Source organism: Balaenoptera acutorostrata, chromosome 1 (genome assembly GCF_949987535.1).
Source record: "Balaenoptera acutorostrata chromosome 1, mBalAcu1.1, whole genome shotgun sequence".
Lineage (NCBI taxonomy): Eukaryota > Metazoa > Chordata > Mammalia > Artiodactyla > Balaenopteridae > Balaenoptera > Balaenoptera acutorostrata.
In genome coordinates this window covers 160,108,880-160,178,823 of record NC_080064.1, presented here as the reverse complement: position 1 = coordinate 160,178,823, position 69,944 = coordinate 160,108,880, and the positions used below count along the sequence as shown (strand labels likewise).

At 43.1% G+C, this 69,944-nt stretch overlaps 4 protein-coding genes across 9 annotated transcripts in view; all 4 read left to right on the top strand.

The window, feature by feature from the left end:
- Positions 1-64, top strand: part of RAB29 (RAB29, member RAS oncogene family) — a 6,033-nt gene extending 5,969 nt beyond the window's left edge. For all 4 annotated transcript variants that reach the window (XM_007182808.3, XM_007182810.3, XM_007182809.3 and 1 more), the window contains exon 6: positions 1-64. This exon is cut by the window's left edge and continues 1,753 nt beyond it. The gene's annotated coding sequence lies outside the window, so the exon portion shown is untranslated.
- A 10,268-nt stretch (positions 65-10,332) lies between these two features.
- Positions 10,333-40,575, top strand: NUCKS1 (nuclear casein kinase and cyclin dependent kinase substrate 1). Of its 2 annotated transcripts, none has more exons than XM_057546317.1 (7): positions 10,333-10,445; positions 25,281-25,330; positions 27,518-27,623; positions 30,339-30,394; positions 32,808-32,960; positions 33,733-33,879; positions 35,101-40,575. In XM_057546317.1, the coding sequence occupies exons 1-7, from the start codon at positions 10,429-10,431 to the stop codon at positions 35,298-35,300; spliced, it is 729 nt and encodes a 242-aa protein (XP_057402300.1). In that variant the 5' UTR covers positions 10,333-10,428; the 3' UTR covers positions 35,301-40,575. The 2 variants fall into 2 exon arrangements, with proteins under 2 accessions (XP_057402300.1, XP_057402297.1); XM_057546314.1 differs by having other exon boundaries at positions 10,334-10,445; positions 33,730-33,879.
- A 3,178-nt stretch (positions 40,576-43,753) lies between these two features.
- Positions 43,754-44,089, top strand: LOC114238017 (cytochrome c oxidase subunit 7C, mitochondrial-like). Its single transcript, XM_057526352.1, has one exon. It carries the CDS (start codon positions 43,783-43,785, stop codon positions 43,972-43,974), a length of 192 nt encoding a protein of 63 aa, XP_057382335.1. The 5' UTR covers positions 43,754-43,782; the 3' UTR covers positions 43,975-44,089.
- Positions 44,090-65,249: 21,160 nt separating this feature from the next.
- Positions 65,250-69,944, top strand: part of SLC45A3 (solute carrier family 45 member 3) — a 19,449-nt gene continuing 14,754 nt past the window's right edge. Inside the window, exon 1 of one of the 2 annotated variants that reach the window (XM_007182807.2) lies at positions 65,250-65,328. The gene's annotated coding sequence lies outside the window, so the exon portion shown is untranslated. Of the gene's footprint in view, positions 65,329-65,627; positions 65,739-69,944 lie in introns of those variants that run through there. The other variant, XM_057535170.1, reaches the window with a different exon arrangement.

The window sequence follows — 69,944 nt, the reverse complement described above, 5'->3', positions numbered from 1 at the left end:
TTGATTTTTATTCACTTGTTTGAACCCCTGAAAAATCACAAATAAATGGGAAATAAGTATTGTATTGATGGTAGTTATTGGCCTTCATTGTGACTTTGTTATTTTATACTGATAGAGTATTGTGGAAATGGAGACTTTATTTTTTAAATACCTTCTTAAAAATGAAGGTAAATGTTATTCTGTTTATCTGTTAATTTACCAGGACTGATTGCCTCATTCCAATTCAGTACTTGATGTAACTTCTCAAATACTGCAATGGTGACCATTTAAAAAACTTGAATATGCTTTCTTTTCCCACTTGCTGACTCAGGATATTCCTGTCTTTTCAAGCATTGCTAGAGGCTGGCCTGCCAGCCCTTCTGGATTTTCTCTCCCAGTTGGTCAACGTTATGGCCCTGAAACTAATTAAAGAAGAAAGTGAAATATTTCTCTTTATGTCCCTATCTATAAAGAAAAGGGAAAGCAATTAAGATAAGGAAGAAGAAAATATTTACATGGTTAGAAATGTGATTATACTAAAAATAATTAGATCCTATCATTTGGATGCTACCTCTTGGGTAAAACTTGTTTGGAACATGGATATCATTGTAGCTCTTCCCTAGAGAAATTTCCATATTTGAGACAAGATGCCCCTTCAACCATCCAGCTGGTCTGTGGCCAAAGAGAAAACATAAGCATTCCCTGCAGACTGTTCTAAGAGACCCAAGGAAGGGCTGAGAACAGAGCTGTGGGATTGTGACTGCCCTGGCTTTCAACTTTGAACAGAATAGCTGAGTGATCAAACAAGCCAGGAAAGGAACCATAAGTCAAGGAAGGCCCCTCAGCATAAGTGATGGTTTGCTGTTTTGTACTGCTGATGAGCCGGAATTGTTCCAAGATGCTGTTACTCACTTTCCTTTCCTATTGCTAGGGAATATTTGGGTCCTTTATTTTTCTCTCATCTCCAGATTTAACTGTTTTCTTTAGGTGGTCTGTCTTCTGTCCTTAGGACACTGTCCCATCTAACAGGAGGCTCTTCCTGCCTGTCCGTTTGTAGGCAGCGGCCTGCTTTTGACATGATCTAAGGCCATGGTTAGAAGATGTAAAAATCTCCATGGTAGGTATTCTGTAAAATCTAGTGACTAGATTGCTCAGGGAAATAAACCTCAGTGCCCTTTTCTCCTTCACCCCGCTTGGTTCACTATGTATAGGAAGAGGCCTCAGCTGTGTACGTGACTCATTTATTAAAACCAAATAACCCCCAAACCTGCAAGTTGGAATGGATAGGAGGCCACTAGAAAATGTGCATTGGGGACTTCCCTGGTGGTGCAGTGGTTAAGAATCCGCCTGCCAGTGCAGGGGACACGGGTTCGAGCCCTGGTCTGGGAAGATCCCACATGCCGCGGAGCAACTAAGCCCATGCGCCACAACTACTGAGCCTGCGCTCTAGAGCCCACAAGCCACAACTACTGAAGCCCGCGCGCCCTAGGGCCTGTGTGCCACAACTATTGAGCCTGTGTGCTGCAACTACTGAAGCTCGCGTGCCTAGAGCCTGTGCTCTGCAACAAGAGAAGCCACCACCATGAGAATTCCGTGCACCACAACGAAGAGTAGTCCCCACTCGCCACAACTAGAGAAAGCCCGCGCACAGCAATGAAGACCCAATGCAGCCAAAAACGATTAAAAAAAAAAAAGTGCATTGGAAAGAACTCTACATGTATTTTTGATTCAGCCATAAATACCAGAGACTTGAGAATATATCTACATATGACCTTTGTTGTTGTTAGAAAACCCTGCCTTCTTTTTGGCTTTCAAGCGTAATCTGAATTCTGTTCAGTTTTATCTGCAGAGTTTCAGTATAATACTGGTATTGCTCTGTTTAGGGTTCTCCAGGGAAACAGAACTAATAAGATATATGTATATATGTGTGTGTGTGTGTGTGTGTGTGTATATATATATATATATGTAAAGGGATTTATTACAAGAATTTGGCTCATGTGATTATGGAGGCTGGCAAATCTAAAACTTATGGAGCTGATGTCCCAGTTAAAGTCCCAAGGCCGGCAGACTGGAAGAGCTGATATTCCAGTTCAAAGGCCACCAGGCAGGAGAATTCTCTCTTACTCAGGACAGGGTCAACCTTTTGTTCTGTTTGGGCCTTCAACTGATTGGATGAGGCCCACCCACGTTAGGGAGAGGAAACTACTTTACTACATCTACCAATTTAAGAGTTAATCTCGGGCTTCCCTGGTGGCGCAGTGGTTGAGAATCTGCCTGCCAATGCAGGGGACACGGGTTCGAGCCCTGGTCTGGGAGGATCCCACATGCCACGGAGCGGCTGGGCCCGTGAGCCACAATTACTGAGCCTGCGCATCTGGAGCCTGTGTTCTGCAACAAGAGAGGCCGCGACAGTGAGAGGCCCGCGCACCGCGATGAAGAGTGGCCCCCGCTTGCCACAACTAGAGAAAGCCCTCGCACAGAAACGAAGACCCAACACAGCAAAAATAAATAAATAAATAATTTTAAAAAAACAAATACTTTAAAAAAAAAAAAAAGAGTTAATCTCATGCAAAAACACCCTCACAGAAACACCCAGAATAATGTTTGACCAAGTATCTGGGCACCCTATGGCCCAGTCCAATTGACACACAAAATTAACCACTACTTGCACTTAACAGTACTTTACTATGTGATGGTGCTGTTTTGATAACTTTTCTTCACACCCAACTTTAATTTGATTCACACTCATCTGATTAGGAACTAACTACATATTAATGGGAGTAAAGAAGAAAAAGCAGATAGGAAAGGAAGACGATAAGATAGACATTTTATGATTTATCATGATATGAGAAGGGCAGCCCAGTAGCACTGGATACCAATATCTGACTTGGTATAAACTCTTCCCTCAGCTCTGTGAGTTGTGTATGCTTCTTACACTATCTTGGAAATTAGAAAGCAGATAGTTCTCATTTTATGTTTGAGGGAACAAATATCTCAAAATTTGACTAACTGAAAGGCAGCCGGTTGAATTCGTAATAAAGCCAAGACATAACTGCAAATCTTCAAATTTCCCATCTCCATTCTGTCATTTAGGTTTCTGTGAAGCATTTGACCTGAAAAACCTATTTTAGAAAATAAGCCCAGACATTTAGAGAAACCGAACTGGCCCCTTTTGGGTTTGAAACTCTTAGTTTGTGTTATATAGACTTTGAGACCATGTTCATGTGTGGAATAGAGACGTGTGTAATTAAATTTGGAGCCAAATTAAGTGCAGGTTGAATAGCATGCAGCACAGATATGTCCTGAGATGTTTGACAAGTTCCACTTACTAAGATATGTCACCCAAGTGCAGTGACTGTCATTTAATTTTGAACATCAGCTTTCTTGTTTGCAAATACAGGGATTAAAATTTTTTTATTCTTTTCCATTGTAGTTTATTACAAGATATTGAGTATAGTTCCCTGTGCTACACAGTAGAACCTTGTTTTTTATTTTATATATACAAGTACAGGGATTTTAACAGCCATTCCATTTTTGACTGTTGTTGCCAGTAGTTGACATCTGAGTGTTTCTATAAGCCAAATACATATTCTTCTAAGCACTTCACATGGATTATTTTTATTTTCACAATGACCCTATGATTCTACATATATAGACATTTAAGGCACAAAAATTAAAACTGCTCAAGGTTAGACAGCTAGGGAGTGGCAAACTGATTTTTTTAAATATTGCTTCTGTTCTTTTTTTTTAATATAAATGTGTTTATTTTTGGCTGCGTTGGGTCTTCGTTGCTGCGTGTGGGCTTTCTCTAGTTGCGGCGAGCAGGGGCTACTGTTCGTTGTGGTGCGCAGGCTTCTCAATGCAGTGGCTTCTCGTTGCAGAGCACGGGCTCTAGGCACGCGGGATTCAGTAGTTACAGCACACAGGCTCAGTAGTTGCGGCACACAGGCCCTAGGGTGCGCGGGCTTCAGTAGTTGTGGCTCGCGGGCCCTAGAGCGCAGGTTCAGTAGTTGTGGCGCACGGGCTTAGTTGCTCCGCGGCATGTGGGATCTTCCAGGACCAGGGCACGAACCCGTGTCCCCTGCATTGGCAGGCGGATTCTTTTTTTTTTTAATAAATTTATTTATTTATTTATTTTTGCTGTGTTGGGTCTTCGTTTCTGTGCGAGGGCTTTCTCTAGTTGCGGCGAGCGGGGGCCACTCTTCATCGCGGTGCGCGGGCCTCTCACTAACACGGCCTCTCTTGTTGCGGAGCACAGGCCCCAGACGCGCAGGCTCAGTAGTTGTGGCTCACGGGCCTAGTTGCTCCGCGGCCTGTGGGATCTTCCCAGACCAGGGCTCGAACCCGTGTCCCCTGCACTGGCAGGCGGATTCTTAACCGCTGTGCCACCAGGGAAGTCCCTAGCAAACTGATTTTTAACCTTAAGCAGTGTGACTCCAGAAACTCCCTTTACTATAATACACTTCCTCCCATTTTGCATGTGTATGTTTTGATGGTGGCATCCTTGAAGTTTTCCCACATAAATATTCAGTAAGGTGGGAACAAAGAGTGATTTATTAAATGGATATACAGGTTTTCAAATACTTTTATGATGAAAAATTTAAATCTACTCATTAAGGAAAATGGAGAAAAGAAGGAAAATCCAAACCACTATAGACCCACAACCCAAACAAAATCTCTGTTTACATTTTGATAAATTTGTGTTCAGTCCATTGTTTTTAATGCAAATATTTTTTTTGTCATATATTTGTATTTACACTTAAATCATTTCTGATTACATACCTTTTATGTATCCAGTATTGCAGTAGGAGTTGTGGGGGATATAGAGATCTATGCCATAGAACTTCAAAGAAGGAGGGCAAGAAAGGTTTCTTAAAGGGAAGTAGGACAGGAGATGGACACCAATCGAGAAAGAGGTGGGATAGGATTTCAGGTTGGGAAGAAAGGGGGTTTCGAATTTTTACACAGGTTTGAGAAGTAGCCAGTAGACCAAAGGGCTCATGTTGTAGAGCAGTGGGAAATAAGGTTAGAAAGACTGTGGACAGATTATATAGGTCATTAATTAATTTAAGCAATAGTGGCACACCTACCATGTGCCAGGTACTTTATTAGAAGCACGGGATGAGGTCTGGGGAAGAGCGTTCAGACTTTATCATGGGAGCTGTAAGGACGTATTGAAAATTTGAGTATAGGAATGCCATGAGTGCTGTGCTTTAGGAAGGTAGCATTGTCTGTTGTATCTACCACAGATTCCAAAAAGAGAAGAGACGCTGTCGCAGTAGTTTAAGCACGAACTGGTGACAAGGGACATGGCGAGTGAAAAGTGAATTTGAGAAATGCAATGAAGAAAGAATCAAGAGGTCTCTACACTGAAGACAGTGAGGGCTTGGGGTGGCGTCAGTGGCACCAAGGGGTTGAGCTCAGGTGATTAAGAAGAAGGTGCTGCTGGCAGAGGTGCAAGAGTCAGGAAAAGAATGTGGGTAGGGGAGATAATTTGTTTGGCATAAACAAATTGAGCTTGTGGGTATTCAAGTGGAAATATCTGTTAGGCAGTCAGGATACTCGCTGGAACTCAGAAGCAGAGGGGCTGGCAGTAGTTGGTAGAATGATGCCCATACTGGGCATGGTCGGAATACATCAGTTCTCCTAGGAATGGTTAGGAGATAGTGGAGAAAGAGCGACAACGCCTTGGACATTCACCGTGGACAAAGATGACTGTCATCACTTCTCACTGTCACCTTTTCTCCATCTGTATGCTGTGGGCAGTGTTTGTTAACTCTGTTCCTAGGGCTCAGGGATTGTTATGTTCTAGTGGAGGAGCAAACCAGCTGTTGGATTTGGGGTTTTTCCTTCAGTGAAGACAGTGTGATCCATGCTACCTCCCAGAGTGCTTCACAGGGTCCAAACTATTATACCTTCACAAGGGAGCCCTTTTTGTTGTTATTGTTATGCCAATCTTGTGAAGGCTGTAAGGACCAATATAATTATCCCCATTTTACAGGTGAAGGAGCAGAGGCACAGGAGTTTAAAATTTGCTGAAGGTCACCTAGGTAGTAAATCACAGTGCTCAGGGCCAGTATTTTTTATTACAAGTTCAGGGTTCTTTTTTGTTATACCTTGGGGTCTCCCCTTTCAGCACGGTTCACTTAAAAGTATTTGTTGGTGGTTTAGATGGATAAGGCTCTGTCTTCTTCAGTGTTACAAGGGCAAGTTTTCTATGGATTTTATTGGTGTTGAGCAAAGCAACAAGTGTTGTTAGTCTTCTGGGGTTTCTTCTTCAATTTAAACCGGATGTCAAGTTGTACATCCTTTTTATTTCAGTGGTAGAAACCCATCTAAACTTAGCTCTTAACATTCTAAAAGTAGAGAGGAAGATGGAAGTCTGGAGCAGAAAAAATATACATTTGAGAAAATGAATGTAAAAGTTAAAACTGGGGACTTCCCTGGTGGCGCAGTGGTTAAGACTCCGCGCTCCCAACTCGGGGCCCGGGTTTGATCCCTGTTCAGGGAACTAGATCCCACATGCATGCCGCAACTAAGAGTTTGCATGCCACAACTAAGGAGCCCATGTGCCGCAACTGAGGAGCCCGCCTGCTACAACTAACAAGCCCGCCTGCCACAACTAAGACCCAGCACAACCAAGTAAATAAATAAATTTTTTTTTAAATAAAATGAAAATAAATAAATAAAAGTTAAAATTGACTTTGGGCCGGTTTTTTTCTGGCTGTGACCCGAGGCAAGGGAGCATCCTCTTTAACCATGCACCTATCTCCAAGCAGGTTTTTGGCCTCTGGGGTTACAGAAAGACTAACCAGACACACAGCTCTTCTATCCCACCCTTTCTTGTGAGTGTTGTGATGAGGCAGAGAGTCAGCAGGTTGGAGGTAGAGGAGTAAAAAAGAAAAAAAGCCTGGAGAATCTTTCTTTAACTTCCCGGCAGGGTCTTCAAAGACAGGTCCCTTTCTGAGCTCCTGTGGTCAGTAGAAGCAGTGTCAATCGTTAGACCTGGTTGGCTGTTTTTCATGAAGCCACAGAACTGGAAGTGCCCAGCACAGAGTAAGTGCTTGAAAATTTTTACAAAGCTCCCGGCAACTATAGCATAGCCTTGAAGGAAGTGGGTCTTTGATAGGGATAGGGAAGAGCCATCAGGCCCACCACCCACACGCTGCCAGGTTTTATTTGTTTTTTTTTTTAACTTATTTATTTGGTTGTGCCAGGTCTTATTTGCAGCAGGCGGGCTCCTTAGTTGCGGCATGCATGTGGGATCTAGTGCCCTGACCAGGGATTGAACCCGGCTCCCTGCACTGGGAGCTCAGAGTCTTAACCACTGAGCCACAAGGGAAGTCCCTGCCACTTCTTACTGTCTTTAACATATGCAGGGGAGAAGGAAAAGGCTACTTCTCAAAATATAACTAAAATCATAGGAGAAATTAAGCATTGGGTTTCAAAGCCCATTAAATCTCATTTCCAGGGAGAAAGAATAACTGTCGTTTCTGTCTCCTGAGCCTGTTTCGTTTTCACGGTTTCTCATAGTTTTATTACATGTATTGTCTCTTCAAGGTTAACCAACATGCATCTAAGATCTAACCTGTCATCTGATCAGTGTCTTTCTTCCTACACACTGGCTGTGCTTGAGACGTGTCCAGGGAAGATTCTCTGGGGATGCACCGGAGGGATCTGACCTTGGAGGTTGCACTCCAGGTTCTCCTGACAGGCAGGGAAACAGTGCCAGGGCTCTTGTAGGCATAACTCTGTACTTGCCCACTAAAAAGTAAACTAGAAGTTCAAGTCTTACGTTACTTCCTTCCTAAGAGACAGTGTTTGTTGAAATACTGAGCGAATAAACAAGCAAATAGAGGGAAGACGTTAGCCAAAGCTGAGATGAGGAGAGAGATAGGATATGACCCTCACCTTGGAAGAGGAAGAGCCTTCATTCAGTGGCCATCTATATATAGACCTTGAAGTAAACTACAATGCCAAGGCCTGGAAGACCTGTTCTGAACTTTCCACCTGCCTGGACGTGTAGACTATTGCCAGTTCCTTTCATTACCTAATAAGTAAGTAACAAGAATTCCTCTGCCTCATCTCACGATAACAAATATTGGTATTTGCTAAATAATGGCAATCTGACCTAATAAAAGAGCCTCCAACAAAGTCACTCGTGATCACTGCACCACTCCAGCCTCTGCACTGGCATTTTGACAATAATATGGATAACAATACACTTAGTCAAAACAGATTCCAGCACCCATTATGCCCCATCAAAAAAAGCAAAATAAATGTTGACAAGATATGGAGAAACTGGAACCCTTGTGCACTGCTGGTGGGAATGTTAAATGGTGCACCCGCTATGGAAAATAGTATGGAGATTCCTCAAAAAATTAAAAATACAATTACTATATGATCTAGCAAATCCACTTCTGGGTATATGCTCCAAAGAATTGAAATCAGGGGCTGGAAGAGAGATTTATACACCACATTCATAGCAGAAATTATTCACAATAGCCAAAATCTGGAAATGACCCAAGTATCCACTGACAGTTGAATGGATAAACCAAATGTGGTATATACATACAATGATATATTATTCAGCCTTTAAAAGGTAGAAAATTTTGATACATACTACAACATGAATGAACCTGGAGGACATTATGCTGAGTGAAATAAGCCAATCACAAAAGGACAAATACTGTATGATTCCACTTATATGTGGTTCCTTGAGTAGTCAAATTCATGTAGACAGGAAGTAGAATGGTGGGTACCAGGGGCTGGGGAGAGAGGGAATGGGGAATTAGTGTTTAATGAGTATAGAGTTCAGCTGGGGAAGACGAAAAAGTTCTGGAGATGTGAATGTACTTAATGCCACTGAACTACACATGTAAAAATGGTGAATTCTATGTTATGCATTTCTTTTTTGCTATCAACCGTAGAATTCAGGGGCGAAAGGGTGGAGTGACATGGAAGAGGAGATATATATATAACTTGTTTAATGCTTTACTGGTGGACTGTGCTATTCTCTTCCCTTAGGGAAGCCAGATTTTACAAGGGGAGACTTTCAGGAGGCAATAGTGATGGGTTGGTTTGTTTGTTTATGGAGTGTAGCTTCAGTTGGTTATTAACAGGCTGTTTGTGATAGGGATTGAAGTCTATTTTACAATGGTCAGGTAAACCTTGGCCGTTCCCATAGGGATCCTGAGCTCTGCCTCTGAGAGTTTTATGCATCCAACAAATGTTCATGGATTTAAATGGAATGATCTGAGTTACCCTCAGTTATTTGACTTGAGTCTTGAGGCAGCCCCTCCCCCATCCCCACCCAGGGATAAGGGATTGAATTTAACAAATACTTACATTGCACTTACTGTTTGCCAGAGACTGTCCAAAAGCCTTTTCATATAGCAACTCATTTAATCCTAATAATCCTATGAATTAAGCACTATTGTTCCCCATTTTACACATGAGAAAACTGAGGCAGGCACAGAGAGGTAAAGCTATACAACTGTTAAAGTGGTGGACCTAAGGTTCAAAGTGAAAAACCTTCTGGCCCAGCGCTCATGCTCCTAATCATTAGGCCCTGAAGGTCCATGTCTGGGACTTTAATGACCCTGAAGTGATCTCAAGGTCCAGAATGGAGAATGGAAATTGGTGGTTAAGTTATTCCTTGACTGTGATCCTGCCTCCCTGCTCCAGCAGCGGTTGGGCTCCTGAGGTCTAATGCTTAAGCAAGGAGAAGGAGCTTGTGGGTTTAAGGTCAAAATTTTTGAATCTATGGAATTTCCCTCCAATTCAGAGGCAGCCCCTTGCTGACGAATCAGCTGCCTATCCCACGAGTTTTGCTATCAGTGGAGTTTCTAGATGATCAAGGCAGGCGAAGTGATACATCATTAAGCTAACATTAAATGACATTAAACTCTTAATAAATCTTTTTTCCTAGTCATCCTAAGACGCAACCCAAGACGAATCTGCAACTCTGGAGTGGAAACCAGGGGGCGGGCCGAGCAGCGACCATTTTTGTTTTGCGGCCGTGCGCTCTCAGAGCACCTTGACTAACAGGACCTCACGGAGGAGGCGGAGCCTATCAGTGAATGGGGCGGAACCTGGGAGACGTGATGATTCAAACGGACGAATGAGCTCTGCGCATCTGGCAGAAGCCGCCAATGACCGGCCGTGTTGGGGCGGAGCCCACAGGCCCTAGTGGCTTTGGTTGTACGGCGGCTTTGGCGCATTTTCGGCTGGTTTGATTCATCCATTTTGAAGAGACGGGGGAGCGGGGGGCTCGTCTGATTAAGGGGCCCTGAACCAAGGAGCGGCGGAGTTTGAGAAGCCAGCAGCTCGGGGTTCGGCGGCAGCGGCCCCATCGGCCGAAGTTGGGGGGGGTGGGGCGCCGAGCGCGCGGGGTGGGGGGGGTCCTGGTCTTTGGCTTCTCGACTCGGTCCTGTTTCGACAGCGAACATGTCTCGGCCTGTCAGGTCAGTGCGGAGTCCGAGGCCTGGAACGGGTTGGAGGGGGTTGGGGTGAGTGGTGAAGGAGTGGGGGACAGAAGCCTAGAGTCGGCCTTCTCTCGTGCCACGCGCGGCCTCCTCCCTTTCGGGGCCCGCGCGCGCCCTTGAGCGTGGGGGGCCTTGCTGGCCCGCGGGGCTGCGCGGGGGTAGCGGCCGCGCGCCCATGCGCGCGCTCCTCCCCGCCCCGCGCCGTTGCAGGGCTCTGGGCTGCTTTGCTGCCTCCCCCACTCGCCGCACTGGAGCGGGCGGGGTGTTCCCTGAACCGCCAGCGGTCGGAGGGGGAGGGGTGTGAAGTCAGCGCCCCCACCCAGGCCCCACCTCCTCCGGCCCGGCCCCTTGGAGCCGGCCGCGGGGACCAGCAGACTCGGTTTCGGACCCCACCTTAATTGGGGGGGGGGGGAAGGGCGGAGACGCCGTTTTGCCCCTTCCCCCCTCGGCTTGCGTGGGGGTGGGGGTGGGGGACTCAGCCCTTTTTCTCTAGCGGACGGGGGTGTTCCATGCAAAGCAGGAGGGGCAGCTCTGCCGCCGGGCCCCGCCTCCGTTCTCCGGGGTCGCTGCAGAGCCCCGCCTCTCGGATCGGGCCGGGCGTGGGTGGGACGCGTTCTTTTTTCCTCCGCAGCAGAGAGTTCGGGACTAGGCCCTGGAAAATGCTGTGTCTCACCCAACTCGTAGTTTTGAGCTGGTTAACCCCCGCTCCCCCCGCCTCGAGTTCGCTCTTTGCCTCCGACTAGAAATGTCCTTCCTCGGAAATGTCCCTACTGAGGGAGGTGTGGGTTAACTGCACGACCCAAATCCCGTGTGGTTCTCGTTCCCGCTACCTCTCTCTCTCCTCTTCCTCGGCGTACACGTCTCGGATGTTTTTGTAATCTTATTTTTACCTCGAATAACTTTAATAATAAACGGGCTAGATTCGGTTAGTCGTTAGACTTTATTCTGAGAATTTCAACAAGTTTGCTGTTCCCCAGCGGACGGTGGAATCGCCCTTGGCCGTCCTCCCGGCTATCGTATGGAATGTGCCATTTATGGAGGGGTGTGGCTTAATCCAGTCTGTTGAGGCCTTACGAAGGAGAGCTGTTGGAAATAAATATTACTTTTAATATAATGTCGTTGGCGCTTTCAATGTAAGGAATTGGCTACTTTGCATAGTGCTTTATGGATAAATAGGTTTAGTTTCTAAATGTTTTAATAGTTGTTGCTTCCCCTTCTTCATTCCAAGTTTTGTGAGGAACGGAAGTATTTTGAGCTAGAGCTCTAAAGGGAGGTTTGGAACCCCGGAAAGGGTTTTGTGCTGCACCGTTCTGTCTGCAGACTAGAACAGCAGCCTCCAGCTGGTGGGGGTATGGGGCTGCAGGCTCCTATGCTCGGGGTGGGCGTGAGGAGAGTACTAACTACCTGACAGCTTTTCTGCCTAATTTTAACCCGCATCTCCGATAACTCACCATCGCCACCGGGAAGAGTTTTGCCTACTTTTTGGCACGGAGTCTGAATAGATATTTCAAATTATAGTTTGCATACTTTTTTTGGCATAATAAATGACCAGTGTATCCCATCAGTTTATGTAGAGTATTTTCTTTAGGATCAGGACAAATAGACAATATCATAATAAAGATTTGTTTCATCTGGATTGGATCTTCTGTCTTCTGGGAGTAAATTACTGTGTGGTGAAATTGGACTATTACTTTTATTTACCTTATAACCGCAGTTCACTAGGTTTTGATGACTTTTAATTTTATTGTTGTAATTTTACTCATTTGCCTGAGTTTGTGCTCCCAAATTTAGACGCTGGAACACGAACAGAACTTTTTTTTTCTTGAAAACTTGGATTTTTAATGTCACCGGGTAGGGGTAAATATATTAAGCACGTTCTAATCAGTTTTTTGAAGGCATTGGGATTTGTGCACAACTTTTTTCTTGCTCAGTCTGTTAAAAGTAATTTTAACTGTACATTTGCCCCTAATTGAAGAATGAAGTTAATATATTGTGGGCTTTTTTGGGGTCACTTTCACGTTATTAATTTTAAAGCAACTTGGTTTTTGATTATATATTTTAGTGATGAAGTCTCTTTGTAACTTTTTTGAAAGCCTTTAACGTACTCTTGACCAATAATAAAGCAGAAATAATTAAACTTGACTTTGGTGGTTTGTTAAATTTTGCAATAAAAAAAGTTCTGTCTTAGGGAAGTGCTTTTGTAATTGAAGAGTCTATGTACTTGAGGGAATGTAACAACAAAAAAAAATAGATGTTGACCTAATATCAGAATGATCAACCTTGTTTAAAAACAAACCCAAAACAAAAAAAGCATGTGTTGGAAAATGTGTCCCTGCAGCTTCTTTTGGGATATGTTTCTGCCCTTAGGCCTGTATATAATTTTGAGGATTTTCTGCTTTTCATTTTTTACTGTGACTATTATTTTCATTTTAATATTAACCTAAACATTTAAGGAAGATTTAGAAATGTACTAATGGCTGCTTGACACCAGTTTCCAAATGAACGGAATGATGAACTGACCGACGCTACAGCACGGTTTTCCATAGACATGTGTGCAACACATATCTAAGTAGTTCTGTTCACACTGTATTGCTGTCACCTTTTACAGTATCTGACTCATATATAAATGAGAGCTGAAATATTTTAGGCCTTGGATTCAAATTTATAGCGTAAAATTGCAGTCTTAGAGCCAGAAAGAAATTTAGGCAAATTCATTTTACGAGTGACTTAATGTGGGGACCTGGACAAGTGAAGTGCCTTGCATCACACACTAGTAGATGCCAAGATTGGGTCTAGAACCTAGATTCTTAATTTACAGCCCTGCTTATCCTCATCCTCCTCCCTTTCCACATAATCGCTTGTCTCTTCTACCAGATAAGTGTTGATGTTATTTTAGTGTATGGCACTTTTAACTTTTCAAAATGCTTTTATGAGGTAGGGAAGAAAAAGCTGTTACTTTTGAAAGAAAGCTCAGAGATTTACTAACTTGCCCAGCCTAGAAACCAGGGTTTTTGAAATTTACCTTTGTATATTCTCCAGAGATCTTCCTCCTTTATTGAAAATGGTCCAAGTCACTCAGATCAATCTGTTTGCTCCTTTCTTTATAATGTAAGTGTACCTGATGTCTTGTCTTCTTTTGTTTAGTACTTGAGACTGCAAGGAACCTTTAACATTGAAAGTTTAGATGTGAAAGCATAGGCTCTTTTACAGATTGATATAAAATTTTTTTGGTCATTTTTTATTTATGTTGAGAATCAGCTTCCCCAAGGTTCCAGATTGCTTTCTTTTCAAAGAGAATTCGGTTGGAATGTGTCTGGATTTCTAAAAAAAAAAAATGATATTCTCTCTTACCAGAAAATTAGTTTCAAAAAGCCCTCGGTTAAAGGGAAAAACTTGGAAACCTGAAAATTCAAGGCAGCTTGGAATTTATGATACCAAGGATACACAGGAAGACACAAGAGTTTAGTATACTAGTAAATGTGGTTTTAGATGAGCCTGGTTCCTTGTATCTGATCTTATTCTCTATGTCCAGGTCGTGTGTGTGTGTGTGTGTGTGTGTGTGTGTGTGAAAGTGTGATTTTATTAACCTTTGATCTATACATTTATTATTACTTACATGTCACTTTCTTCTAAAAAGACATAAACTCTTCTGTAGACTTCACCTTCAAGGATATCTCACATAATAACTTGGAAAGCCTGAATAATGGGGGAGTTAATTTTACAACAACACTTAAGTATTCAACATTTCCTAACATATATGTATTTAATCTGAAAATTATAAGAAGACAATGTTGGGAATTCCCTGGCGGGCCAGTGGTTAGGACTCAGCATTTTCACTGCCGGGGCCCAGGGTTCAATCCCTGGTTGGGAAACTAAGATCCAGTGTGCGGCGAGGCCAAAAAATAAATAAAATGCAAAAAAAAAAAAGTCTTTAAAGTTTGATTTTTTTTTTTTTTTTTGGAGTGATTACCAAATAAACATTTACTAAGAGTAAGTGCAGAGTCAGGTACTGAGGATTTCACTTTATCTTGTTTTATCCTTATTACAACCCTGTAATAGAGGATTTTTTTTAAATTCCCATATAGTAGATGATGAAATAAGCTTAAATACTGTTACTCAAGGTCACAGAACTGTGAAACAGCCAAGATTTGAACCTAGATTTTCTGAATACAATGCTGGCATTCTTTCTGTGGTGCCACTCTTCCCTTCCTAGTGTTTGGCATGAAGATGGTCAAATGCTATTTTATTTTGTAATCTCTAAATAATGGTGAGTGCATTCTGTATGCACTGGTTTTTAAGCTCTATATAGAAAATATTTGAGGGGAAATACATGGCCAAAATATTTTAAATAGCAGTTTTTTCAACTTACTCTTCAAAACAATTCTCAGAATAAGTTTGAATTAAAAGCATTTTTTTTTTTTAACTAGAAAGAACTTCAGAGATTAAGTCCAGTTCCTTCAATTTACTAGTGATGACTTTTAAGTCTAGGAGCTAAGGCGTAGAAATAATAGTAAAGCTGGATTTAGACTGCATGAGTCTTACCTATTTAACTCTATTAGATTTACATTTATTGTATACATTTGATTCCACATAGAATGTTTTACAGGTACACAATCCTTAGTTTGAAACCATTGGGGAGTATATGTGTTCAGAAGTTCAAATTTTTTAAAAAATTTAAAAAAGGTAACAGGGTGCCTATACTGTATATATAATGTACCATCACCAGTCTGGGGTAGTGCTCCTGTAATCAAACACATTAATCTCTATGGTAAAACCTAGGAATTTTCACACTAAAAGAAAATTCTAAAAAGCCCCTCTTGTTTGCCCTGCATATGTTTACCACCATATAAATTACGAAAAGACTTGGTTGTCAGAACTTTCTGAATTTCTAAATTGTAGATAAGAAGACTAGACCTTTAACAGCACAGTTCCTTTCGCCATCTTCAATTTTAGAAAAAATAAAATCACTCGAAACTCAATAGAGCCATCACTTAATGAGCAACACTTTTTGTGCCAATTCTGCCGGGTACTTCTCATGTTTTTCAAAATCTTGAACAACTCTGAGCAAGGTATATATTATCCCTTATTTCATATGTGAGAGGGCTGAGGCTTAAATTAAGTAACTGATCCAGTTCACCTAACCATTAAAAAGGAAGGAGGAATTCAAATAGAAGTTGTGGCCAGTGTGATCTTTCCAGTCAGACACTGCCACGAGGTGTTACTCTATCTCGTGGTAGTAGCACATTTGGGGGTTATGGTTCATAGCAGGACTTTGGTGGGGAAGACCAACTTTAAAGTGAGCTGGGGGGGCGGGGTGGGTGGAGGAAAGGAAAATTTCGAAGGAATAAGAGAATATGTGAAGGGGTTAATTAAAGGAAAAGACACCTGAATGTAGAGGAAAAAGCACTGAAGTAGTGTGAGGCTTTTGTGGGAGGAAACATGAATGTTAGATAAGTGTATACATAATTCAGGGACATTTCCCCCTGACCAAAATAAGTGAATAGATTCCAAAGCCACCTAAAGGACACCACAGAAAATTAATGGGCTCATTTTATGTATATGTATAGATGCAAGAATGCCAAACAGTATTAGCTAACTGAATCCAGTATGTATTAAAAATACATATGATCAAGTAGCATTTGTGCCGGGAATAAAACTTAAAATCTGTCACTGATTCATATTAAAAGACCAAAGGAGAAAAACCATAGCATTTGAAAAGGTTCAGCACCTATTATAAAACTCGTCAGTATATTACAATTAGAAGGAAATTAAGATTAATAAATTGGGGTTGATTTAACTTGACAAAAGTTAAAAACCAAGATAAGTGGTTGAGTTTTAGTGTTTGAAATCATTGCAATACAACTAGTTAGTTAATAAGGAGAAAGTAGTTTTGAATAAAGAAAGGGAGATTGATTTTATTTATGTTTTTGGTCTGTTTTCCCCAGAAATATAAAAACAAGGCCACCATTCTGTGTAACTCTGGGGCACCATCTATGTTACATCCACATTACAGTCCATGGGAGTAGTGCCCCTCTGGCACTTAGAGACTGCAGTGTTGTGGACGATAAGAGAAAACATTTGATTTAGTATATGACCACTTTGGTCAAAATGGGGCATCCCTTTGTTTTGTTTCAAAAAATATTACTATCTAGGTTCTAGGAAGTGGAACTGATTGTTACAGAATTGCATTGCCATATTTTAAAATAGTATCTAAATAGCCATAATTATAGGTCTTTGAGATATTTTTGGTGAAGAGACCACAGGTTGCCAAAGAGTGGTTCAGCTGGCTATAGCATATTTTCAGGTGCTTCTTAGTGCCTATCTACTTATTGAACTGTGCACCTGTTCAGTTACCTGAAAAACAAGGTGATCTTCAGGGAGATTTCATGTGTCAAGATAAAATGGCCCAGAAGATGAATTACTTGAGAAACTAAAACTTAGCTCCACTGAGAAGTAAAAATCCAGCTGGCTATTCATTGGGCTGGGATAACAGACTATCTTCCACAGATACTCTACAACTGGAAAGATTTATAACAATCCTTCTTTGACTACTGCTTTCCTGCTAAGAAAAGATTCTCTAAAATCAGGCTGTCAGAAACTTTGCTATTTGAAATTATATCAATAAGAGTGAAACATCACACTTTTGTCAGGAAAAGCTATCTCCTTTTGACACGGAGAGCTATCCTCGATTTACATTTTTAGAGCTTCAAATGAGGGGTTGCTGGACACAAAATTCACATCTACCTTAACTTCTTTGCCAAGAAATAAGACCCAAGGTCCACTTCACTGTCTAGACCTGATGTAGACCCCTTTTCACAGTCTGCTGTGCTTTGAGCCTATCAAGACACTGCTTCATTTAAATTTCACCTAAATTGTACCCTTCCCCAAATCCTTTTTTTTTTTTTTTTTTTAATAGCTACTTTATTTATTTATTTATGGCTGTGTTGGGTCTTCGGTTCGTGCGAGGGCTTTCTCTAGTTGCGGCAAGTGGGGGCCACTCTTCATCGCGGTGCGGGGACCGCTCTTCATCGCGGTGCGCGGGCCTTTCACTATCGCGGCCCCTCCCGTTGCGGGGCACAGGCTCCAGACGCGCAGGCTCAGTAGTTGTGGCTCACGGGCCCAGCTGCTCCGTGGCATGTGGGATCTTCCCAGACCAGGGCTCGAACCCGTGTCCCCTGCATTAGCAGGCAGATTCTCAACCACTGCGCCACCAGGGAAGCCCCCCAAATCCTTTTTAAGTTTTCCTCTGTTTGGTGAGATGCTCCACACTTCTGATGTTCCATCACCATTATTGTAATGAGTCAGTAAATCTTTGTCAGGCTACAGACTTGTCCCTGGTAGTTGGGTTAAGACAATTGGAAGAGCACTGAGGGTTCCAAGACTTTTGCTGCAGACAGGACTCTACTTGGTAATGTGCTCATCTGAGACCCCTTTAATCTCACCTGCTTGAGGTTTACTCTGTTCCTAATTGCATAGATTTTGCACTAAACTTCTGTTGGGAAAAATCTAGCCCATTTTATTTACCCAATACTTTGTTATACTCATTGAAATTTGTGTGTGACTTTTAAATAAAATAGTATACTATATGGAGAGAATATGGTGGGACTGAACGTATTTTGGGAATAAGGAGTGCCATATAAGAGTTCATATTTATTCATCTGGACTGAAATATTAGCAAGTTGATAAAAAAATTTAGGAGGGCATTGTGACAACTATCTCAAACATATACCTGGCTCATCATTCAGAACTCCTTTATTCCCCTTTTGTGCAGAAATTAGAAATTTACTTTTTCCATTTGAAAAACTTTAAAGAGCTATTTCCTGTAATGTTCTTGATTTTAAATATTTACTTAAAAATTTTTGCTTTCTTGTATCTTGTGACTGTTTTTGAATTCTGTTTAATTGTAAAAAGCAGAATGATATAAGATACAGTCAAAGCAATATATCTTAGCCAAAAGGAACATGAAGCTCAAAATAAGCAACTGTGAGAAATTACCCTGAATTGAGTTTAGGTATCCTGACTTCTATGAACTAGTTTTCTTACATCCTGAGAAAACTTGGCGTATGAAGAATCTTGAGGGATAGAAGAATGGAGAGAGGTAAATGTCCTAAGTTTTAAGGACATTTGATATGCAGAAACTTTAGTATTTAGCCTTGAAGAAAAAAGTGGAAACTGTCGCACAGATTTTAAGGGCTGCTCTATGGAAGAGGGTTTTGATTTAGACCATGGTGATCCCAGGAGCTAGGCAAGACAGAATTGGTCAGTGGACTTTAGAGGCAGATTTCACCTCGCTGAGAAGAACTGTTTCATTATCTGGTTTTCTTGGAATTAGTTGCCTTGGGAGATCATGAAAGGTTCTCAGTCATGCCCTTCCAGGGACATTTGTTGATAGGATAACACGTTTGGGGTAAGATTGGATTAAATTGTCTAAGGTCCAGTAGCTGTAATACACCTGGTGGTGTATCACCCTTCCCTCTGTCCCCCACGGGCCACCAAACTTTGAAAGGTGTTATGAGTGCTTAAGTTTAAAAAAAAGTGGTTTTCTTAAAACTGAATTAAAATAGGAAGAGATGTTATACTTTTGTGGCCATGGATTAATAACAAATCATTTTTTGTAAAGGTGAAACTAAAAACTACTTTGGAAATCATTTTATTCTATAGCAGTGGCTCAGACTTTTTTGCTGAAGTTCCTATAAGAAATACATTTTACGTTACAATTTGCTACACACAAGAATACAAATACCTGAAGCAAGTTTCAGGAACTTGCCAGTTATTTAGGTGTAATTTTCTCTGATATTTTCTATTTGCTTCTTTTTCTTTTAAAATGCTGGTTATAGGGAATTCCCTGGCAGTCCGGTGGTTAGGGTTCAGTGCCCTCATTGCCAGGGGCCTGGGTTCGATCCCTGGTCAGGGAAGTAAGATCCCACGCGAGCTGCAGCCAAAAAAATAAAGTGCTGGTTATACGTCAGTAAATTGATTTCAGGACCCAATAGTGGGTTGTGACCAATAGATTGAAAAACATTGTTCTAGATGTTTATCACTTAGGTGATTAGTGAAAAGAGCTGTTTGCTATTTTGGGTTTCTCAAAACTCAGATTTCAAGTGCACTTTAAGTGCCTAATGAGAAAATTGCTGAATTCTAGAAAATTAGCTAGGTGTTTCTTCTCCTTCCCTGCATTGGTCAGACAATAGGACTTCTTCAGGGTAAAAATGGAAGATAGCTTTATTTAGCTAAATAATGTAGTAAATTGTCTAAAAGTCTCTCTGATTTGCCTTGAGAAAATGATTTTGTGTTCTTTAAGTAATACAAAGCTTAGGGTGTCAATAATTAAATGTGGGTTTCTATTTTAAAGTTCTGCTTCCTCACCTGGAACTTAATTGTTTCTGCATATTTTGATGTGCAGGTTTGTTAAAGAGTAGCACTGAATTTTGTGGTTTTAAGTTGTTTTCTCATCTTTAAGGTTCAAAGGGTTAGATGAGATCATCTCAAAAGATGTGGTAGTTTCCATCTCTGAAATACTGTTGATCCTTGATTCTTTAGAATGTTAGTTTTACATACCTCACATTTCAGGAATATTATTGATTTGGTCTTGGATGGTTGCTGCTATAAGAAAGAAAAGGCATTTGGGGGGTAGACTTACCAGTATTCAGTAGAAAGAAGTTGATGATTAAGAGAGTGGAAGAAAAAAAAAATCCTATTGCTTGAGTTATCCACATTTGGTGCCAAAAATGGATCTTTTAGTGTTCTTTGTCTAGCTTCCAACTTTACCTTTCATTTTTGCACTTTGATGCAAAAGTAAGGGCTTATCTCAAAGCCCTCTGGTGATCATCCAGGAATTGGTTCATTTGTGACCAAGGTACCTTTAGAATCTAAATATAGCGGTTATATCAGCTTTTAAAGTAAGAGCAGGCATATAATTGAAGTTTTTTGGGTTTTTTAAACTTATTTATTTATTTTTGGCTGCGTTGGGTCTTCGTTGCTGCGCGTGGGCTTTCTGTGAGTGGGGGCTACTCTTCGTTGTGGTGCGTGTGTGGGCTTCTCATTGCGGTGGCTTCTCTTGCTGCAGAGCACGGGCTCTAGGTGCACGGGCTTAGTTGCTCCGCGGCATGTGGGATCTTCCCGGACCAGGGATCGAACCTGTGTCCCCTGCATAGGCAGGCCGATTCTTATCCACTGTGCCACCAGGGAAGCCCCTTAATTGAAGTTTTTGTGTTCCTATAGTTTCTATTTTAAACATTTGTTTTCCTTACTGGGTTACAGTTCTCTTTTCTAGTGCAAACTTTTAGACTTACTTAGATGGAACTCCAGTTGATCTGAGTGATAGAAATCGATCTAACTTAAATGGTGGACTTAAAATAGCTACTGTTGCTACTTTCTCTGGCCTAAATGGCAACTGAAAACTTTATCATATAGTTGGAAATAATATAAAAATAGGGGGGTATTTTGATATTGCATTTTAATGAAATGAGCAACAAACTCTTAAAGACAATCTTTCTAAATAGCACTAGAACCAATACTCTAAGACATAACGTTTTTATTTTATTTTATTTATTTATTTTTTAAGACAATGGTTTTAAAAGGAGCGGCTTAATCGTGCTGTTCTAAGAAATAAGAGTGTTACTTGTGTATTCACGTGATTCAAGATTGCAGTAGTATTCTGGGTGGAACAAGTTAGTGCTTACAAGAAATAATGGCTATTTATTGGATAATTGTGTACCTGGCCCTCGAAACAATCTCGAGAGATAGGTATTGTTTTTCGTATTTTACAGGTGAGGAAACTGAAGTTCAGTGAGGGCAAGTAACTGGCAGAGCCAGGATTTCAACCCAATTTTTAAAATCTGTGTTTTTAACTTTTATGCTATATTGAAATTTTGTGTTGTCCTCCCAGTTCCAGTTTTTGATGCTCATTTTACACTGAAGAGTTGGTTTAGCTTTGGCATTTAATTTAAGTAATAAAAATGAGAATGTTTCTTTGTTTTCAGCTAGAGGTAGGACTTCCTATTCCTTTAGACTTAAATATTGCCTTCTTAATTTCAACTTTGCATAGGAATAAGTTCATCAAAAATATATATCAACCCTGAATAAGGTGAATCTCTAAGTAGTGGAAAACAGTATGTTTTGAATAAGCATCTTTAGAAAGCAGAAAATGAACCAAACTATTATTATAAATCATTATAATGAGTTTTTGTGAATGACCCTTGTTATCGTAGATCTTTTATTGAAATTATTTTTTCTTTTCCCCTCTTTAGCATTTATAGATGGATTTTTTTTGACTAGTTACCCTTAAGACAAGAGTGCTTCTATATTCATATTTTGCTTTACTGAGGTTTTACAGTTTTTGTGATAAATAACATTTATTATGTAAGATAATTCTGGCCATTTTCACATAATTGAAAGTTAAAATATTTTGTGTTTCAAGGGAAGCAGTAGTGTTTCAATTTAGTTTTGAAATTTTTTAATTTAATTGCTTATATAATGTCAGTGTAGTCTATGTGACATTTTTGTAGTTTTCCTGTGTTGAAAACTAGGATAGAAAAAAACGTACTAAATAATTGCCTTTTAAATCTTTTTTTTCGTTTGTTTTTTGGTCGCACCATGCAGCTTGCAGGATCTTAGTTCCCTAACCAGGGATTGAACCAGGCCACTGCAGTGGAAGCACCGAGTCCTAACAACTGGACCACCAGGGAATTCCCCTTTTAAATCTCTTAGATTTTAAATAACAAGTTTTTCAGTTTGGAGAAAACTAAATTTTCTTTTGTCGTTGGCAGTGGGATTAAATGTCTGATAAGTTGAAGACTCCAGTGGTACATGCATCCTCTCTACTGATTCCCTTTCCCACACTAATCCTTTACAGATGCCAAGTCCAAGTCCATTCACTCATCAAGCCTTCCTTGAATTTGGTGTTCGAAATGAAGGAGAGACAACCCCTGTCCTCAAGATGTTCATGTTTAATAGGGAAGACAGACATTTAGTAGTTTATGTACTATCAATAAGGGATTAAAGTTGTTGAGAGGTGAGGTTATATCTGATATGAGTGAGAGTGATATGAATAGCATTCTAAGCAAGGGAGCTGCATGAGCAAGTGGTAAAAAAACAACCTGATTGGTGGAATTAAGCCTCCTGGGGTTGCTTGCTTGTTAAGTGGCAAGAGATGAGATCTTAAAAGTCTTTAAGGAGATTGGATATTATCCTCTAGAGTATTTTCTAAAATTAGGTTTCTAACAGAGCTCTTAAAATTTGGTCCTAAGAGCAAAAAGTTCAGAAAACATTTGAGTGCCTACTTTTTACCTTGTTCTGTACCAGAAATGTGGATATAAGACATGATTGTTACTTTCAAGAAGCTTAGATTAGTGAAGAAAACAAATGGTACAGTGGTACATGTTAAGATGTATGGTGTGCAAAAGGATAGTTGACCATTTACAATTGAAAAAGTCGTCTTTTTCATTAAACTTTGATAATTTTATTTAATTTTATAGAGCAGCTTTTTAGATGTCAAGCAACTTAGGTCGTCAGTTCCCACAGATGAGGAACTGAGGCCCAGAGAAGTAAGTGATTTGTTTGAAGTTCTAGAACCCAGGATTCCTACTAACAGATTCTGTATTTTGTACTATATAATTCCTTTTTGGAGTGTTTCTAGTGATAGACTAAGGAAATAACTATCATTAGTAAACTGTTAAGAAGTCCTTTATCTTGAACCCACACTTAATCTGATCACCAAAGCTAACATGTTTTCCCTTTTGCAGGTTAAAAATCCCAGTTTATTCAATAGTTCTTCATATGATCCTTTGCCATATGGTTACCCTCCTTTATATAGTCTCATAGGATGTATCTATTGATACCAGAAATTGATACCGGAAATTGTACCAGTATTTTAGCTGCAATTCCACAAGCTAACCTAAAATTATTATGCCCGCGATTTCAGAACCTGTACATAATTGTTAGAGATAAAGATTTAAAACTCCCTTTTCCGGATCCTTTCTCCCTAGTTCCATGTCACATTTTCCTTGATCCTAAGTGATGCAGAAAATGGTCATCTTTGCACTGTGTTCATAATACTGTTTTTCATGGCATCTGTCATTAAAAATCACTATTTCCTGGAACATGATAAGCATTTGATTACTAGCGCCCCCCAAATAGGGTTTTTTTTAAGAAAAAATATTTTTGTTTTATTCTTTTTTTAAAATTGTGGTAAATAAAATATTTACCATTTTAACCATTTTTAAATGTACAGTTCAGTAGCGTTGAATATATTCACATTCTTGGGCACTCAATTTCCAGAACTCTTCCTCTTGCAAAACTGAAACTGTACATACCATTGACTCCCCATCCTCCACTACCCCACCCCTGACAACCACCATTTTACTTTCTATCTTTATGAATTTGATTAGGTAACTCATGTAAGTGGAACTAATAGCAATATTTTTGAAATTAACTTTACTAATAGAAGGGTATCTTTAATATATAAACTCAGTTTCTTATAACAAGATATAGTTACAACATATTTTATAGTTTTGCATCTTGACTCATTGAGGCAGTAAAGTCAGAAGATATAATTCATTGTTGGTAGACTAAAGAAAAACAGAATACAAGATTCCTTAAGAGCCTTTCTTTTTTTTTTCCTCTCTCTCTCTTAAATCAAGGATGTGGCTGTACCTTCCTCCACATCTAAGCCCCAAAGATGTGTTCAGAATTCACCCCACCCTATCATTTTTGCGTATTATATAGAAGTTCTGCCTGCACTTGAATTCTTACTCTCCTGTTCTTGCATTTAAATGGTGTCTTAATCTATACAACCAGGAATAGTCCTCGACTTATGTTTAAGTGTAGTTAGTGGCATGTTTCCCTTATAGTTCTTTCGGTTCACTTGTTTAGTTTCCATTTAGTTACAGTACATCTGAGGCTCTTTTAAGTTCCAGGCTGTTTGGATACTAACATGGAAGCTCTTATATCTCTCTGAGAGGAATTTTAAACTTTTAAGTTTAGAATATGAAGTAGGAAAATGGAAATTAAATTTGTTTGAGATATTAAAGATGCCTTACCTAGTAAGAAGTACTTAAAAATCACTGAGTCAAAAAAAAAATCACTGAGTCAAGTAAATACATAAATTTGTATCTTTAATAAATGCTCTTTAGGGAGTTCCATGTAGCCTAGTGGTTAGGATTCCAGGTTTTTCACTGCCATGGCCCGGGTTCAATCCCTGGTCAGGGAACTAAGATCCTGCAAGCTGTGCGGCATGGCCAAAAAAAAAAAAAGCTCTTTAATAAAGAGCATCTTTTGAATCAATTTTTTTCCATCCCTTCCTATGTAAGGCTTAACTTACCGTCACCATAGTGACAGTAAGTTAATTAAATATAATTAACTATTATATTTAAAGGTCACTTTGCCGTGAAAAAAACTCAGTAATCTTATTTATCAGGTGTACACGTGTGTATAGCAGTAAGAATAAAGTAACATTTACAGTTTTGGTTTGTGTGCATATGATATCATCTCTGTATAATGAATATTTATGGTAGTTTGGCTTATTTTGCTGTTTTATGTACTTGCGGGAGGTGGGAGGTTGTTTTGTAGGAAAGGATAGTATTTGAGCTATGCCTCAGATGAGCAATATGAGAATTGTCATTTGAAATACTTTAGGTTTAAGCTATACTTTCCTATAACAAAATGGGACATTTTTTGGCTGAGGTAGGGGCTTGTTGAAAAATAAATTTCAGAGAGCTAGTTCTAATTCTGTTTGTGAAGTAGAAATGTGGGTTCTGATATCTTAGAAAAGTCCTACATTTTTGTGATCTTAATTAGAGTCTCTTCTTTCCACAGAAATAGGAAGGTCGTTGATTATTCACAATTTCAGGAATCTGATGATGCTGGTAAGTTTTGTGATTTCAATAAGTTGTAAATTCGACTGACTAGTGGAAGAATACCCAGCGTGTGTACATTCTTATTATTCTTTTGAAATAGGTTTCATTTTTTATTTTTAGACTGTTGATGTATATAAATTATGTCAATCTGTGTCACCCAAAACAAACGTTGAACTTGCATGGATTTTAACTTTTCCTTAGTAAATCATTGATAATAAACACTTGAATAATTTTTTTTCTTATCTGGTTTTGGAGTCCAAAGTTTAAATGTGTGATAATTCTGATGCAGTGTTTATTAGTTTAATATATCTCCTGCTATAATCACGGTAAAACTTGTACATTATAAGAGGGAGTATGTAAATTTTTTGCATAGTAAAGTACGATGAGAGTATTTTGTGAAATACCTTTGATTTGTGAACTAAGAGTGAGTAGTGTGTCTTAAATTGTAGCCATAAAAGGTCTTTTTAGAATATGTCCTTACTCTCATTTTCCAGATGTTTACTATTCTTTTTTTTTTTTTTTTTTTTTTTTAAAGGCATGTTTTTCTTTTTTTTTTTTTTTAATTTTTATTTATTTATGGCTGTGTTGGGTCTTCGTTTCTGTGCGAGGGCTTTCTCTAGTTGTGGCAAGCGGGGGCCACTCTTCATCGCGGTGCGCAGGCCTCTCACTATTGCGGCCTCTCTTGTTGCAGAGCACAGGCTCCAGACGCGCAGGCTCAGTAATTGTGGCTCACGGGCCCAGCCGCTCTGCGGCATGTGGGATCCTCCCAGACCAGGGCTCGAACCCATGTCCCCTGCATTGGCAGGCGGATTCTCAACCACTGCGCCACCAGGGAAGCCCTATTCTTTTTCCTTTATTTTTTTAAAATCTACTTTTACTTTATAAACATAATACTATGTACCTTGGGAAAACCTAGAAAATGCAGCAATGTATAAAGAAGAATAAAAACATAATCCACCCTCCCAGAGGTAATACTGATATTTATTAAATGCTTACTAAATGTTTGCACTTACTCATTTAATCCTTAGATCATTCCTGTTAAAATGGGATTATACTATTTTTATTTCCATTTTACAGATAAGGAAACTGAGGCAGAAATATTATTCAAAGTCCTTTAGCCAGCAGATGGCCATTTTAACCTTTATGTCCTTTTTCTCCTTTTAAAAATATAGTTGACATATTGCTATAGAATTTTGAGTTCTGTGCCCCTCCCACCCCACCCCTACTTATCTTTCTTGTGTTACTAAAAGTTTATGTTGGTTAATGGTTGTATGGTATTCCATAATTTATAATTATCCAACCATTTAATAATTGCTGAAGCTTCAGACTGTTCTAGATACTCACGATTATATGTGATGGTGTAGTAAAGTTTTGGAAGAGTCACTTTTTAAGGTTTTATAGGACTTTTTAAATTGGAGGTATTTTCCTCAAGTGCCAGAGTGTGCTATATATAATACTTTAGTTTAAAAGTAATTTAATTGATAACAGTAATTGTGTTAGGATTGTAGAATTGTGGGTTCTTTACAGTCTAAAATGCTTGTAATATAACCATATTACTATAATAGTTTCCAAATAAATATAAAGATGTGGAAACATGTAAGTCTTTAACAAATTAAAAGGGTGGAATATAAAGTAAGAGATATTTGACTGTGGGTATATTAAAATATACACATGAGGACTAGAGAGTAATATGCAAAAATGGAAATGATTGAGTTAAGGTGGAACTGGAGTAGAAAAGATTTTTTTTTTTTAATTTTATTTATTTATTTATTTATTTTTGGCTGTGTTGAGTCTTCGTTTCTGTGCGAGGGCTTTCTCTAGTTGCGGCAAGTGGGGGCCACTCTTCATCACGGTGCGCGGGCCTTTCCCTATCGTGGCCTCTCTTGTTGCGGAGCACAGGCTCCAGACGCGCAGGCTCAGTAATTGTGGCTCACGGGCTTAGTTGCTCCGCGGCATGTGGGATCTTCCCAGACCAGGGCTTGAACCCGTGTTCCCTGCGTTGGCAGGCAGATTCTCAACCACTGCGCCACCAGGGAAGCCCGAAAAGATTTTTTTTTTAATGAAAGAAAATTATTTAGGAAATTCTGCCCTCTCACCTTTTAAATAGCATGAGAGAATTATCAGTAAATAGAGTGGTAATTTTGACATGTAAAAATCATAATATAGTTCATTGAATTTGAAAAATACTTTGTTTAGATGAAGATTATGGAAGAGATTCGGGCCCTCCAGCTAAGAAAATTCGATCATCTCCCCGAGAAGCTAAAAATAAGAGGCGATCTGGAAAGAATTCACAGGAAGATAGGTAAGAGGCATAAGTCTGATTCTTCTTACACTGTCACCACTCAGATGAGGATAGTGTCTGGTCTCTAAATTGGTAGAATCTTCAGTTACTTTGGGAAAGTGCTTATTCACTTAATGTTGTTTTGCATATTTCATTTTATCTCAGACAGTGCTTCTGAGTCTAGAGGTTAGCCTCTTTAAGGTCATGGAATCCAAGGTGAGCTCCAGGTATGCCAGAATGACTTTGGTGCTACTTCAAACCTCTGAACACAGGTAGAAAGATTGTTTAAGTATATAATTTGTTGCCCAAGGTTAGTATTGGCATTTTCATTGTAGAAATGGCAAAGAATAAGTGACCTTTCCTATTCAGTCACAGATCATTGGCAGAATCATAACTAAAGCTTATAGAATGTTAAGTTGCATTGCCTGCCAAGTTTTACTATCTATAGTCAATTCTACTTTGTTTAAATAATTTAATCATTTTGGGCTGTTTCCTTTCCCTTAGTTTTATAAATGAATTCAGATGAGTTGTATTTTTAACTGTAATTGTCTCATGAGACCAGGGTATTGTAGCTTTCATCTCTGCTCTTACAGCTATACACATTCATTCACTCTCGTACTCAGTGTAGCATAACTTTAAGACCTCCTTGATGGTAGTGGTGGTGGTGGTGATGATAGTTACCGTTTATAATTATTATGTGCCAGTATCTATTATATGCTAATTTATATTCAGTATCATTTAATTCTCACAAAACCTTTATTAGGGTAAGTAATATTAACTTAGAGGGGTCAGTGATTTATCCAAGGACCAGCAAATAGACCAGTAGATTTTGAAACCATGTCTGTTGGACTCCAAAGTCCATTTTTTTAACCATTAGGCTATACCACTTCCACATAATACTATTAAGTATGAGTAGTTCAAAGAAATGAAATAATAATTCTCACTAGTTCTCCTAAGTTATTTACTTTTGAGCACTAAAACCACTATAATCCCTAGGCAGAAATCTTTCCATTCTGAATTCACAGAACGCTAAGTTTGTAAAAATATAATAATAATTAATAAATGTACCTAGTATTTTCTGTTTGCTTGAATCGTTAACATCTAATATTTTCTTTCCTGGAGAATTTCAGAAATGTGGAAAAATTTTGAGGAAAAATAAGATAAAATTATACTGTAGGGAGACACATTTTCCATAGTTTCATAATATATCTCTCTAATCCAGTTTTATATAGCAGCCCAACTTAGAACTATCTTTCATTATATTTATTTTATTATATTTCTCCTAGGAATGAGCATCTTCGTGGCCTGTTGTAATGTCTCATCAATATAATTGATTCCTAGCCTAAATTTTTCCTTGTTGCAGTCATCTGGCTTTATTACTCTCTGCTAAGTGTCCAGGAATGGTTGAAATAAATATAGCTTTTGTTGCCATTTGTATTAAGTGCCTTGTACATTTATTCCCTCAGACCAATATTAATGTTGATTTTTTTGTTGGTCTCTACTTAAAAGTTTAGCTTTTACTTGACTTCACTGTAATGGGGCTCAAGGATTAACGGTCTCTATAAACTCAATAATAAAAGAACTAGAGGAAATGATACCGTTCTTCATCATTATAATAGACTTGTGAATTAAATGCTTACTTTGCATAAAATATTTATATAGAACAGTCACAGGTTTCAGAATTATAGTATATTTGGATCAGATTACTTAGTAAAGAAATGTGTTTGGTTTTTCTTTTTGCTTAGGAATCTTGGGTTCAATAGGTTGTCATTTGAGTGTGGTCTAAATTACAGGAATACCAAAGAGATTTACAAGATCTGCTGTTTGAGAAAAGAAAGCTATCAACTTTTATGTGACTCTTTCTTTTTTTGTTTGTCAGAATTTCTCATGGAATCATAAAATTTTAGCGCTGAAGAGTACAAGTGATTTGCCTAAGATCATACAACTAAATAATTCATGACAAAGACAGAACACTAGAACCCAGATTTCCAAGTTAAGATTTGTGAAGATATAAAATGTGTATCTTTGTGACCTAAAAAGTTATTTTATAAAACTTTCCATTGAACTTTGAAGCTCCTTAACTTCTTATTTTACTCTGCAGTGACCTTTAGCTCGCTTTTATTTTCTCCATGATACAAGGCAGGCCTATGTGTTGAGGTTTCTGATGTATAGAAATATTGGACTCCTAAATATTAATATTAGGAGGTAATTAATTAATTTGTTTTCATTTTGTTTTAGATAAATTTTTTAGGCATATTGTAATTTATATAGCTAAACTCGTTTCCTTTAATAATTATAAAGGTGTTTTCTACATCTATATTTGAGGCTATCCATTTACTTGCCTACTTTACCACCATTGATACATTATATAATTTATTTTCAGTATATTCATACTTTGCTTCTGACAACAAAAAATTTTTCTTAGTAAATGTTCTCGTGAACCAGGTCTTATCCATAGGTGAAAAGTTTTTAGCCTGTGTTGAGATACCTTCTTTTTTTCCTTTGGGTCTTCAGAGGAAGCAGTGTTTTCTAAAAGTAGATAAAATTGTTCTTAATCACCAGCATTCCTATGAAGTAGGGAAATAATGCAAGCAGTTCCACTCCTCAGCATCTGTTTGAATATTTTATGTATAAAAGAGGCTTTCTTCGACGTTCTTCTTCAGTCAGATACCAGAGATTTATGTTCACTTGGATCTTGATCTAAGATTTTTAATCTTTTCCGCCTTCTGCTTACAGTGAGGACTCAGAAGAAAAAGATGTGAAGACCAAGAAGGATGATTCTCACTCAGCAGGTAGTAAAGAATTTTTAATGTAATAGGTGTAATTCTATTTATATATTTATTTATTGGACATTTTAATAAGTGGTTTTATTGTAATGCCAGGCTCTGTGGTAAATGCTGCATTACAAACATTATGTGTTTCCATCTTCAAAGAGCTCACAGTGGTTCTCAATCCTGGTGGCTTATTACAGTTTCCTATGAAGGCGGTTTGTTTTGTTTTCGTTTGGTTTTTTTGTTTGTAGGTTTTTTTTTTTTTTTTAAATTTATTTATTTATTTGGCTGTGCCAGGTCTTAGTTGCATTGCCGCGTGCAGGATCTTCATTGCGGCATGCGGGATCTAGTTCCCTGACTAGGGATCAAACCCGGGCCCCCTGCATTGGGAGCGCAGAGTCTTAACCGCTGGACCACCAGGGAAGTCCCTATGAAGGTTTTTTTGTTTTTTTCTAATGAATGAATGAATGAATTTGTTTTTGGCTGCATTGGGCCTTCGTTGCTGCACGCGGGCTTTCTCTAGTTGTGGCGAGCGGGGGCAACTCTTCGCTGCGGTGTGCGGGCTTCTCATTGCGGTGGCTTCTCTTGTTGCGGAGCACAGGCTGTAGGTGCGCAAGCCTCAGTAGTTGTGGCACACGGGCTCAGTAGTTGTGGCGCACGGGCTTAGTTGCTCCGCGGCGTGTGGGATTTTTCCGGACCAGGGCTTGAACCCATGTCCCCTGCATTGGCAGGTGGATTCTTAACCACTGCGCCACCAGGGAAGTCTGCTATGAAGGTTTTTATAACGTACTTATATCCATCCCATCCCAGGACTTCTCATTCAGTAAGGTCTAGGTGGGATGTTGGGGCTTTGTTTTGTATAAGTATTTACAGATTATTCTCATGCATAGTCAAAATTGAAAACCATTTACATGAACAAATAAAAGATACCAAACTAAATAGAATAATAAGAATAAGGGGGAGTGATGACTCCAGGTTGGAAAGCAAACAACGATTAGTTCAATCTGACTCTTTTTAGCTGGGAAGTAGTCCTTTGAAACAGTAGCCACAGAGAAAGTTTTTTTGTAAGAATACTAACTTAAAAGAATTAATGAGGAACTGACTAAATTAAATGTTAAATGCTGATTACTCGTTGGTATTTATTTTTTAAAATGTAACTCTTAAAAGAATTGAGAGTTTATTCCATCTTGCTCCCAACCATTTTAGTTGTGGTCTATATTCCCCTGCTTTTGCCTTCCTGGATCCCCCTTTAAATGAGACTGCTATTTAGCTAATATGTAGAGGGTAGACAGAATTCCACTGGATTCACTCCATTGAGCTATTTTGTGTTCCGTTTTTTTTCCAAGTCTGCTAATTGTCTGAAAATAAATTATATTAACCTTTTGCGCTATCTAGTGCTGTGATAGTGCTTGTGATAATGTAACATACACTTTTATTCATCTGCCTTGTGAATCCTAATTTGAATCTCTTAAATTTGTAAGCATTTGAGCACTTCAATATGAATAACTCTGTACTAGTGTTAAGCTACTGTGAGGTGCGTTTAGTTTTGAGTCTACCAAAGTCAGTTCCGTTCCCTGTGTCTATTTGTCTTCAGGTGAGGTTTTGGGTAGTGAAAGTGATGACTTGAACACTGACCATGGCAAAGCTTATAAGACTCGAGTGTTTCCAGAAGAGTAACAGCTAAACCTTAACAGAATAAGGGAGCCTCAAAGTCCAGGAGAAGGGCCGTAGGTAGAGACTAATAAAAATATAACTTGGTCTAGAGCCAATAGGCTGGCATCCTGTTGTTTAACCAGATTTATGCACAACCACAACTGTGTGTTGAAAAGAACTTTTAATTTATAAACTATAGTATGTGAAAGTAATTTTTTTAATAAAATTGTATTGAGATCTAATTGATTTAAATATGTGTTTTAAAGATTTCCCTCAATCTCCTCTAAACTGAAATGGCCACACCTCATTCATTGAAAAGGATAGTAGTTTGGCATTATTTTAGGTTCTGTATGTTTTGTATCTTAGAATAAATATCATTGGAAGACAGTCTTCCCCTGTTCTACTATTTAAAAATATTTTTCTAACTTTAGTTTCTAAAAACTGTGTAGATAGGTTTGAATGGGATTGAGAATTTCAGGGCAAAGCAATGATACAAGTTTAAAGTATGTTATAGGAAACATGGGCTCACACCTAAATTCAGCTTTATTATTACTTAGAACTACATGCCTAAGTTATTTTATATGTACTAGTGGATGCATAGTCTTATTCAAGCTCATTCTTTGAATTTTAGCTCTTTTGTATATTTTGTAGAAATTTTTAGGGATAAAATTTACCCTTTTTGAATGAAATAAAGCTGCAGGTTATATCTCATATCGGCTTTTCTAGTCGGCTCTCAAACCCATAACTCTTTGATCATTGCATTATACCTTTGATATTGCAGAGGACAGTGAAGATGAAAAAGAAGATCATAAAAATGTGCGCCAGCAACGGCAGGCAGCCTCTAAAGCAGCCTCTAAACAGAGGGAGATGCTCATGGAAGACGTGGGCAGTGAAGAGGAACAAGAAGAAGAGGATGAGGTGCCATTCCAGGAGAGTACGTAAAGCTGCCTTGTTACTTTGCTCATGGTTTTAGTTTGTGACCTCGATTACTTCCACGTTTTTGTGGATGCTCGATGTTAAAATCAGTCGCTTAAATTAGATACTAACTATTAAAAGAGACGACTGTTTTGATATCTTTGTATATTTTAAAAGGTTCAGAGATTCTCATGATCATTATGTCCATCATTTCTACTCAAATACTGAATGAACAATTGTTAGACTAACAGTTACGTGGTGGGTGTTGTGATTAAGATTTGTATTTTGGCTTGGTGGAGAAGGGTGTAGACCTCACCTTGCAAAAAAAGGTGTTGACTAAATTTAGATGTTTCACAGGTTACTCAGATTAATTAATTACATGTATATCTGCTTTGTGTGTAGTTTTCTTACTTCATTTGTTTATACTTGGGCCAAACACAACAAATCAGTTCAGTTTCATTTCCCTAGTCTCATCAGGACTATATAGGAGTGATGGAACTACCAAAAGTTACTTGATGGCTTCAGTTTTTATCCAGATTAAGTCTTATCTTTTCCTGTTTTCAACGTACTCTTCAAACAAGTCAGTCATGTAACCCTCATGGTGTGTGCTAAACCATTTTACAGGTGGGGCCAGTGACAGCTCCAGCCAGATTGGTAGTACAGCTGCAAATAGAATCCAAGAGTGTTTGACTTCCAAATCCATTCTCCATTCTTAGCACTCTCTCCCTTTGTTCACTTGGAAGGCTGTATACATTAAGTTGGACGTTGAAATTCTTCTTTCCTCTCAGAAGATTCCGGCAGTGATGAGGATTTCCTAATGGAAGACGATGATGATAGTGACTATGGCAGTTCAAAAAAGAAAAACAAAAAGATGGTTAAGAAGTCCAAACCTGAGAGAAAAGAAAAGAAAATGCCCAAACCCAGGCTAAAGGCCACAGGTGAGCTCTGCAGAAGTCAGATTAAATTACTGCTTTGAAAAATGTGAAGAACCAATAAACCTTCTCTACAGAAGTTCTTCATTAGGGCTTGGCATTGGCCACGTACTTAACAAAAATAAAAGGATCCTGTCTTCTATACCTGGAAGTATCACTTATTTATTAATAAGGACTCCAGCCCCTCTGAAAGTCTGGTGGCTTAGCCCTGTTCTTCAACTACTGCCATACGAAAGGCAAGATTTGGGAATGACCTGTTAGTGTCAGGTACAGTGGTAGAAACACCCCACCAGCATAGCTATTACTGCCCTTTTTTCCCACTGATATCACAATCCCAGCAGCTAGTAAAGACTTGAAATTGTGAAAATACACACCTACAGTAATACATTTAAGTTCTGTGTTCTGATCCCTACACCATCCTCTGTGCTAGCAAAATAAAATCACACTTGACAGCATAGATTCATTTTCTTTAGGCCCTTGTGGTTTCTACCAGGTATTCTCCTGGTTGAAGCTAGTTTGTGATTAAATCAGAAAGCTGGATTTGCTTTTTTTTTTTTTTTTTTTTTTGGGTCTTCGTTTCTGTGCGAGGGCTTTCTCCAGTTGCGGCGAGTGGGGACCACTCTTCATCGCGGTGCGCGGGCCTCTCACTATCGCGGCCTCTCTTGTTACGGAGCACAGGCTCCAGATGCGCAGGCTCAGTAATTGTGGCTCATGGGCCCAGCTGCTCTGCGGCATGTGGGATCTTCCCAGACCAGGGCTCGAACCCGTGTCCCCTGCATTAGCAGGCAGATTCTCAACCACTGTGCCACCAGGGACGCCCGGATTTGCTTTTTTTTAATTCTAGCAAATAGAACTTTTACTCATCATGTCTTACTGTTAGTAATGATGGAACTGTTAAAAGTTATTTGATGGCTTTAGTTTCTATTCAAGTTAAGTTGCATCCCCTCTTCACCTGAGTTTTAAACATAAACAATTTTTAGTTTCACAAGCCACTAAGGATGATGTGCAGTTTCTATAGCATCCTGTTTCTCTATTGTAAGCATTACTGCTAACATAACATTACAGTGTTGGTTAAAAGGGTTTGGAAACCAGTACCCACCTTCATTTTTAGTAAGTTAGGGTGTTGTGTTTATAGATTTTTTTCTTACAGATTATTTTCTTTAGTAGCTGATTTTTGTTAAAGATGCTTTTCTTCCCTTCCCCAAATTGGTATTTTTCTTCTTTCAGTGACGCCAAGCCCTGTGAAAGGCAAAGGGAAAGTGGGTCGCCCCACAGCTTCAAAGGCATCAAAGGAAAAGACTCCTTCTCCCAAAGAAGAAGACGAGGAACCAGAAAGCCCTCCTGAAAAGAAAACATCTGCAAGCCCTCCACCTGAGAAATCTGGGGATGAAGGGTCTGAAGATGAAGCCCAGTCTGGGGAGGATTAAAAGTGATGATGGTTTGGGGAGAGATTTTATTAAAAAAAGAGAAAAAAAAAAGAAAAAAGAAAAAAAGAGGGGAAAAAAAAAGAAAACCTACTTAAGATAGAATATGGTTTTGGCTATGGCTTGACTCATGGGCTTTCAATGCTTTTTTTTTTCCTTTTGTTGAAAATAACATTTTCTTCTTCTTCTTCTTCTTTTTTTTTTTTTTTTAAGAAAACCAGTGTATGTTTAATTTACCTTTTTTGTCTATGGGTCTCTTTGTCGCGACCCCCTCTTCTCCCTCCTCCACTTTCCCAATGAAAGCCATGTTAAATTAATCACTGGATTGACTGCTTCATCTTTTTATTTTTAATGGAGGGTATGCCACAGTTGTAAAGCAATAAGATTTGAGGTGAACACTATGGAAATTTTGCTTTTTGCTAAATGGTAGCAAGTTAAACAGTAATCAAAAAACATAGAAGGTTTTAGTTAAAAGTGATTGTTTCTTTCTCTACCTGAACTTTTTAAAAAAAACAGTTGTCATCTAATTCAAGTTTATATTCTATATACAAAAATATGGATGTCTAGAAAAATCATGACTTTAAACTTCCACTGATGGGGCAGGTAGGAGATAAAGATGAATTCTGAATTGTTACTAGAAGTATTCATGTTTTTTTATCCTGGGGCAGCACAGGGAATTGAGGTTACCTGACCTTGTTTGAGGGTGTGGGTTATTTTTATTTTTAATTTCATCACTTGTTATCTCTAAGAGACTCGGAGCCAGTGATCCTTTATCCTGCTACAGTCTTTACGGAACTTTAAAAAAAAAAAAAAAAAAGCAAGGGCCGCCAAAACTTAAATCTTTCTTGATTTTCTATTTCATTCTCTAATGGTTCATGTTTTAAAATATATATATGTATCTATTCTGTTTCTTGGATAAAATTTTACCAAGGATCAAAAGAAGAAACCCTAGAATTTAAATGGGGAAATCTATATATCACAGTGGATTTCTTCTCAAACTGACAATGTTTAGGTTTTAAGCAAATAAAGTACCAGTTAATGTGAAACTCAATCACAAAGACTTGACATTTTTGCTTTATGAAAACAGAGAATTGAAATTCTTGTATGCCATAAATGTGCATTCAGATCCCATGAACCATGCTCTGTTTTTATCTGGGGATAGAATGTTTTCCTTTTCATACCCCTGTCTTCCCATTTCTTTGTAGAAACATGGTATGAAGTCATCTCTTGGATTCCTGCTAGTACATAGGACACTACTGCACAGCCCCACCACTAATGTCTACCAGCCCTGCTCTAGGACATGAATTCTCCAGGTTCTGTTCTTCACTTACTTTACATCCTGTGCTTGACGGGAGTATGTTAAATGCTGCTCCAACACTATTCAGTTAGCAGTTATCTTTTTACTGGTGCCCTTGCTCACTGCTCATGTTGCTTAAAGCAGGAGTTTAAGGGGCTCTGAGGGGCTGGAGAAACCATGCATTCAGGAGGTCTGTGTGTAGTTGATAACAGCCTTGTTACATGCCTTATGAAGGCAGTCACAAGACAGATCTGTAGGTTTGCTCCTCCACATTCTGGTACCATGAGCTAATGGGAACAAGGTTTAGGGGGTCTTAGTGTGCTAATAAGTTGAAAAATTAGTGAAATTTAACCTCTGCCTTTTTATCTAGATTTGCTTCCTCAGTATTTACGTACGCAGTTTTCTTTCTACCTATTGAGTTACAGCATATTTTTCTCTCAGACAACCTGGTTCTTACAGATGTTCATAGAACAAAGGTTATTTAAGGAATATTTTTACTCTCATTTTTAAGACTGTAAGGAATATCCTTACTCTGTGATTTTTTTTTTTTTTTTTTTTTTAAGAAAGCTCCCAGTGGCAGAGAGTCATTTCGCTGTTGCACTATGCGTGTTAAAGAATGAATTTGGAGATTGTAGTACTCGGCCAAAAATGTAAAACTTGAACATAAGTAGCAATTGGATTATTATCTTTCATGAAGGTTAACTTTATAGTTGTGAACTTTGTAATGAGGTGTTAAAGATTATTCTATTTGCTGTATGGGTTTGTTCAGGTATTTTAACAAGAAGGTTTGTGTTCACGTACTGAAAAAACCTATCAGTGTTTCCACCATGCACTTCTATTTTTAGGGGTTTATAACTTTGAGTCTTACATTCCTAGTAACATTTGTGCTTTCCTTAGATTATATTTCGTGAAGATTGGGGGCAAGTGTCTTTTAAAACTTTAGCCTTGGTATTTTATGTAACACAGTCTCTGTAATATATTAATCTGCACTAACATCTCTGTGATATATGCACATCCTTTAGGGGTAATCACATCTTCTAGGTTATTTGTGTGCGTTTGGTTGGGCTTTTTGTTTGGGATTCCTTTTTTAAAGATTAATTCATGAGATTGAAAAATGTATTGTATATTTCTAATAGACTGGACAAAGGATCTGTGTCCCCAAGAAAGACAGGCTCTGAATGACCTTTGTTTTCTCCACTTTTTGCTAATGATTTAAAACACTCTGGTCTTCCCCTCAAATCATGCATGCCAATAGGACAGCTGTGGTGTCTCAACTGGAAACAGGTGCTCAATAGTCAGGCTTGATAGTGATGTCAGAACAGGTTACAAACGATAAGCTGATAGTGACTGGCCATTGGCACCACCCTTGACTAAATGCCCTCTTTCTCTAGTGTGCCTATGGTGAGATGGCAGTAGCATTCACTGTCTTGTTTTGCAGTGCTCAGGAAGTGGGACATTCACTTTGAACGTGCTTGTTGTTTGTATTATCTCAATTCTCTATGTTAGCTCTGTTAGGTTTACCTCTGGAACATGGATTTCGGCAGCTATGCTAACTGACACTACGTTCTAGTTCTTAAGATTCTTTTTTTCAGACCTCCCCAACACACACGCACGCACACACACACACACCACACCCCCCCAGAAATGGGTAGCTTCCATCTTATTAAATCTATTTGTAGCCTGCTGCTGCTTTTAGCCTTCCCCACCTCAGATTATAATCAATGGAGTGGGCCCAAAGGATACATTTTAATTTCAGTAATGGTATATTTGTCCTGCTTTCTAACATCTCTCCCTTTCATATCTCCATGCCCTATTGAGTCCATGTAGGAAAATTAATGGCTGTGTCCTCCTTTATGGAGGTAGTGAGTGAAAAATCTTTAAATCTGGAAGAATAGTAGTTGATTTCCCATGTTGGAGCTTTGATACTTTTTTTCTTTTTTCTCACAATAACTGGTTTGCTCCAGGTTCAACCCTCAGTTCAATACTTATTCTTGGTACTGGTTAAATAGCATTTTCTTATAGGTAACTAATCAGGAGTGGAATTTGAGGTTACAGTCCAGTAAAGTTTTTGACATTCTTGTGGATATGATCAACTAAACTGAACTTGACACTTTTTTTTTTAACGTTTTCTTATTTTTTTTTAATCCATGAACATTCAATAACATGTGGCTTTTAGAGTAGTGGTTGAGGAAAGGGAATAGTGCTTTTTTCCCTTTCCCTAGGAGATGATTTGAGAGTGTTAGAAAGGCAGGAGCAACAGGGAAAGCTTTATTAAAGGTCATGTGGCCATTGTGGCTTTTATGAAGAAAGGGAGTTTTGATTTGAGCAGTTCTTTCTGTGCCTGCATCGCCAGGAGCTATGCTGAGGAGAAGAAACTACCACTTTAGGAGTTTGGAAAGGAAGAAACCTGGCCTGTGGTTTTTATGGCATTCAGACAGATACTTAGAAGGAGTGATGGCTCACTTTTTGTCACGGGATAGCTCTTGAGGTTGGAGAGTTGTCCTTTTCTCTGTGCATGGAGCTGGGTTTATTTGAAAAGGGAGTTAGTTTATTTGAATATTGGGACATCAAACTACCCATAGCCAAATTTCAATGTGCAACTCATTTTCCCTTTTTCTTGAGATAAGCTTGATACAAAATGAGTCTTTTTGAGTCCCAAATCCCTAAATTACACTTTTTTCCAAAGCCTAATTCACAAAATTCACAGTGGTGCTGTGTATTAACCACTATTGGGAAAAATCCTGTAAACCTGCCTGTTGCCATGCCAATGGAGTGACTGGAGCTGGTGACATCTGTTTGAGCATGCTTTGTGGCTGGTGGAATGCCACCATTGTGCATACACTTTGTACATCAGGGGTGAAGGGAGGGTTTTCTAGGTTATGGGGGGAGGGTAAAATTGGGAATTTTTTGTTGTTCCTTTTTTGGTGGGGTGTAGGGGTATAGTACTCAGCTTATGCCCTAAATAACTTGTATAAAAACCCCTGAAGTATTGTGTGGGTGTGTGTGTGAGTGTGTGTTTGTTACATGTCTGGCAGTTAAACCTTTGTCTTCTGGAAATTAGTGAATTCTTTTCTTTTTTTCCTCCAGAAGTATTTGTTACAAGATTTGTACATAAGAGCTCTACTTAGTTTGTTTACCAAGAACATGTTGCAGCAAACCTTATACACCTGATTCCCTCAAGGCTGAAGGAAAGACTTAAGACTTGCCAGGTTAAGCAGCAGCCAGGTTCTCAGTAATTGTTCACCTTGATTCATCTTTCAGACTTCATTTTGCCAGCTCTAAAATTCCCAGTCTTCCTTAATTGTAGTCCTTAACCTTTTATGTTCTGAGCAGGAAGGGTAAAAGAGAAGAACCTGCTTAAATGTATTTAACTGTCCTTGGGCTGAGACCAGGGCATCCCTTAATACTGCAATGTTGCTGGGTACATGTGATCAGACACCGAGGGTTGGGCATTCTTGCAATACCTTAACAGTGCTGAAATCTGCAGCATGGTACTAAGGAAGTTAAAGTTTGAATGTAACCACTTTATTTAAAAAAATTTTTTTTTTAATTTAAATGAAAAGGGGTTGAAGTGAACATGATTTTGTTGACCATGTTCGTGAATTATAGATGCAACATGCATTGGTAGACTTGTGTGATGGTCTTTTGTGATACTTAATTTTTACATATCCCAGTCTCTGTATGTATCTACATAGACAAAGAAAAAAACAAATTCCTGCTTTCTCTTATTGAAGGGTTTCCAGGACTGCGTGTCTGTTCCTGAGCTCTGTTTTAAGTATGTGTATCCTTTGCTTGTATTTTGTATTAAAAAATAAGAAAAAGAACCCTTTATTGTTGAGCATGTTGGCATTGTCCCTTTTATTTTTTTCTCTTTTTTGGGACACATGAAGCAAGTTATTCTTTTTCTGTATCTTTTTTTCTTTTGTAAACTTTTTTTTGTTTTGTTTAAAAATGGCTTTATAAAAGGGCTTTTGTAACCCAGATGCGTGCTCTGTGTACTTCTTGTAATACTCTCAAGCAAATACACTGACTTACTATACAGCTGGTCACCTTGGTCTGTCAGCTCCCGGTCCAGCCTGACTTCAGGGGGAACCCACTATCTGAATGAATTCTTTAGAAATTAGCAGTGACCATCACTGGTGTTGGTAACAAGAAAAGTATGCCTTGTCTTAATTAGTACTTCAGAGTAAGGGATCAAGAGAGGCAGTATGTATATTCGTTAACTTTGGATTAATCAGGGGAGCACTGGGCTTGGTGCATCAGGATTCCTAGTTCGTGTTGTTTCTCATGTTCATGTCCAGGTTATGAAGTCTTACGGAGGGAAAAATTTTTAAATAATCATATATAATAAAGGATAGTGTTTATACTCGTAAAACAGACATTTGCGTTCAATTTCAAATACCTGTAAAAACTACCCTATCTTGCAATTTATAGTTAAGTATTATCTCTTAGATGGAGAATATGGTACAAGATACCGTAGCTATTAGGAATTTTATCCTTTTCAACGTTTCCCCTTGTTTACATTCTTGCCTTGTCATCTGAATATTGTAATTAACATACAAACGCACCTTGGCTTTGAAATTAAGTGCTTTTTGCATGCTGTTACCCTCTAGTGACTAGCTAACTTGGCATTTATTTCTTACATTGTTGTTTGTCCCAGGTCAAAGTTTACTTCAGAAGAACGTTAACCAGCCACATTTCCTCATAATCTTCAGGTGTTTTATGATTAACATTATCAAATTTCTGTTTTAGTACAATGCTGAAGAAATAGAGTCTGGTTTAAAGGACTTCAGAAACCCATCAGGTAGGGCTTCCCTGGTGGCGCAGTGGTTAAGAATCTGCCTGCCAATGCAGGAGACATGGGTTCAAGCCCTGGTAGGGGAAGATCCCACATGACTAAGCCCGTGCGCCACAACTATTGAGCCTGCACTCTAGAGCCCGCGAGCCACAACTACTGAAGCCTGCGTGCCTAGAGCCCGTGCTCCGCAACAAGAGAAGCCACTGCAATGAGAAGCCCGCGCATCGCGACAGAGTAGCCCCCGCTCGCCGCAAGTAGAGAAAGCCCGCGCTCAGCAACAAAGACCGAACTCAGCCAAAAATAAAGTAAAAAATAAATGAATTTAAAAAAAGAAAAAAACCATCAGGTAGACAAACAGACTCATAGAGGTTGGGTTTGGAAAAAAACATTTGGAACTCCCTCACTCGACTCGTATCCATGAGCGTTACTCTACAGTAACTTAACCCTGTAGCTGTACAGCACTTTGCAGTTTATGAAGCTTTTTTATTTACATAGTACCTTATTGAGTTTTCCCAGCAACTGTGACTGCTCAGGTGTTGTTCCTCCAATTCTGTAGAAAATAAACTGGCTCAGGATGTGATTTGACGTGGCTAGTATGTGGTACAAGGCTTGAATCGGGTCGTTCTTTAAATTGTCACAGCTGTTGGTTCTAAAACCAGCTCCCGTTATCTTATGTAAATGAATCCCTTGGGGCTTCCTACTGATAATAAACTTTTGAACATATTGCTGTTGTTCAGTATCACTAAGTAACAGTGATACTTGAACCAGTCCAATGAGTTACATCAAAGATTTAATGGGAAAAATGTCTTTTCAATGAGATAAGAAAATTTCTCATTAAATACTTAAATTTACTTGAAAATCCCTGTGGTCCCTGCATACGAAGCTTCAACTTATGTAAGAGCTTTAATTTCTTTTTATTTTTGATTATGTTTTAAGGTAATGGCTATACAGAGGAAAATATGTCATCTTGACTGCACCACCCTTATCCTTTGCCAGTAGAGGGCGGTGTTTGTCCTCCATATACTTAGCTACTGGGACCATTGCTTACCCCGTCTCATCTTTAGATACCGACTCCTGGGCTCAGCGACCACAGGTTATCAGGACACTCTACCACCTGCTTGGGTTAGAGATGTTCTGTGATCAGTGTGCCCACTTAACATCCTAGTGTATGCAGCAGCAATATTTTCTGATTTCAAGTGCAAAAATAGGATCTCGATTCATGCACATCTGTCTGCTTATGTTGTTCCCTTTTAACAATTCTAAAAGATGAAAGTATATGTTGAGATTTCAAAAATGCATGTGTGGACGAAGTGAGAGTGGCATTGACAATATATACACTACCAAACGTAAAATAGATAGCTAGTGGGAAGCAACCGCATAGCACAGGGAGATCAGCTCTGTGCTTTGTGACTACCTACAGGGGTGGGATAGGGAGGGAGGGAGGGAAACGCAAGGGGGTGGGGATATGGGGATTTATGTATACGTATAGCTGATTCACTTTGTTATACAGCAGAAACTAACACAACATTGTAAAGCAATTATACTGCAATAAAGACGTTTAAAAAAAAAAATGCATCTGTGAACTCTTGGCCCCGTTTGGAAACAGGTGTTGCCTTTTGAAATTGCCCTCCAGCTCAAAAGCCTCATCTCTTGCACAAGCAGCACTGGTAACATGTTCGTGTACAGCAATACTGAGACTTCTTTTCAAAGTAACATGGTACCTTGTGTTCCTTTATCTTGCTGGCATGCTTCTCTTTCCCTCCATTATTTTAGTAGAATGGACAGGTACCCATTCGAGATGCTTTGGCTGGGCCACCACGAGGAGAAATCAGCATTGCTCACGGGTGTAACCCCTGTTTCAATATTAAAGTCCTGTACAAATATAGTGAAATAAATGCTGTGTTGATTCTGAGGTCAGAGAATGAGAGTTCAGCCAGAGTTTACATCCTAGTAAAGAAAATAATTACTTAAAAATATGATAATATAAAATGTTAAAAGTAATAGTTTGCCTCGATTTAGCTCTAAGTTGGCACCCAGAAGTGATTTGTTTAAAAATCTAACTTTGGGGGCTTCCCTGGTGGCACAGTGGTTAAGAATCCGCCTGCCAATGCAGAGGACATGGGTTTGAGCCCTAGTCCAGGAAGATCCCAAATGCCGCGGAGCAACTAAGCCTGTGCGCCACAACTACTGAAGCCTGCGTGCCTAGAGCCTGTGCTCCGCAGCAAGAGAAGTCACCGCAGTGAGAAGCCCGCGCACCGCAACGAAGAGTAGCCCCTGCTCGCCTCAACTAGAGAAAGCCCGCGTGCAGAAACGAAGACCCAACACAGCCAAAAATAAAAAATAAATACAATAGAAGTTTCTGCGCCTTTCGCAGGGCTTCCAACAGCGCTATGTTGGGACAAAGCATCCGGAGGTTCACAACCTCTGTGGCCCGTAGGAGCCACTATGAGGAGGGTCCAGGGAAGAATATACCATTTTCAGTGGAAAACAAGTGGTGGTTACTAGCTATGATGACTTTGTACTTTGGGTCTGGATTTGCTGCACCTTTCTATATAGTAAGACACCAACTGCTTAAAAAATAATCCATGAGACAGATACAAAGAGGAACATTTTAAGATGTGCAGTCTCTTTGAAAAAAGGATCAAACTCTTGAACTCAGCATCCTAGATATGTTTGTAAATAAACATAGCATAAATCCTTAAAAAAATAAATAAATAAATACAATAAATAAATAAATACAATAAATAAATTTATTTTAAAAAATCTAACTTTGGGACTTCCCTGGTGGCGCAGTGGTTAAGAATCCGCCTGCCAATGCAGAGGACATGGGTTTGAGCCCTGGTCCAGGAAGATCCCACATGCCACGGAGCAGCTAAGCCCGTGCACCACAACTACTGAGCCTGCGCTCTAGAGCCTGCAAGCCACAACTACTGAAGCCCGTGTGCCTAGAGCCTGTGCTCTGCAGCAAGAGAAGCCACTGCAGTGAGAAGCCCGCGCACTGCAACGAAGAGTAGCCCCCGCTTGCCTCAACTAGAGAAAGCCCGCATGCAGCAATGAAGACCCAACACAGCCAAAAATAAATAAGTTAATTAATTTAAAAATAAATAAAAATAAAAATCTATCTTTAAGGAATAAGTAGTAGATCAAGGAAGATCACATATATATTATTATTATTGGTAATGTTTTAGCTGTTAAGTTGAATACATATAGAGAGAGAGATAGGCATACACACACACACAAACCCTTTTAATAGAATGTGTAAGACCACTTCCTTGGCCAATGTGGAATGTAATGTGTCTAATGGATGACACTTTTTCCACCTTGACTAGGAACAAGAATACATAAGGCTCTCCTGACATGAGATTAGGGCGGATGAGTTAGGTAAGGCTCTGAAGGAGGTAGAAAGTCACTGGAACAAGAAAAACGATGGCCTAAATTTTAGGGTAACTACCAATTTGGTAACTCTAGATGATTGGTTATGTGATAAAAATTGATTCTCATCAATGAACTCAATGTGTATAGTGATATAATTAATAAAAAGTAGATCGTGAAACAGTTGTCTTTACCCAAAAAGTGTATAGAGACAGTCACATACACTGGGTCCTCACTTTGTCACTGTAAATTGATCCTCTAATATGACCTAATGGAATAAGGTACTGATCATTTAAAAAATATGGTTTTACATCTAAAGTAGTTAAGAAGAATGAAATAGCAAAGCTCTTTTCGAAGGCACTAAATGTCTTCAGGAGTCATAGAGGACTCAGCTAACATTCTGTTTAGATCTTGGAACATAATCTGGGGCTTCAGTAACCTAACTTCATATCTAATGCATGCCACATCTCAGTTACAAACTCCAGGCTCCTCCTGTTTGGTCTTTTCCTCCTGCCTCTGACCTAATACACCACTATCTCTCTTTTCCTTTTTTTATTTTTGTGAATGAACAGTTTCTATGGCGTTAGTGTTTCTGAGGTAAATATATTGTTTATACATGAACCAGATAGCCCTAGAAGTGGTTGGGGAACCAGCTGTCCTGTAGAGAGTCACACAGTTGGCCCAAGTACAAGATAAATAGCATTTCCTGGTAAACCTGAACCAATGCAGAACTTAGATTCCAAAGCTCCACTGTAGGGCACTGCTGCTGTGACTTCAGGTGTGCAGGATATACACGGTGCCTAGTCAAAGAGAGTGCTTGTTGCCCTAGACCTTGCACAATGGGCCACTCTTGGGTTATCGCAAAGCAGGTCACTCCTTTTCTCATCTTGCTTTCCCTCATTCTCTTCCCATGCCCTCAAGTGAAGCAATAAGACCTAATATTTGGCTCATGGGCCACTCACTCCGAAGAAGTCAACAGCACTGAGCAGTCACTGAGAAGCAGATGCCCCGCTCTGGGAGATCCAAGTCTAAGCGCGGACACACTCCTAATGCCAGACGGTAGAAAAGGGAGTTCCTAGTACATCTGTTGCTTCTAGAGTTCACCTCTGAATTAGCCAGCAACTTTCAACAATGAAAATTATGGTGACTATATTCCGAACGCAAAATTGGGACCTGTGGTATGATGAAGAGTTTTGTCCTACTCCTCATTAGGAAAAAAGTCTAAGATACAGTCTGGATCTCAGAGTATTAGCATTTCTGTGATATTTTTATAGTTTAAGGAACTAAAGCGTGAAATATTTAAAATGGGATTACTCCAGGAAATGCTTGTGACCTGTATAAAAAGTGTAACAGGTGTTAACAGCAGAGTTGAGAATAGCACGTAACACCTACTAAAGCATGAGTTTGTTTTACTGAAGCCCCCCATCGCCTTTCCTCATCTTGAGACCTGCTTTAAGAGAAGTTTTGTGGCTGGTTGTGGATGAAGCAGATCTGTTTAGAGAGTGATCTTGGGCTAGTCACTTACCCACCCAGCCCCCCATCTCTCCACACCCCATGCCTGTTTCTCCTTTTTATAAAATGGGGATAATAAGAGACTGACTTTCCCCTTCTTCAAAGGGACGCTGTGAGCATGAATGAGGCTGTGTGCACGTAACACCTGGAACCTAAGTTGCTGCTGGCTTTGTAGACTAACCGGCCTCAAACAAAAGCAGCAAAGTACCTCTAGGCAAGGTACAGGGCCGGTGAAACCTTTATTCTTGCAGAACTGAAATCCCTTTAGCTTTGTCTCTGATGTACAAATGAGTTATTTATTAGTGAGAACACTCTTTGCAGAAGGGTAAACTTTAACCAGTCCATAATGTAGGGTGGCTTTAGAGGGGAAGGAAGAGTGACTGTAATTCCCAAGTCACCTACTCTAGTGAAAGGGTTTTTTAATAGTGGAGGTACACAGAACTGATTGGCGTTCAAGTGTTTCTTCAGCCTCTCATAGGAAAAAAAATTCCACCCAGTGGTTACAAACTATATTCCTAGTTATGGGACATACATTTCAAATGAGGGAACACTCATTTTCAGTGGAAAACTGATTAGAAATACTTGTCAAGAGCATACTTCTGGTGTATGAAATCACTATATTTTTGTATCTTTGGTTTTTCAAGTTTAATACCAGAAAGGAAGCCACAACACTATCTATAGGAGCCATTAGCAGGGACAGAACCCTGGGGCTCAGCTGAACTGTTTTACTGTTGCAGTGTGATAGCCTGTGTTCTCATGATCCTGGAGCCTCACTAGGATGCTTTCTGTGGAGGACCCGTATCAGGAGACCCTGATGTTTGTTTCTTTTTCTGTTTCATCTTTACAGATGAAGAGCATCTTGCAACCGAACCCCAGGGGTGAGCTGCAAGATGGATGCCTCCCTCTTCCCCCACAAATTCTCTTCAGTCTGTGGGGGAAAAAGACCCAATTTCAACAGATAGGGAAGAGGCCTTTTTTTTTTTATATTTTATATTTTTTAATGTATTTATTTATTTATTTAGCTGCATTGGGTCTTTGTTGCTGTGCGTGGGTTTTCTCTGGTTGAGGTGAGCAGGGGCTACTCTTCGTGGCGGTGCGCGGGCTTCTCATTGCGGTGGCTTCTCTTGTTGTGGAGCACGGGCTCTAGGCGCGAGGACTTCAGTAGTTGTGGCATGCGGGCTCAGTAGTCGTGGCTTGGGGGCTCTAGAACGCAGGCTCAGTAGTTGTGGCACACGGGCTTAGTTGCTTCGCGGCATGTGGGATCTTCCTGGACCAGGGATCGAACCCGTGTCTCCTGCATTGGCAGGGGGATTCTTAACCACTGCACCACCAGGGAAGTCCAGAGGCCTTTTTAAAAAAGTTTGATTTATATAAGTTGAGTAACAGTCGGACTGTACAAATACTGAAATTCTGGTCAGCAGCCTGTTATCTTGTAATACTCTCTTCCATCAGATTTTTAAGAACACCATTTGTGCTTCTTGTGTAGATAAGATAACTCCCAGAAGTTGAGAGTCCCCCTTGTCGTGCTATCTTGCCTTAGGAGATAGAACTGGTTATCTGGGCTTGAGTAAAATTTTCACTTTTCTCAGCTCAGTTAGCATCTCTGAGCTCTGTTAATGTGCATGACACATGCTTCCTCCTCATTAGGCGTTTTGGATAAGTGTCAGCATTTAAGGTCATGAGAACTGGAATTTTGTTCCTTCTTAAGAGTATGGTATTAAGAAAACTTAGCTGTACACTGGGATAGCTCTCTCCCACACCCCTCCGCACCGGGCTTAGCTTTCACAACATTCTTGTAGAGTCAGAATGCGGGCTGGGGGCAGACAGACAAACAAGGCAGGTTCTCAATAGGAAAGCATCCAATGGTGAAGGGCCAGCATGAAGAATAAGGAGCCCGCCTTCTTGAGCCCCATTTCTCTAATCACTTGACAGACCAAGTCAGTTCTTGCGTGTGTCAATCAGACTTTCAAAAGAGATTTCTTTGTTATGGGATGTTTGTTTCTTTTCCTGTTTTCCACATGAAATTCTTAATTGAGAATACACATATTCATTTTCTTATCAGTGCAATAGAGTTAAATGACAAGTAACTAGGACTTCCCTGGTGGGGCAGCGGTTAAGAATCTGCCTGGCAATGCAGGGGACACAGGTTCGAATCCTGGTCCGGGAAGATCCCACGTGCCGCGTTTGAGCCTGAGCTCTAGAGCCCACAAGCCACAACTACTGAGCCCACGAGCCACAACTACTGAGCCCATGTTCCACTACTGAAGCCCGCGTGCTTAGAGCCCATGCTCCGCAACAAGAGAAGCCACCGCAATGAGAAGGCCGCGCACCGCCACGAAGAGTAACCCCTACTCTCCGCAACTAGAGAAAGCCCATGCACGTCAACGAAGACCCAATGCAGCCAAAAATAAATTAATTAATTAAAAAAAAAAAGAAAATGTCTTTGACAAATCACAGATATTCATGTTCAAGAAAAGAGCAAAGAGAAGACCATACATAGTTACATCCTTTAATAATCTACATCTCACCCTGGAAAACTCATTTGGGCTGTACTTCTTCTTCCAGCCTTAAGTCTTTTTCTTTCTTTTTTTTTTGTGGCCGAGCCGCTGCGCTGCATACGGGATCTTAGTTCCAGGACCATGTATCGAACCCACACTCCCTGCAGTCGAAGCGCGGAGTCCTAACCAATCAATCACTGGACCGCCGGGGAAGTCCCAGTAGCTCTTGTTTTTAAGTGCTTATGTGTAAGGAATCATCTTGAATGTTTATCATCCCTGCTATCATTGAATCCTCACAACAGTCCCGTGAGGTCCAAGTAGTATCACTATCCTCGATTTACAGAGGAAGAAACTGAGGTCTAGAAATGGTTAAACAATGTGCTCCAGATCACATCTCCTGACAAACACAACATTCTGCTACTTTTTTTTTTCTGCTACTTTTTTATTGACTAAGGCCAACGTTGATCAATTGCATTAGGCTATTCCCCAGAATACCCAGCCTCTAGCCCAAATAACAGGGAGCAGGGAATTGACCAAAAATAGATGAAAAAGAGTGATATAATGAAGAAAAATAAAAACTTTAGACAGAAAGTCAGGGATCCGGGTTTGAGTTCTCGTTCTCCACCAACCAGACACTTAACTTTCCCAGAGTCTCAGTTTTCTCAGACTGTTAACTATGTCAGTAACATCTACTTCTCAGGGTTGTTATGAGGACCATAAGTGAAACTGCCCAGCAAGAGGCCTCATGGTGGTATTTCCCCCGGTGGGGGGGGGGGCGGGGCTGTGGAGGGGTGTGGGCTGAGAAGCTAATAATGCATCACTAGGATGAACAAGAAGCAGCCTCAGTTGCCGAACGGGAGAGCCCTTCATTCGTGCTGCAGAGGGGCGTTACATTTCTCTGTGTTTTCTCTTGAAGGTGGGATGATGGTGCAGTCCAGGTGAATAAGGTGATGGGAGGAAGGGCTGGGAACCACCCAGCCAACTTGTCTCAAGGCTCCTGGCTGCCTGTCCTCTGTGCCTCCCAAGTGCCTTGCTTCAGGCACTGTCTGTTTATTTATACTTGTCCTGTGAAATAGCTGGCAAACAGCAGGCTTCTTATGTACATTTTGGTACTTGTGGATGGAGCCAGACAGGGGTCTCTGTTGGAATGCCCTAACGTCCAGGAAGGGCACAGACCAGGCCTGCCTCGGAACAACATTCTCTTGGCTGGTCAGATCTCCTTGGTTAGGCAGTGGGGGTGGTGCATGGTGCAAACATAGAGAAACATCTAATATCGAGGCTCCGACTAGGAAAGAGGGCAATAACAATGTGGGCTGGGGAGGAGGGGGGATGGTTGGGAAGGGTGTGAGTTCCCACTCAGCCCTCCCCCTCCGATGCTGCAGTTCCTATAGAGGAGGGAGGGCTGGGGTGGGGAGGCTTGGAGTTTCAGGCACACCTCGGTGGACAGGCTACAACTGCCAGCCTAGCGCAGGCCTGTGGGGTCTCAGGCTTGGGGGAAGAGCTGGTGGTGAGAGGAAAGCGACACGAAACAGGGAGTGGGGAGGTAAAGACCCCAAGGGAGCACCTTCCTCTAGGAAGTTGTTTCTGGCTGGCAGGCCCCACGTCTGCCTGCCTCCTGAACCCATCACGGCGTGCTCCTAATTCAACTAGATTTCAAAGGTATTTCATATATTCTAGGACACATAGTATTTCTTTTTTTGAGTGTGTGTATGTATAAGAGAGAAACAGGCAGAGCCTCAAGTGTTTCTGTGTTCTGGAGGCTGGGAGGCTGGAAGTGGGGGCTTCTCATCCCTCTGGAGCCCCTCCTCTCTTGTCAGTGTAGCCAAAGGACGCGTTGACTGCGGGGTCCTCCCATTTCCCCGGGGCTAATTACATGCCTCTTTATGAAAGGAAATAGTTTCTCCACTGAGCTGGGAAACCTAGGTCTCTGGTGCCCCCTCTTCGTGGGTATCATGGGAAGGACAAGAAAGGAAGCAGCTGCTTGCAGTCCTCTCTGCCTTCCCTGGCCTCTCCAGGAGCGCCCAGCCCAGCCCGGAGGCACGGACTGTCTCCTTCTCCAGGCAGAAGCCCCTGCAACTGCCACTGGGCCTGGCTGTGATGTGACATGGATGCTTTGAGGAAACCCAAGCAAAGGATGTGATTAGGTGGTGGATACAGGCTGTGTGTAGAAAGGACCCTGAGGAAGTTGAGTTGTTTATTCACAGCCCCTCAGCTGCTGCCTGGGAGTGAGAGGGAGTGTGGCTGTCCCCACCCCGGCTGTGTACAGCTGCTGGGGAGGCTGCTGCAAGCTTGGCTGGGGGAGGGGGTGCGCGGGAGGGCGGGGAGGGAGGATAACCCGGGGGCGGAGGCGGGGGAGGTTGGCTGAGGTCCCAGGACAGGGCTGCAAGATCTTCCTCTCCCCCAGGCCCTCCCGCCATCAGCACAGTCCCTGGGAGGTGGTTTTAGAAAATAGCCCCTCGTGGGACTCTCTGTGAGAGGGATGCAGAGGCGCAGTTATGGGAGCAGGAAACAGCTGGGCTGCTGCTTCCCTGGAAAGGTTACTCATGAGGCAGATTCCAGGATGTGAGGGTTACGGGCACCTTTCCTCTTTCCACCACTGGAGAGACAGACAGACAGACGGACGGGCGCAGAGAGACACAGAGAGGAAAGATCCCAAGAGCCACAGTCTCTGCAAGACCCGCAGTGAGATGGAGGAAGCTGCTCAGCTGGGAGGGAGCCGGGCCGTGCCGAGCCACACGAGAGACCATCCCTCCACCTCTTCTCTGTCGCCTTTCTCTGACCCTTTAATCTCAGGGCTACCCCAAGGTTCTAAGAGCCTCTCCCTCCAATTCTCCTTTTACTTTTATTATTTTATTATTTCATTTATTTATTTTTGGCTGCGTTGGGTCTTCATTGCGGTACACGGGCTTCTCATTGCGGTGGCTTCTCTTGTTGCAGAGCACGGGTTCTAGGCATGTGGGCTTCAGTAGTTGTGGCACACGAGCTCAGAAGTTGTGGCTCACGGGCTCTAGAGCGCAGGCTCAGTAGCACGAGCTTAGTTGCTCCGCAGCATGTGGGATCTTCCCGGACCAGGGCTCGAACCCGTGTCCCCTGCCTTGGCAGGCAGATTCTTAACCACTGCACCACCAGGGAAGTCCCAATTCTCCTTTTTTAAAATGTCAAAGTTGGACTTCCCTGGTGGTCCAGTGGTTAAGACTCCACACTTCCATTGCAGGGGCCGCAGGTTCGATCCCTGGTCGGCGATGTTGTGTGAGGAAATTGGGAATGGAGAAATCAGGAAGAGGAGTGAAGATTAACCTGAATTTGTGGCCTTTCAAAGGCCATTCAGCAATCTCCTCCGTGAAGAAGATCAGCCCACTCATTCATTATGCCTCAACTACATTCAATGCAGAGTGGGATAAAGAGGCAGAGAAAAGACACAGAGGACACGGTAGAGATTGTAAGCCCCTTGAAGGCAGGAGATCTCTCTCTCCCATATTTGAAACTTTTATTGAGATCATTGCAAATTCACATGCAGTTACAACAATAAGATTCCTTGTACACTTTGCCCAGTTTTTGCCAAAGGTAACATTTTGCAAACCTATAGTATAATATCACAACCAGGATATTGACCCTGATACAATCCACCAAACTTATCTAGATTTTCCATTTTACTTGTGCCTGTGCTTGCGTGTGTGTGTGTGTGTGTGTGTGTTTAGTTTTATACAATTTTATCGCCTGTGTATGTTTGAGCTGTCACAGTCCAGATTCTGAAGTTACAACATGACAGGAAACAAGGATCCTTTGTGTCACCCTTTTATAACCATCCTTCCCCCGCCATTCCTGGCAGCCACTATTCTGTGCTCCATTTCTAAAGTTTTATTTCAAAAAATGTTATATAAAAGGAATCACATAGCATGTGTCTTTTCGGTATTTGCTTTTCTCTCAGCACAATTCCCTGAAGATCCATCCAAGTTGTTGTGTGCATCAATAATTCATCCCTTTTTATCCTTTTTATTGGTGAGTAGTAATCCATGGTATGTTGTTACTAGAGTTTATTTAACCATTCACCTTTGGAAGGACATTTGGGTTGTTTCCAGTTTGGGGCTGTTACAAATAAGGCTGCTATGGACTTTTGTGACCAGGTTTTATGTGAACATCATGTGGTTTTTCTATCCAGTGACAGCATCGAGTGGGCACACAGTGGATCCTCAGTCAATGCTCCTTGGAGACTGAGGACGATCTGCTATAGCACTTCATCCAGGAGAGAGTGAGGGAGGATGGGAGGATTATGGTGCATGAGAGGAGTTACCCTCAACAACGAACCAAAAATCAAGGCACCGTCTGAAGAAAGAATTGACCAAAAGACACACGGTCATCATTGGCATTAAGCAGTTGGGACAAGGAGGGCAAGATTCTATATAGAAACAAAAGGCTTCATAAGATTGTGGTGAGGATGAGAACAATTGACAAGCAGCCTATGACAGTGTGAAAGATACACAAGGATGTCATGGGGATGCTGAGGCAGCTCTAAGAGTGAAGAGAAGAGGGGCTTGGGAAGCAGACCTGATTCACATCCTGCCTTCACCATTTTTTAGCTGTGGAGTTCTGGGCAAGGTACTTAAATGTCTGAGACTCCACTTCCCAATCAGTAAGATGAAGATAAATATCTTTCTCATAAGAGTAATAGGAGTAAAGAAAAACAGGGTATATAAAGTTCTTGACTCACAGCAGCCCCTGAATAAATGTTCGTTTCCTTCCTGCCTCCACTCCCTAAAGAGAGGTAAGGGGAGATAGATATTGGAGCGGGGCTAATCGGAGAGACCTCAGGAGTCTGGCTTAAAGGAAGCCTGTTGGGGGGCATAAGAGTAACAGGGAGGATCTGAGCAAAGGTAGAGACGTTGGACCCAGCAGTGGACTGGCTTAGATGAGGCGCCTCTCTTCAGCATCAGCGTTGACTCCAAGTAGAGCAGGACCCGGCAAATGGTACTTGGCCCAAGGGATCGCCAGTTTCACTACCACTTGGCTGGATACAGCATGCTGGTTGTTTCCACTTTCAAGATGAGCTTACCCTTGCTTTATTAAAGGCCTGAGATGAACAGTGGGCATCCCTCTTTGGAATGGCTACTGGATAGAATGCCTTCCCCACCAAACCCTTGCAAACTGTCCACTAACCTACCCCTCCCTTCAAATTCCAAACCCCAAGCAGCCAAAGTCCTTGGTGCCTCCAACGCCTTCCAGAAACTGCCTGGCCCCTGCACAGCCCTCCTCCCAGCCCGGCCTTTGATCTGACAAAGATGCTTAACCTTTTGATCCCATCATGGGACTATCCCCAGCCCTAGGCCACCAGAAAGGGAGAAACAGAACCCTCCTTTCCTTTTTCCTACTCCTGTTTCTTTTGAACAAGGAAGAGAAGGAGATCACAGGCTCTTGACACCCCGTTCCCTGTTCCCATCCTGCCTTTGGCGCCGCCCAGGACCAGGCTGGGTCCAGAGGTGCGCCGGGAAGAGCCCCCGGCCTTTGAAACCGGTAGTTGGGGGGCAGGGGGTAACAGACCACGGCCCTTCCCATTGCCTTGGTCTTCTCACTCTGCCAGTTCTCTCTCCCCTGACCCTTTGGGTCTCCTCAAATGTGGGGGTGGTGGGGGAGACAGGAGAGGGAAGATGGAGGCAGAGCTCCCCTTGAGTGTGGCCGGTCCCAAGGAGCCCTTCCCACCCCGTTCAGGGCCCTCCAGGCCACTCCCGTGGTCACAGCAAAAGTCCGGTCCTGTTCCAAATGTCTTCGCACCATCATCACTCTTTTCGCTGGAGTTATTGATACTTCTCCCTGCCAAACTCAGACCTCCCAAAGTGTTCTTTAAAAACATAAATGAGATCACCTCACTCCCCTGCTTGGTTCCTTCTAGTGTCCTCCTGTTGCCCAAGAAGGAAACCCACACAGTCTGGTTTCTGCTCACTTACCCAACCCCATCTCTGCCTCCTTCTCTTCCCCTGGCTCTCTTTCCATTCCTGCGCTCATCTGCGTCATAGGCTGGTCCTGCCTCAGGGCCTTTGCATTTGCTCTTCCATTTTCCTAGTCCTTTCCTCTCAGATCTTGCTGGGGTGGGCTCCTCCTTAATTTTCCAGATCTAGCTCATTATGTCACCTCCTCAGAGGGTCCTCTCTTCCTTGACCTCCCTCCCCATCTCCTCCCCACAGGCCCTCTAACTCATCATCTTGTTTTACTTCCTTCATAGCCATCTGAAGTTATTTAGCCACGAGTCTGTGTGGTTTCCCTCTGGAATGTATACTGCAAGATGTAAGGACCTATAGTGTGTCTCCAGCATCTAGAAGGGGCTTAACCAATATTTTGTTGGATGACAGATGGATCCTCTGAGGTTGTAGTTGAGCTGAGAGAGGCCCATAGTGTGGGCAGAATGCTGGCTGCAGAGACTAGGAAACCAAGTATAAGTTTGCAGCTCAGCTTTGCCATGTATTACCTGTGCCGCCCAAGACAAGTTGCTTTACCTCTTTGCATTTAATTTTCCTCATCTGTAAAATAGAAATGCTACCACTTGGCTTCATAAGATTGTGGTGAGGATGAGAGAATTATGTGAAAGCACAAAATAGATATGGAATAAGTCCTGGTTTAAAAATAAATCCACATGGTTATCCAAAGATAGTAAAATAGAGCCTAGGTGCTCTTTCACACTAACCTCTTCACTTCTTTAATCAGCTTTATCATTTTTATTTAAGGAGGCTGGCACACAGGACAACTCTAATGGGGGACTAAACAGAAAACTACCACCTGCAGGCCAAGTCCAGGGCACTGCCAGTTTTTGTATGGCTCATGAATGATGAACGGTTTTTGCATTCTTAAGTGGTTAAAAAAAAATCAAAAGAAGACTATTTCCTGACACATGAAAATTGTATGAAAGATTCAAATTTTAGGGTCCATAAATAAAGCTTATCGGAACACAGCCATGCCCACTTGTTTATGTGTTGTCTGTGGCTGTTTTTGTGCTACGAGGGCAGAGTGGAGCTGTGACAGAGGCCACCTGATGGTCCCTAAAATATTTACTATTTGACCCTTTAAAGAAAATGTACGCGGACCCCTAGCTGATTTTAAAAAGTGAAAGGGCAGGTCTGAGAGGCTGCCTGGAGACAAGGAGAGGGACAGTGTGGCCCCTGGGGACCGCTCCTCTTTCAGGGCTCTCTGTTGCTCGCTGTGGAAAGCCCTGTCTCAGCCCTGGTCACGGAGGCAGCACCATCCTCCCCGAGTCCAGAGAGACACTGGGGGCAGCTGTGCATCTGTAAGCCTCTGAAGAAGGCCCCCCACGGGGGTGCCCCATGGAGCCCCTTGCCCTACTGCAGCTCCTCGGACCTCCCTTTGCTTTTCTTCTAGAATCTGGCGGGGGGAGGTTAAATGGCTTAACCTCTGGGACATCAGCTCTCAAAGACAAAGGTAACCTACCCAAGGGAGGAGCCCTAGGCACCCTCTTTCCTCCCAGAAGCTGTTCCACGTCCGCACTGCCGGTCCCCGTAGAGCAGCCTGCAAGAGCTCTGATAGATTCTTCTCAGAAAAAAACAGCAGAGCTAGCTGCTTCGAGAATGTGGAAAGTCTGCTCTTAATGACAGGCCTCTCTCTCCAGGGAGCTTATAATCACCTTGGGAGTCTCCCCCTTCTTGGCAGAGACTCAGGGTTAATGGAGCCTCAAGATCGAGGCGGCCTTGGGGGCGGGCTGTGGAGAGGAGTGGCAAGAGTCAAAATGCAAATGCAAAGGCTCAGGCCTCGCAAAAGCTGGGGTGCTGTGGTGAACAGGACACCAAGAGCAGGAGGGGTCGGGCTGCCGTCCTAAGGTCAAGGCGGGGGCTCTGTGCAGAGGGTGACACTCGATGCCCCCGTCCCTCTCCTGGTCCTTCCTCCACCATCTCTGGGGGGTTGGGAGGGCGGGGCCAGACCCCACCACTGCCCTGCTCCTTCCAAGGAAGAAAAGGTCCATTTTACCAAAGACTTCTCGGGGAGCAGAGGCAGAGCGCTGTCTGTCTCCCTGCGCTCCGGTCCCAGCACCCAGCAGCCTGTGCGCCCGTGGCTCACCTTCCTTAGAAGCAGTCATGGCCAGAGGGCCAGGGGTCAGGCCTGGCTCCAGCTCGTATGGCTGTGTGGCCCTAGCAAGTCACTTTCTATTTCTCCAAGTTTACGTTTCAGTCCTTTACCTGTCTCCCAAGGTCATCATGAGAACCAAATGACACGCTGCACGTGAAACCACTTTGAAAACCATGAAGCCCAGGAAGGAATGTTCACGGGAACAAGCTGTGGTCTTTGTGACCGCACCACCCAACGGACAGGGTGAGCCTGCCGTTACACTAACGGTGAGACAGGGCCCAAGCGTTTGAGTGACTTGGAAATAACCTAAACATAACATGCCCTGAGCAGAGTTAGGGGGGCTGGAGGCCTTGATTAGTGAGGGAGGAGGGCCTGTCCCAGAGCTGGGAGGCCCTGGAGATGCTATCACAGCCTCACATCACAGTCAGGCCCCTGCTTGTGGTCTGATCTCGGCATCTCTCTGGTTGGGCCCAGCCTTCCTGGGGCAGCCCCGGCAGTTAGACAGAGATGGTGATCTGCTTCCCGCCAAGGCTAGTGCAACGGCTTCTCCTAGCCCTTCGCTCTCTGCTGCTCATCCGCTCAGGGCCGGGAGGGTGGAGAACAGGTTGTCAATGTGTGGATTTCGGGAGACACCCGCCTTCCCCTCCTTTATTCTGGGAAGGTGCTGGTAAAATTCTAGAGCCCTCACCCCCTGCCCTGTGTGACCACTGGGGAGCTCAGCACCGAGGGTGCGGTGTGGGCCTTGGGTTGTGGTCCAGTTCTGCCACTCTGTGACCACATCACCCTTGGCACGCCACCTCTCCAGGGCTGTGTCCCTGTCCTATGAAGTGCAGAATTGACGCCTTCCTGTCCGCTGCTCAGAGTAGCGGGGAGCACATGGAAGGTGTCTGTGCAAGTGCTTTGAAAGCAGGACTCCTACTGTCATGGAATGAGGGATGGGGAAGATAGGGAAGACTGGCAGGGCGACGGGGACAGGCCACGGCCCTGAGCCTGGGGTTGGAGGCAGGGGACTGTGGTGGGGAGATGGACCAGGGTAGTGTTTATTTACTGCTCTGTGACGGGCATGAAACTCAGCACTCTGATTCTCACACAACTCTGTGGGATGGGTACCAACATCCCCATTTATAGGGGGCGACCTAGGCTCAGCAAAGTCATTTGCCCCAAGTTGACCCCTAGTGAGGCCAGCAAGCCCAAGCCTAACTCCAGAGTCCGTGATCTGTGTACCCCACCAAGTACCTGGTCCTGGTCCTGGTCCTGGTCCACCATAGGTGCCAGGGCTACTGCCAGCCCATAAAGTGCTTTCATGCAAATTAGGGAAAGGTAGATGCAGCCATGAGCCTTGCCTAGTTGTGCTTGTGAAGTGAATAGCATGTATCAATACAACTGTACCTTGCAGCCCTGGGAGGGACTTTGAAATTAATTAAAGAAAAGAAAAACCAGACAAAATCCAGGATATAGATTTTGTGGCTTGTTACCCCTCCATTTCCTGGCCTGGGAGCCCAGCAGATGGGCCCCTCCCACCAATTCCTTCTTTCCTCTGGAGCTCCAGAGTCTGGGGGCTGGTAGCCCTGCCCAGACACCTGAACCAGGCCTGTGCCTCTCTTCCCCACAGGCCTGGGGATAGATTGTGCAAAACTGGCACCATAACCTGAGGCAAGAGGTTAGTTCACAATCTAGTTATTAATTACGCACTTGCTTATTATCTTGAGCATTGCATCAGGACCGTGAGAATGGCTTTATAGACACTTACATTAGTATCAGATCCCCTCTCCCCCCCAGACACACACACACGTCCGGGTACAGCAGTAAATCCTGCCAAAAGCCACTCCAGCCTCAGCCTATTGCCCACAACTCCTGGCACATTCAGGCCATCCCTGCCAGAATGGGAAACGCTGCCTAGGCAGCAGGATCCCCAACAGCAGCCCCCGGAGATGGGGCCAGCTGCAGGTCACCTGACCCTGATCCGTGGGCTGTGCATTGCACTGAACTTGGAGAGCTTGGGGGGGGGTCACTTAAGGAAAGGAGGTTAGAGATTTCACACCTTACCTCAGATGCCCGGGGAAGTCCCTCCTCCAGTCTGACTCCCATCCCTCTTGCTGCAGTTCTAGTGTTTTCCCTCTTGTTTGGCCCTCCTTGTCTCTGGTTGAGTAAAGACTGTGAGAGCACCTACCAGTGGGGATAGCAGTCTCCTCCTTTTATTCCTGCCTTGCAGTGGAAAAGTCAGCCCTACAGGGAGAATGGGAACAAGACCTTGCGGCCTCTTCCCTTGTGCCCTCCTGCCCCTCACATGACCCCTCTATCTTCCCCACTCTGGAGACTGTGGAGTCACAGCTGGCAACTAAATCCCCTTTGAGCTCCTCGGCCTCCTGATCTGGACTCTGTCCACCTGCTGCTGCTGGAACACAGCTGACTGAGTAAGCACTGAGCTCTGCCCTCTGCTGCTGGGCAGGGAACCAGGGCTTGGATCCACCCAGATGAGGGGCCTTAGGCCCTCCCTTGCTTCAGCTCTGCCACCTTGGGCAAGTGACTTGACCTCAGTTTCCCCGTCCATAAAAGGAGGTGGCACCTGCCTACCTTAGAGGTACTTGTAAGAATCAAACCTGCTGATATCAGTGAAAGTGTTTGTAAATCCTTAAGTGTAGCACAGAAACAAGTAATTATCCCTCACCTTCACCAGCCTGCTGGCCTTAAAAACCCAGCTCGGGACTTCCCCGCTTCCCTGGATTTATCCCAGGGATACATGGGATAAATGAACTCCGATCATGTTTGACCTCTGGAACTGGTTTATGGCCTTGACATTTTTGCACTTGCTGATGTGTCGCACCACTTTCTAGTTCCCAGAGAAGACTGTAACCTCTATGAGGTACCTCATATGTTCTTCCCATCTCCTAAATCACATTTAGGACTCTGTACATAAGACAGAATGTACAAACATGGGTTGAGATTCTCCTCTAAATACAGTATTTAAGCAGTAGCCTTGCATTCTTCCCAACAAGCTTCCTGCATAAAAATTAAGACTCTGATATTAAATGACTTGCTTGCAGGCATAAAGTTACTATACCTTAGCACTGAGCCTGATTCGTAATTGTTATTTAACAAATGTTTGTTGAATGAGAAATGAATGCCTGGATGCGTAGTAAATAGCACTGGATCTGTCTGATTCCAGAGCCCACATTTTTTCCACTGGAGCGTAGAGCTTCTCAGGGACTAGCTGGTGCAAATCTCCGTGGGAGTGTGGAGCAGGCAGAGCTCTGTCACATCTGGCTGTCCCTCCCCATTCTCCAACCAAACCCAGCCTGGTAGTTAGCCCCTCAGGCGCTCTGAGCTCCAGAGTAGAATCCCGGGTATTCACAGTGACATAATCACCTCCTTGCTACAGGCATTTTAGAACCCAGCCCAGTTAACTAAGTGTCTTTCCCACTAGAGACTTATAGGGGAGTTGTCTGCTTCACTCCTGAACCCTTAAGGGGAAGGAGACAGCACTACCTTTTTGCCTCTGCCTCACTGCCCTGAGCAAGTCCCATGAAGCGTTCCACCCCCAGTTCCAATCCTTCGTGTTACTTAGGTTTCTAAAACTAAGCCGTCGCGGCTCCAGTTCTAGGCTCCCTGACTGGGAGCTTTCTGCTGATGCCCCGAGAAAATCTAAGAGGCTAAAGGACTCAGTTGAGAGGAAAGTGGGACGGGTTTCATTGGTTCTTAGAGCCGGGAAGGACTATTGTGTTCATCCAGGCTTACGCCTTACCTGGTGCCTGAGAGCCCTGCAAATGTCCCCGCCACACTTAATCTGTTGAAAGCAGCTTGGGTCCTGCCCCTTTGTGAACTCACCTATGATCTGACTCCCCGTGACTCTCTCCGCTGGTCTAGGCTGGCCCTCTGAAGGCATTCCCTTTTGACAATGACTTTGCCGTTGCCTACAGAAAAGCCAACATCTTTCCATGGAAGAACGGGCTCAGCATTTCCCTCCCTCTGCTCCCCACTCAGCTGGATTTCTCTGATTTGAGGGCAATTTTGGTCTCTCCGCCAGTTCCCCATGGGCCTGGGTGGGGCTCGGGGAGGACTCAGAAGGAGGTTTAAATCCAGAGGAAAGTTCTCTTCGTAAAAGAATTTCTGTTTTTTCACGGTCAGAGGGAAGTTTCCTGAAGAAAGTACCCTTGAAGGTGTTTGTTGTTGTTTTAAAAACTTCCCTGCATGGGGTACCACTCAGATTGGACTGTCCCCAGCTGCGAGGTGGGGGACCTCATTCGTCAGCAATTTTAAGGCTCCGCCTTCTAGCAATGATAGGCAGGGGGGAGCACGGGCAACCTCAGGACCTAGAGGCCATGGTCATTCCCAAGCTTGAGGTTTGAGAGGGAAGATGTAGCTGTCCAGTTCTTTCAGTGGTTTCAATATCCTCCTCTCTGTGCTCACGGAGTGCTGGTGATGGTGGAAATATGGTCCAAGTGCGGGGGTAGACCCCCTCCACCCTTCTCAAACTGCTTCATCTTATTTCTTCACCCAATCCGTTCTAAACCTCTCAGTTAAGGAGGCCCTGGGGGTGGTTTTCCTTCTCCGGTCCCTGATCTCCCCAACCCCTAACCCTCTGAACAGAAATGAGGTGCGAGAGTCCACACTGGGGAGCGGCCCAGGGGTGATTTCTCATTCTTCTTTCTTCCTCCTTCATTTTATTTATTTTTTCCTTTAAAAAATAATATTTATCGATTCTTTTTTTTCTATTTACGAAAGCAATTTATGATCCACATAGATTTGGAGATACAGAAAAATTTCCCTAGTGCCCCCTGCCCTCAAAATCATCCATCCTGTTCATTGAAAACCAGTATTCAACTTTTGGTTATGTCTTTTAAAAATCATTTCTTTTCTATAGATATACACCTAATTTTAAAACTTTTTAGTTTGTAATAATTTTAGATTTACAGAAAAGTTGCAAAGACAATAGAGTTCCCATATACCCTTCAACAAGTTTTTCCTGATGTTAACATCATAGTACAATAATCAAAACTGAGAATTAATACTGGTGGAGTAACATTCACTAAACTGCAGATTTTATTCGGATTCCACCAGTTTTTCCACTTATGTCCCTTTTCTGTCCCAAGATCCAATCCAGGATATCACATTGCATTAGTATATAACTAATTTTTAAAAAAATGTATATCCCACTATGCGCACTATTTTGTACCCAGCTATTTTTGTTGGTAATATATCATAAGCATTTCCCCATTCAGTTAAAATTCTTCTATGTCATTACCATTTTTTTAAAACATCTTTATTGGAGTATAATTGCTTTACAATGGTGTGTCAGTTTCTGCTTTATAACAAAGTGAATCAGCTATACATATACATATATCCCCAAATCTCCTCCCTCTTGCATCTCCCTCCCGTCCTCCCTATCCCAACTCTCTAGGTGGTTACAAAGCACCAAGCTGATCTCCCTGTGCTATGTGGCTGCTTCCCACTAGCTATCTATTTTACATTTGGTAGTATATATAAGTCCATGACACTCCCTCACTTCATCCCAGCTTACCCTTCCCCCTCCCCGTGTCCTCAAGTCCATTCTCTATGGTCATTACCATTTTTAATGGCAGCATAATGTTCCATTACATGGATTTGCCGTAATTTGCTTAGCCAATGGCTTATTATTCCACATTTAAATTGTTTCTAATTTTTCACTCTTATAAAGAATGATGAGGGCTTCCCTGGTGGCACAGTGGTTAAGAATCCACCTGCAAGGGACACGAGTTCGAGCCCTGGTCCAGGAAGATCCCACGTGCCACGGAGCAACTAAGCCCGTGCGCCACAACTACTGAGCCTGTGCTCTAGAGCCTGCAAGCCACAACTACTGAGCCTGCGTGCCACAACTGAAGCCTGCACGCCTAGAGCCCGTGCTCTGCAACAAGAGAAGCCACCGCAATGAGAAGCTCACACACCACAACGGAGGGGTGGCCCCCACTCGCCGCAACTAGAGAAAGCCCGCATGCAGCAATGAAGACCTAGTGCAGCCAAAAATAAATAAATAAATAAATTTATTTGTAAAAAAAAGAATGATGAGATGAACATCTTGTACATACTTCTGATATACATATCTCTGGTTATTTTGCCATAAGAGAAATCCCAGAAATGGAATTCCTGTGTCCAGAGGACCCATCCTTCCCCCTTCTAAGTCCACGGTGAGGATTTGGGCCTATTGATGGCCTTTATGCCTAAAGAGACTGTTGACCCTTCATCCTGAGACAGGCAGGGGAAGAAGCAAAGAACTCTCTCAAAGGGGACCACCACCTTTGGGTGGTAGAGATAGCAAGAGGAGGAGGAAACATCAAAGGAACTCCAGGTTCTTCATGGCTTCTCAGGCTTTTTCCAGGCTACCCAGCCCCAGATGGGTATCTTATCTTGGTAGAAAGAGGACGATGCTCGCTCTGAGCCCAAGGATAATGGGAAGGGGCTACGGGTGGGGGGTGGAGCAGAAGCTGCTAATGCATTTTTGCCAGCATCTTTGGTTTCTCCAATATCCAGCCAGACTATTAGCAGTTCCCCAAGGATGGCCTTGCTCCTTACGTCATCCCCCATTTCCTATAAATGGGAAGTGGCTAGGGAGTAGGGTGTGTGCATGTGCGTGTGTGGTGGGGGAGGGAGTGGGGATGAAGGGAAAGGGACATGGTGGTCTTCCTACAGCTGACTTAGTGGGGAACTGAAACCCAGAGAAGCTGTTACTAATCCAGAACGACCCAGCATTGTGGGGAGTAGTTTGGGTGTTAGGACTTTTATTAAGGCTTGGAAGTTACTGGTCAGGATAGATGAGGGATTGCTGCCTCTGCCTTGTTTCTGGGGCCCAGAGACTCTGTGTGTGTGAGTGTGTGTGTGTGTGTGTGTCTGTATTAGTAGTAGCAGTAGTGGTAGTAGTAGTAACTGGACTAAGGGATTGCTTCAGTTTCTTTATCTGAAAATGATACCCATCTCTTGAATTGTCACAAGGATTGAATGAGTTAATACATGAAATGCATTTAGAACAGTGCCTGGCACAATCGGTAAAAGTTAACTATTACTACATGAGGCTACACCAGCAGAAAAAGGGGAGGGAGCATCTTCCCAGCAGAAGACCCTACAGCACCCTGTGCTGGGTGGGGCCTGGAGAGTACATCCAACTGGCTTGGTAAAAAAGGGTCACCTGCATTGGGGAGGGGTGAGCCAGGAAAGGGGTTGGCGGCTGGGAAGATGCAGGGTGCTCTGGCGCAGGCCAACTTGCTTGGGGAGAAGTGAGGGGTTATTAAGGAGGGAAAGGTGGCTTAGCCCTGGCACTTATTCAGGTGGCCAGACCCGCTGGGTGGGGTCCAGTATCTCACAGCAGGCTGTCTGCTCACTCTCCTGAGCCCTCCTCCCCCTTCCCCGTGTGGGAGGGAGGGTTCCTATTCCTCTGAGGTGGGACAACTCCCTCCTGCTCCCCCAGTGCTCCTTCCCCAAGCCTGGAAAATACCACCATCCACTCTCTCCTGGCTCAGTAATTTTCCAGCTGACCTGGAATTCCCTCTGACTCCTGCCCCCTTTTTGGGGGCAAAGGAGACACCAGCTCAGGGACCCAGGACTCCACCCAAGTCTCTCTGCTGGCCACAAATGGGTGTGCCAAAGGCTTTGGAAAGCCACTGGGGCACTGGAGGGTCACCTGCTGGGAGGTGGGGGGTGAGTGCGCCCAGAGACGCAATGCTGAGACCGTTTACAAGTTAAACTTATTCAGTGACCCAGAAGGTAGATTCTTGGTTTTTCTCCCTCTGCTCTCTCCTGCACCCACGCTCTCTTCCCCACAGCCAACAGGGCTCCACTGTTCCCCACTCCTTTCTAGATTTCCCATTCTTCTCTGCCTCCAGTTGGAGGTGCCCTTAGAGACCCTCTGGCCAACTCCTTCTTACCAAGGTTCAGAATATGGAAGGGACTTGCCCAACATCACAGCCGGTTGGTGGCAGGGCCAGCACTGGAGCTCAGTGCCCCAGTGCCCAGTCCATGGCTACAGTCAACTAGGTCCACCCCTTCAAAGCCATCTTCCTCCGATTTTTGTAGCATTCAAGTCAACAATGCACACAAATTGGAGTTCTCTCCACTCTAATAAAACTCCATGAAGGAAGAAAGACACAACTGGGCCTCCAACCCCAAGGCCAGCCTGGGCCCCCAGTTATCTCCCACCTGCATTGTTCACTCTTGTCAAAGGCATTCTGGAAACAGGTATCTTTTGGGACCTTGCTCAACAGCTGACAGAGGGAACATTTTACTGTCAGTGTATCACCCCCTTTCCCCATACACACCCTTAAGGAGAAAAAAAAATTGAAATTTGGCTTTTAACTTCAGGAAGGACTGAGTTAGCTATCAGGAAGCTCTTTATGCCTCAGAGAACAGCAAACAGTAGGAAGAGTAACTCCGGGAGAATGTGACATCTCCTTTCAAGGCTGGTCCTGGATGGGTGGGGTGCTGCTCGGACCGGGGACAAGGGGATGGCCGGAATAGCGCGTGGGGGTAATGGTCGCAGACTGGCTCAGGGGAGGGGAGGCGCCCCGCGGAGCCGGGCAGCTTTCACCTAAGTGTTTTGGTGGCGAGGGGGCGGCGCACTGCCCTAGGTAATGATAGGGCAGTCTGGGAGCCACGCGGAGGCTGCCCGTCGCGGTCGCGGCTACAAAGACAGCTTCGAGACCTCCCGCTTTCTTCCCTTGGGTACCAGCCCCACCCCTTCGTACCCCCTCCCAGCACCCCCCACCTCCGTCCCGCCTCGCCCCGCCCCCTCCTGGCCGCCCCAGCGCGCATGCTCTTTCCCCCCGCGGAGTAACCTGGAGATTTAAAAGCCGCCCGCTGGCGCGCGTGGGGGGAGGCGGGGGGGGGGACGAGCTCGCACGCGCGGGCCCCGGGTGACAGCCGCGCGCCTCGGCCAGGTAGGGGCGCGCCCGCCCTTCTCCGCGGGGAGGGGGTCCCGGCGCGGGAAGGGGAGGGGTGCTGCGCGGCCGAGCTCCGTGGTGTCGCGTGTTTTGCGCCCCGCAGGAGGGGGCCGCGCCGTGGCTGTCCCGGACCCGCGCGCCCAGCCCCCTGAGTCCCAGGGGAGCTGACGGGGTTGCGGGCGCCCAGGCGCGCCCCCTCTTCCTGCACCGGGCCGGCTGCGGGGTGCTCGGGTCTCCGCGGAGGCGGGCCGGGCTGGAGGCGCCGGGTCCCCCGCGTCCCGGGCCGGGCGGCGGGGTGGGCGGGGAGAGGCGCCTCCCCGGAGCCCCGGGCCGGGCAGACGGCGGGCACACCGGCCGCTCGCTCCTGTTGCCGCCTCCCGCGTCAGAGTTTTCTTTGGAAAGTTGCATTTATTTTCTTCCCTTGTCTCGGCTTCACCGGAAAGGGGCAGGATGAGTCACCGTGGCGCGCACAGTCTGGGACCTGGGAGCCGGGCAAGGGGTCGGCGGTCGGGACGACGCGGGGTGCTCGGGCGCGGGCCAACTTGCTTGGGGAGGAGTGAGGGGTTATTAAGGAGGGAAGGGTGGCTCAGCCCTTTCGGACGTTAGTCTTGGGGCTTGGCTCTCGGCAGAGAGTTGGGCTGGAGTGTGTGCCCCGTCCTGAGCCTCGGTTATCCCTCATGGGAGGAGGAGAAAGAGAGGGCGTCTTTATCCTTGCCTCCCGGGCTCAGGTAGGGATGGTGAGAATGCTGAGATCAGCAAACAGGTGTGATGAGGTGATATCTGGGCATCCACTACAGCTTCTCAGGGCTCTGGGCTTAGGCATGGCAGGCCTGCTGGAGAAGGCCCCATGGACCCTCAGGGTTGCTCCTGAGTGAGGGTCAGTCCTTCCTATAGTCTCCTGTTCTCCCCAGGCGCTGCAGCCCTGTCAGTTGATCTTGCCCTTGACCTCTGAATCAGTTTCCTCTTCCTGACAGACACTCTTGATGTGCTCAGCTTTCCCCCCCTCCCCAGGGCCACACCTTCCCCTTTCTTTTTTCCCAAGGGGCCAGAGTTGAGGGTAGGGAGGGGTTTGGCATGGTGGGTACCTGCTGAGGACTTGCCCTTCAGCTGTTACACGGACCTGATCCCAGTGGAGCAGGGACTAAGAATAGCCCAGCTGCTGTCTTGCTGCCCTGGAGTCTGCAGCCGGGCACAGCCTGTGGACCAGGGCCTAGAGTGACCCTTGCTGGGCTCCTGAAAGCATTGCTCAGGGGTTGGGGTGAGGCCCCGGGGGCTTCTGGCTGCCTTTCATGATGCACTTAGCACTTCAGAGCGGGACAGCCTTGGTGTTGGACTCACCTGCCCAAGGCCTGGGGAACAGGCTGGCATATGGGGGTGGGGAGGGCAGGGCCAGGAAGTGTAGGCTGATGATTTCCTCAGGCTTCCCTATAGAGCAACTTCTAGGGTGTGATTGCAAAGTTATTTGAGGTCACAGTCCTTTTTGTTGGATGGGTCTCATCCTCTCATTCCTCCCTTATCTCCTCCCCACAAGCTTGTCTGGAGCCGGGACTCAGTTGTTCTAAAAGTGCTCAGAAAAATGGAGCTCGAGTCAGCAGGATGAATCTGAAGGTACAAATACAGTTGTGGGTGAATGTACAGCTGTGGACATTCAGGCCCCACCTTAGTGGAGATGTGATGGGGGCGGGGTGGGGGGAGTTTTCCTTTGTACTCATGGAGTGTATGGCGAACTCGCCTGTTCCTCCTGGCTCTGCGGTGTCCCGAAGGAGGAGGAGGAGGAGCTGGACAGTGACCCTTGGTGGCCCACTGAGGTACCTCCAGGCCACTGGGTGGTGGAAAGATGGCATGGATTCCCCTCTCTCAGCCTGGGTAGGGCTCTGGAGATTAAAGGCAGAGAGGCAGGGATCGTCTCAGGACTCCAAAAGTGAAATTAAGCTCTATCATTTGGACCATTGGAGCCTGATAACACAGCATTATGGATAACAACCCAGACTGTCAGGTGTTTATATCCTGGCTGCTCCAAACTGGCTGTGGGACGAAGGGCAAGTTACTTAACCTCTTTTAAGTCTCAGTATCCCTGGCTGCAAAATGGGGATGATAGTAATAATGATAATATCTACTCTGTAGCTTTGTTATTTATTAAATAATAAATAGAACAAATATATATGTAAATATATAATTATATATATCTAAAATGTAAAAAAAAAAAACTATAGCTTTATTAAACCATACATATAGAGCACTGGACTGTGTGCCTGATAGGTAACAAGTGCTCAGTAAATGTTAGCTGGTATTAACTATATCTACTATATCTACACCTGTGACCCAGTGGACAGCAGCACCCAGCCTGAGCATCTGTTCTTGGGCTCTCCTGTAGACCTTTGTTTCTTTGGGACCAAGGCCTCCTGGACTTCGGGGAGTAGGTATGACTAGTTGAAACTGGGCTCTAGCACTCAGATGCCTGGGTTTGAATCCCATTTCCTCTTGCACAAGTTACTTCACCTCTCTGTGGTTCAACTTCCTCCTCTGTAAAATGAGGATAACAGTACCTACCTCACTGTATTGTGAGGATTAAACGAGCTGATAAAACCTCTGAGCCCAGCAGCTGCAAGTAAAAAGAGCTTGATAAATGTCAGCTGCTGTTATTTGGTAACAATGGAGGCAATCATTGTGGTTTACACTCAGGAACCAAAGTTTCTTAGCAAGGGAATTATACTATATACAACTATACGTAAACTGTGAATGACACATTTGCAGTTGAACTTGTGGTCTGGTGCAAAGAACACACCAGGACTTCATGTCCTGGTCTCTCCCCTGTCAATACTGTGTGTGGTTTGTTTTTTAATCAGTCCAGAAACCCCTGCCCTGCCTGTTCCCTCAAGATGGAAGAAAGTGCCATGAAGTGGTGGAGGTGAATATATATCCTCAAAGGTTAAGTGCCTTCTATGCAGAAAAGGTTATTTGTTCTGATTTTTGGAGAAATTGTGTGAGAGGGAGGGAGTGTTCTGCTCTGTCCTGCCCCCACCCCCCAACCCTTGGGATACTTTGCACTGCTTTCTGGTGTCAAGAAGAAAAACCCAGCCTGGCTTTCTGTGAACAGTCAGTGGCCCTGTTTGTTGGATAGCAAGGGTGGAGGCTGGACCAGTTGGTACCAGGCCCAGTGTCTTGAACGCTGATGCCACTTGACTCCCAGCAATAGAGCTGGAGTGTGGAGCTTTGTCCAGTGTATTAAGTGTCCCTGCTTGGGGGCAGGGACTGGTGACAGAGCCATCACGGGATGGTCCTGATGTCTGGCCAGAACTTCCTGTTTAATCTCTTTTTCTGCTACGTGGTCTGTGTATCCTCCTCCATGGGAAGAAGTCCACAGTTTTGTCACTGACCCTGAACGACTTGTGGGGCTTCTTGCTTCCGATGTTGGAGACAGGCCTACCTCACCTGTTGGCCTTGGTTTCTGTGTCTGTAAAATGTAGATGATAATATTCACCTTGCAAAGTTATGGTGAGGATTAAATGAGATCGCCATATTTAGCAAGGAGCCTGCATAGACCAGGTGCTCGGTACGTGTTTGTTCCTTTCCCCTTCTTTGTTAATTCTGGAGATCACTGTCTCTGGGAAGCTGGGATGAGCCAGCAAGAAGGAGGTTGAAGACTAGTCAAGGTTTGGGAGAAAGGGGTCCTTGACAGCTCGAGGTCCAGGCAGCCCTGGAGGAGGTGGAGGACTTGAGCTGGACAGGGTTCAGGTGAAAGGGAGAGGAGGCCCAGGGGAGGTAACTGGAACTGATGACTACTTTGAAAGCAAAAATAGGCCCAGTGCTGATGAATAGCCCCGTCTTGGGCCCATGTCTCATGATTTGGGGTCTGGTATTCTTTCCACCACCCCTGACAGGGGAGTGGCTAAAAGGAGAGGTGGGTGCATATAGAAATCCCAGGCTCCAGCAGCTGTGTTTTGCAGACATCTACCCTTTGCATAGTTCCTACCTACTCGTCTCTCACGGCTCAGCCTCCTCTAGGAAGCTCTGGAGGCACTGAATATGTCCCACTGTAAGGACTTGGGTCTCAGCCCCTGCACCACCTCACTGTGCTCTGGCTACACCTTGGCCCTTCTTCTGAAGGGGCTGAAGTCAGTTGTTTCTGAATCCCCAGCCCCTTCACAGCGGGCTTGCACACGCCCGGAGCTCAGTAGTGGTGGGTGGGTAGGCTTTAGTCTC

Excerpts from the sequence above, each read along its gene's own strand:
- NUCKS1 (XM_057546314.1), top strand. Across the intron at positions 27,624-30,338 it reads AAGAATTCACAGGAAGATAG|TGAGGACTCAGAAGAAAAAG; the intron begins GTAAGAGGCATA and ends TTCTGCTTACAG. Across the intron at positions 32,961-33,729 it reads TGAGGTGCCATTCCAGGAGA|AAGATTCCGGCAGTGATGAG; the intron begins GTACGTAAAGCT and ends CTTTCCTCTCAG.
- LOC114238017 (XM_057526352.1), top strand. The coding sequence starts at position 43,783 with ATGTTGGGACAAAGCATCCGGAGGTTCACAACCTCTGTGGCCCGTAGG.